Source organism: Mustela lutreola, chromosome 18 (assembly GCF_030435805.1).
Source record: "Mustela lutreola isolate mMusLut2 chromosome 18, mMusLut2.pri, whole genome shotgun sequence".
Taxonomy (NCBI): Eukaryota; Metazoa; Chordata; class Mammalia; order Carnivora; family Mustelidae; genus Mustela; species Mustela lutreola.
The window spans coordinates 41,952,793-42,022,003 of record NC_081307.1 but is presented as its reverse complement, the minus strand read 5'-3'; the positions used below and the strand labels follow the sequence as shown (position 1 = coordinate 42,022,003).

The window sequence follows — 69,211 nt, the reverse complement described above, 5'->3', positions numbered from 1 at the left end:
ATGTTTAAAGACTTCCTGTGCTTTTTTTTTAATTGAAAAAATGAAATGTCCTTCAATAATGCTTGCTTTGCAGTCAGAAGCAGGCATCTGCTGAAATCCTGTAAGCAGCGAGCGAGGGAATCAGACGCAGAGAAACAGGGTTCACGGAGACGCTGCAGAGACAGCAGGCACCGTGCCGGGCGCTGTGCTTGCCCGCAGTCTATGTGTGGGCCAAGTTCCAAGCACTGATGACGAGAAACGAGTCAGACCCAGCTCTGGTCCCTGGGGCCCTTGCCCACGGGCCCCCGAGGAAGACACGCAAGCACCGGGAAGTCAGGGAGTGCTGGGGCCGGCGTCCTGAACGCCGGAGAAGACGGAGGAACCGGGCCCACAAAATGCACCGAAGCGATTTACACACAACCAGACGGACTGTGCGGGACGTGGCTTCGACATTGGCAGGTGACGGCTCCATCCGGGTGGCAGTGACCAGGTCTGGGGGAGGCGCTGAGGTGCCAGAAGGCACAGGGCCCTGCACGGCTGAGGCACCGCCAGCAGCTGCGTCCGGAACCCGCGGCCACTCATGTCCCCACATGGTGTCAGCACTGCACCTGCTGTTCCCCTGCGCAGGCCCTCCCCGGAGGGGACCGGTGCCCAGGTGCGACGCGGGGCCTCCTCTAAACAGCGTCCCTGGGATGCCTGGGGGGCTCAGTGGGTTAAAGCCTCTGCCTTCAGCTCGGGTCATGGTCTCGGGGTCCTGGGATTGAGTCCCGCATCGAGCTCTCTTCTGGGCAGGGAGCCTGCTCCCCCACCCCCTGCCTGCTTCTTTGCCGACTTGTGATCTCTGTCAAATAAATAAATAAAATCTTTAAAAAATAAATAAATAAACACCGTCCCCATGTCATTCTGCCTCCTGGCACTCACCCCAGCATCTGACCCACCGCGGAGCCTGTGCCATCCTGGGCGGAGCTGAGACACCCCTGTTCAACCGGCCCCTCAGTAACTATGTTGCGTATGCAGGTTTGGAAAATGTTTCTGGGGTGCACACCGCAACAGAGAGAACATTTGGGTTTTTTTTTTCCAAAAATCTCAATTTTTGCAATTGCTTTTCTGAAAGCTATGGTCAGAGTGTCAGCTTCTGGGATGCACGTTTGCCTGGTTTTCTGAGATCCCACGGTTGCCATGGTGTTGTTGTTGTTTTTAATATTTTATTTATTTGACAGAGATCACAAGTAGGCAGAGAGGCAGGCAGAGAGAGAGGGAGAAGCAGGCTCCCCGCTGAGCAGAGAGCCCGATGCGGGACTCGATCCCAGGACCCTGGGACCATGACCTGAGCCAAAGGCAGAGGCTTAACCTCTGAGCCACCCAGGTGCCCCGCCGTGGTTTTTCACACGGATGGGACACAGACCTATCATGTTTTTAAATAGCCGGGAAGATCTGTTCATCTCCCACGGAAGACAGGGTACACGCGTATGACCGGGACATCGTAAAGGTGTCACCATTGGCTTCTCCATGCCCCTACAAAGCTTAGGGAGTGATTTCCTAAAACGCCTTCTCTCCAGTGACTGACCCCGTCCGTCAGACCCGTTGATAAGGTGTGTGCGGTCTGGGGATAAAGCCCGAGGGGCTTCTGAGACCGCTGCTCCACACTCTGGTCCCTCTGTCTCTCCGCAGCGAGCCCCTTGCCCGCGGGACCCTCGGTCGCTGCGTCTTTGTTCAGCAGCTGCTTCCATAGCTTTCGTGCTTCCAGCGGAACAGGTTGGCTTTCAGAAGAAATCCCGCCTTCGAGTCCAGCCATGTCTTCCGTGAAGCACGTTCGTTGTCTGTGTAATCATGTCCCAGGAAGAGTTCAAATTAAGAAAGTCAGCAAATTAATAAAAGTGTCAGGAGAAACCTGCAAATTATTGGCACAGGCTGCCAAAGTCCCTGCCGACCTGTGGGGTTCCTGAGTGCCCGGTAACGTCGTGCTTTCCACACACCACGTTGAGAGGGGCCCGGGTTCCGTCACCACGTGGATCCATGTGGGGCACACACTCGGGGACAAGGAACAGGGCTGCCGTTGCATTCACATGATCAAAACGAGAGTACCTGCTCCCGTGCCAGGCCCGAGAGGAGCAGATCAGCTACAGACCAGCGAGAGCGCGGAGCGCAAGGGAATCACTTCCTCCCTACGCCCGTGGGGGAAGGCGGACTCGGTCACAGCTGGGGCAGGCGTTTGCGGACGGGGCTGGGGCTCTTCCGGCAGCGACACCCCCACGTCCCTCCCTCCGTGGTCGTGTGCGTGACCGGGGCCTCGTGGAGAACATGTGTCATGAAGTGCGTTCGCTTTCCCAGGAACCTGGGCCTGGAATGGTGGGAGAGCAGCCTGACCTCACACACCGATCTACAAGTGAGCAGCCCTTCGGGCAAAGGCCTGGCGCCGGCTGAATACCGAGGAGTCTTCAAGGCCACTCAGTGGCAGAAGCCGCACCAACATGTTGGAAGGATGCAGAGGTACCACCAGCATGGCAGTGGACTGCTCGAGAGCTCGGAGCCGCAGGACCTCCGCGAGGGCGAGCACGGCGTGGGGGCTCGGCTGTGCCTGCTTGGAAGACGCGGGACGGGCCGGAGACACGGCGGGAGGAACGGCATAGCCAGAGGATCAGAGGTCTCCTGCTCGCACCCTCTTGCCCCCGCAAAGGTCCTCACAGTGTTTCCTGTCGGCCTGGCTTTGGCCCTCAGGACGCGGCCTTGCGATGGCCCCCACGGCCCACCCCCCACAGCCTTCCACCCCCCAGGACTTCCCAGCCCCTCCTGTGAATCCCGCAGAATCCGTGCTTCGGCCAAGCTCCGGTTCATGAGGATGACACGGAAGCATTTACAAGCGAAAGAAAACCTGAAGAAAAACGTATTTCAAGTCCTAGTGATGAAGGACGGAGGATCGGACTGCCCCGAGGACGACCTCACAGACCTGACATCAGTTCCACGCCCCCTTCCATCTGTCCATCACTGACCCCGGCAGAGCATGCGTCGTCTCTGGAACTCAGTACTTTGTAACTTTCACGGATACCAGGGGCGCCTCGGGGGAGTCAGCTAAGCGGCCGACTCTTGGTTTCGGCTCACGTCGTGGTCTCAGGGTCGTGAGACGGAGCCCCAGAGCCAGTGCTGCGCTCAGCGGGGGTCTGCCTGATGCTCTCTCCCTCTGCCCCTCCCCACGCCCGGCTTGTGTGCACACGCTCTATCTCTCTAAATATAAAATAAATAAAATCTCAGAAGTTACAGATGGTGAGAAAAAGTATAAACCCAACGTCCAGGCTGCTCACTGTTGCGGGAAGGAGCCCCACGCCTCTCCCTGCAGCCCTCCAGCTCGCTGCTCTTGGCGGCCATCGGCTGCCTTTTCGGGGGCACTTGTGTTTTCCTGTTTGTACCTCCTCCCTCTGCGGACTGGTGTCGTGTGGTCTTGTGGCTGTTGGGGATTTGCCATCACTTGCCTGTACGTTAGGGTTTGCAGAGGACCCTCACGACTTAGTTTTATTAAAAATGTGTTGCGTTTTGCTCTCTAGTTGACCTAATCTTTTTTTAAAGATTGTATTTATTTATATGACAGAGACGGAGAGGGAGCACAAGTAGAGGGAGTGGGGGAGGGAGAAGCAGGCTTCCTGCTAAGCAGGGAGTCCAGTGTGGGGCTCGATCCCAGGACCCTGGGCTCATGACCTAAGCTGAAGGCAGACGCTTAATGACTGAGCCCGCAGGCATCCCCGTTGCCCTGTTTTTGTGCTTTGATGCAGAGACGACACATTTTGCTGCCTCAGTCAGCCACCATCCTACTGCTCAGAAAATTTTGAGAGATGACAGGATTCTTCTGCTTACATTACGTGAAACCCGCTTAATGTGAACAACCTTCCAAGATCTTCCACAGACGGGGGAGACCCTGTGCGGATGGGCCAGTGGGCCTCCGCTGCCGCCTGGCACCTTCCCGCCACACACACGCACACGTGTACACACGTGCATGCACACGCACAGTGCAGGCACAGACACATGCACACGCACATGTGCATACACACACACGCACGCAGGGGCACATGCAGTGCACGTCCTTGTCCTGACCTGCACACACTAGGAGTGCGCTCACACACACGCACACCCATGCACACACACACATGCACATAGATGCACACATGCACACGGATGCACATAGACGGACACACGCATGTGCACACACGCACACAGATGCACACACACATACTCATGCACACAGATGCACATGCAAGCACATATACACACGCACACGCACATTCAGTGCTCTCCCTTGTCCTGACCTGCACACACAAGCAGTGCACACACACTTGCACACGCACACCCATGCACACAGTGCACTCCCTTGTCCTGATCCGCACACCTAAGACACCTTCTATGACCTTGTGAGTTCGCCAAATCTGTTTTGTGGAGGACTCCCGACCCTGCTATCCCTCGTGAGCGCTCTTCACACACAAGCACTGACGGACTTGTCTTCTCCCCGAATCGGGGCTGCACCACCGCTAACCACTGTCCGCTGAGCACCGCACTCTGGCTGTCCCGTGTCACCCGTGTCACCCGTACCTGCTGCTGGGGTGCTCACCCACCTCATCACGTTCCGGGGGGCGGTTTTGCTGCACTCCAAGCATGTGTCTGCACCGCCCCATTCGGGCCGCCATAGACGTGAACACGGGCTCCTTCTTGTTCGCTTTCTTGCTCAGACGGTCATCATGCCCCGGCCCCATCTCAAGACGAGAATAAAAACAAATTCAGCGGCTGCGCTTTTAAGACCTGGCACGTTGCTGCCCCACCTCTGTAACCGCCCCTCCTGCCTGGCTGGACCCCGTGGGAGGAATGTGGGGGGCGGAGTCACGGGGAGCCCCAGGTGCGGACTGTCCATGTCCGTGTCACCCCCCGGCAAGGTGGCCCGAAGCTGGCGTCGGAAGGTCTTAGACTCCCGGATTTCAGATCTGTTGTGTGGACGGCAGACTAAGCTCCCTGAGGCCAACCTCCCCAGCCACAGGAGGCAAGACTAGGACGAGCGGCAAGCAGTCCTGTTGCTCAGTCCTCCGCACTCTGTGTTCCTCCCGTTGTGCCGTCCGTCATCCCACGTCATTCGTAGGGTTTCTCTTGTGGAGTGGAGCACACTTAGGGGCCACGGGAACATTCAAGCAGAAAGTGTTCCTTAGAGAGCTCGGTGCGTGGAGGGAGGGATCCGTGGGGGCCCGAGGAGAATGACAGACTGCAGAGCGAGCCCTGCGGACGCCACGGTGTCCTGAAGACTCCCAGGGAAGAAGGAACGAGCAGGTAACGAACTCGTAACCACTAGTCAGAGACCGCGCTTTCAGAGGAAAGACGCGTGTGGAAATTTACCAACCAAATCCAAAGGGAAAGTCACACCTTCTCGAACCAGATTCCAGGGATCCACTTCCCAAAACCCAGTCCAGAAAACCGAGTGCCTCCCAGCGCACAAAGTCAACGTATGCAATCAAGCACGTGCTGGTCGCTATACACGTGTCAGTGCCCTGAGTCCCTGATTTCTGGGGAAGGCTGAGTCTGGACATCCTCGCAAAAGCCAGGACAAATGAGCCTGTGGGGAAGCCCAGGATCCAGCCTGAAATGCCTTAAAGCTCAGGCTGTGTCACGCACGGCTGCCGTCCAGGGACCTCAGCCGGTGGTCGTTGTTGTCTAACGGAGATGATGTAGGAAACAGGCAGAAGGAAAAGTTACCTTTCCTTACGGCCTACATGCCCCTGGCCAGACCCTGAATCGGGCAAACCGTCCTCTGGGCGCCCCGCTGCCTCTGAGTGGACACTTTGCTGAAGGCTGGAGGCAGTCCTACCCTCGCCTCGTGAACCTGTGAGTCCACTTCAACATGTAAAAATTGCTTTGGAAACTTCCTTTATCTCGACTCCCCCTTCCCCCCAAATAGCTACCCCTCAGGATGCAGGAAACCTTGTTTCCAAAATCCCTGAGAGACTCTCCCTAACCCCTCCCAACTGGGAAGTGCAGAATCAGTCGCCCCTCCCAACCCCAGGGACCTCTTCTGCCCACAGGTCCTGTCCCCGTGCTTTAATAAAACCTCCGTTTTGGGGCGCCTGGGTGGCTCAGTGGGTTAAGCCGCTGCTTTCGGCTCAGGTCATGATCTCGGGGTCCTGGGATCGAGCCCCACATCGGGCTCTCTGCTCAGCAGGGAGCTTGCTTCCCTCTCTCTCTCTCTCTGCCTGCCTCTCCGTCTACTCGTGATTTCTCTCTGTCAAATAAATAAATAAAAATCTTTAAAAAATAAAAAAATAAAAAAATAAATAAAATAAAACCTCCGTTTTGCACCAAGGACGTCTCAATGCTTTCATGGCATTCCTCCGTCAGAGGTATCTGCATCTTTAGGGTTCCTCGGCACCACAGTGCAAGACAGAAAGCCCCCACGTTCAGGCAGTCTGCAGCTCCTGGCGCCCGTGCCAGGGCCGGGCGAAGCAGATACAGGCAGTTGCGGGCCGCTTGCCTCTCCGTGTGTCCCTCTGCGCCTCTTCTGGGAGGGATTCCGTCTCTCCGTGTGTCCCTCTGCGTGTTTTCTGGGAGGAATTTCGTCTGGTTCTCCAGAGCCACAGCAGGTGCTGCCCTGACACAGGCAAAGCAAACACCCGAAAGAGAATAGGGTCCCATGGTTAGTGTCCTACTTCCAGAAGTTTCTTTCTTTCAGAAGTTGGGAGGAGCGTGGTGAACTGTTGTGATATTGTGATTTATAAAATGAGATGCGTATTTGCTCTACATCCCTTTCTCTGGCATAGAGCTCCTAAAACCCCAGAATTTCCCCAGCGAGGGGTGCGGGGAGGTGTCTCGTGTTATGTTAAGGAAGCCATGTTTTCAAAGCACCACGGCGTCCCCCACCCCCTGGGCTCTTTGCCTTCGCAACCAACCACAGGACGAAGACCCGGCTCTTTCTGCCCCTCTCGGGTGGGGGCTGGGCCAGAGTGTGAAGTACTCACCACTGGCCAATGATTAATAACAAGCCTCCCTGAAAGCCCACGCTGGGAAGGCGGTGCGACCGAGGGCTTCCCCGCTTGAGCCCCTCCCCACGCTTGGCCCACCGTGTGTCTTACATCTGGCTGACTGTGTAAAATGTTTCTCTGAGATCTGTGGCTCCAGCAAATCAAAGCCAGGGAGGGGCTTGTGGGGACCCCCAAGGTGGAGTCTGTCGCTCAGAAGCCCAGATGACAACTCGCCCTTTTGATTGGCATTTGGGGTTGGGGGAAGTCTTGTGGGATTGAGTTCTCGCCTTGTGTGATTTGATGCGATCTTCAGGTAGATCCTTTCGGAATTGAGTTGAATTGTAGGACACCAGCTGGCATCAGGAAACTGCTTGGTGGTGTGGAGGGAAACCCCAGCCATTAGAATTGGGTACAGAACCACTCCTGTTCCCCGGACACTGGATCTTTCTGGAGCTGGACCAGCCAACGGTGTTCAAAGCACAGTGAACTCAAGCTGCGGCTGTCTCGTTCCGTCCATGACGAGGACTCACGAAGCCCCAGCGGTTCTCACGGTGTCACCAGGCTCCTGAGCAACGCTACCCGGTGTGTCTCTGGGTTCTGGCCTCGAGCGTGGTTGGGACCTTTGGTGCTCCAGAGGCTCGTCCTTCCTGCCTGCCTCCTTCTCAGCCGAGTCGGCGAAGCCGTCCCCTGGAGGGAATCGGCCTGCTTGGACAGATGTAGGACCTTAGGCCGGCCAGGTGATCTGATACCTCCCTGCAAGCCTGTTTCCTCATCCATAACATGGGACTTAAAAACAGGCTTCATATGGTTTTGTGATATTGGAATAAGAACACGCATGTAAAGATCTTAGCAGCACGCAAGCTCTCCGCTAATATTAGCCCCTTTATTATACATGATTTTATGGAAGTTGTGAAAAATGTATTGACGTGTACTGGGTGGCTGCCCGGATCTCTGAGAAAGCCATAGGTTCAAGTTCAAAGGCTACGCCGTGAGCAGTCGCCATTACATCCCCGGGCCCGGGAACCACGGCTCTGTGCCGTGTTGGCTGCTGTGTCCAGGGCCCTGCCTTCTTCACATCACTCATCTCAGCACTGAGTCCTCAAACAGGTATACACTGAAAGCAGCTGGGTCATTTCTGAACCCAAGTGCCAAGAAAAGCTTGGGAAGTAGAGCTTTACCTTGGACAAATAAGGTTCCCAGGGTAGGAAATTGCACCAACGTAAGAAAGCTTGGCATGTGTTCACGTTGGCCGATGACTGTTCCAAGGGACCCCCTACCAGGAGAGCTGGGCCTCTTCATTGGATGGCCCTCCACCCTGCACATCCCTCTGTCGGTCCTCCCTGCCTCTGCAGAGGCTGGGTCTCCTCGTGTGGGCCGCCCGCCACTGGCTCTGACCCACCGAGCAGATCTAAGTCCTGGTCCCGAATGGGATGCTGACCGGACACAGAGGCCTCTTAGTACAGGACTGCTCAGCTGCTGGCTGGAAACACGCACTCCTGGGGCAGGGGCAGCACGGACTCTGTCCTGCCTTCTGCGTCCCGTGAGTAATTGAACTCAGAGCTCTCGTGTCCTCCAGCCCCGGGCCGGCTACCTGTGAGCACTTGGGCTGTGGGCCACACCACCCGCAGTCACTCTTTTTTTTTTTTTTTTTTTTTTTTAAAGATTTTATTTGTTTATTTGACAGACAGAGATCACGAATAGGCAGAGAGGCAGAGAGAGAGAGGAGGAAGCAGGCTCCCCGCTGAGCAGAGAGCCCGACGCAGGGCTCGATCCCAGGACCCTGAGATCATGACCTGAGCGGAAGGCAGAGGCTTAACCCACTGAGCCACCAGGTGCTCCAAATAACAGCGATTTTTATTTCTTCTTTCCGATTTGTATCCTTTATTTCTCCTTCTTCCCTATTTGCTCCAGCACAGCCCTGCTATGTTAAACGGAGGCGGCAAGCATCCCGTTCCTGCCCCTGATCTTACAGGAAAGGCTCCTCACTGCTGTGTGTAATGGTAGCTGTGGGCTTGTCACAAACTTATACTGGATATTCCCCTGATGTTCACTTTGTTGCGGTTTTTTATCACACACAGACGTGGGATTTTGTTGGTTTGTTTCTACATGTGTTGAGTTGATCGTGTGATCTCTACCCTTCATTTTGTTGACGTGTTTGTCACAGTGACTCCAAGATGTGGAACCCTAGTTGCCGCCCTGCAGTAAACCCCACAGGAATGCGTCATACGGTATTTTTAACGTGGTGCTGAGTTCAGCTTGTTCATAGCTTGCTTGGGCCTTTTGTATCTATGCTCATCAGGGATACTGGCCCGAGATCCTTCTTGTTGTATTCTTGTCCAGTTTTGGTATCAGGAACGTGGGCCCTTTGGAAAAATTCCTTCTATTCTGCCTTTTGGAGACATTTCAGAAGGATTGGTACTAATGTGTTTCTGAGTGTTTGGCAGAACTCACCAGGGACACCATCTGGTCCTGGACTCTTGCTTGTTGGGTGGTTTTGATTACTGATTCGATCTCCCTCCTAGTTATCAGTCTATTCAGATTATTTTTAATTTCCTCATGACTCAGTCTTAGTAGGTTGTGTGTTTCTAAGAATTTGTCAGTTTCCCCTAGGTTGTCCAGTTTCTTGGTATGTAAATGTTTATTTCAGTCTCTTGAGGGCCTTTGTATTTCTGTGGTATCAGTTATAATATTTCCTCTTTCCTTTCTTTCCTGATTTGAGTCTTCTCTCTTGGTGACTTAGTTAAAGGTTTGTCAATTTTTTTTTTTTTTTTTAAGATTTTCTTTCTTCGAGGGAGAGAAAGTGTGTAAGAGCACAGGAGCATGGGGGGCAGGTGGAGGGGGAGAAGCGGCTCTCTCTGAGCAGGGAGGCTGACGCGTGCTGCGTCCCAGGACCTTGGGATCATGACCTGAGCCGAAGGCAGATGTTTCATGGACTGAGCCCCCCAGGCTCCCCAAGTGTTTGTCAATTTTGTTTATGCTTTCCAAAGTATCAGCTCTTGGTTTTATAAGTCTTTCCCACTGTCCTTTTTATCTCTATTTAATTTTAATTAATTGATTGACTGAATTTACTTCTGTTAGTGCCCAGAGGCCGGTAGCCTGCTGAGAATTGCCCAATTGTTACAGCCCCGTTACAGCACCTAGCAGTGCACAGCTCCATGGTCTCCAAGGCCAGGCAGTCAAGCAGGTGCCTGAGGGGCAGCCACAAAAGCCAGGGCACCGGATACACATGAAGGCTGCCTGCCAGGAGACACTGGCACTCTGGAATGTGTGGAGGGGACACAACATGGTACCTGCCAGTGGGACTGAGGCAGAGCGGGAGTGTCCAAATGGTGCCCATCAGCTGGAGCAAGACACCGACAGCATGAAGATGGTGCTGCCAGTTTCTGTCCCTAGAAAGTCTCCCAGCAGGTTCCCGTACGCGTGTGCTAATTAGGTGCCTGCCCCATGGTCTTACATTTAATATAAGCAAATGATCATGCTTCACGTACAGTCCGGGCGCAGTCGGCTGCTCTGCACTGGGGGCGGAGCCTTTCAAGGGTCACTTCGCAGTTCTCTATGCCTTCATGGGCGTCATGGATAGGAGTCACATCACTTTTCAAAGCTAGGTGTTCTGGGGGCTCCTCTCTCAGGTGCAGGACTTAGCAGTTGGGGTTCCCAATGTGGGGTTCAGACCCTTCAGTCCTCAGGAAGAATCTCCAGGATTTGAGTTCCCTCCTGGGTGTGGGTCTCTGCACCAGCATGGTTCACACTGAAATTCAGTCTCATTCTCTCCGACCTGCTTCAGTGTGTTCCATGAGCATTTGCCCCATGTATAGGGCTCAGTCTGCTGGTTTTTAGGTTGATTTCAGAGGAAACTGTTGATATGGAGCTGTAGATTCTGTGTCTGTGGGAAAAGGGGAGTTCAGGATCTTCCTGTGTTGCCATCTTGAACTAAAATCCAACAAATATAATTTTACAACATTAATCAGCAGAAAAAAAATTCTGTAGAACTTTTGGGGTCCATGGGCTACACATTTTTACCCAAAGGTAGTTCAAACCCCTAACTGTAGGTAAGTTCATGCAGATGTAGCAAACTCATAGATCGTAACTCTGAACTCCAGAACGGAATTTATAGGCGAGTTCAACATCACTAGGAATAAGAATGATATGTCTGAAGATTTAGGTACTATGCCAGACCACTGAGGAAAGGTTTTCATTGTAGGACTCATTTTTAACCTCCAAAGGCATATTTTGTAGCCAAATACTTTGTTTCAAATAGTTTAATTAAAACTTAAATAGTCAAAACCATTGTTTCCTGGGTGCCTGGCTGGCTCAGTCAGTAAAGCCTGTGACTTCCAATCTCATGGTTGTCAGTTCAAGCCCCATGTTAGGTGTAGAGATGACTTAAAAATAAAATCTTAAAAAAAAAAAAAAAAAAAAGAAGAAGAAACTATTGTCTCCTGGAAAACTCGAAATCCCATCTTTTTTTATTATTTTCTCCTATTACTTAGCATAGTGTCTATTCTGTTGAATGGATTTAAGTAAACATTTCAAATCTTTAGACCAGGAGTCAACAAATGATGCCCCAGCCAAATCCAGCCAGTATCTTTTTGTAAATAAAATTTTCAGAGAAAGCAGCCACACGGCGGCTTTCGTGCTGCGACAGCAACGTTGCTTTGTGAACACAGAGTGGGTGGCCTCAGAGGCAAACGTCTGCGGCCCAGGCCGTCCTGGATCAGTGCACGAAGGGCCACCAGCCACGCCAGGCACTGCAGCGTGAGGAACACCCTCAGTTCCCCTGGCTACTTTTTTTCACATAAATTTGACGAAATTAGATTTTTAGGACGGTTACGTCTTAGAAAACGCAGATGGAGCTCCGCGGGTTTTCAGTGTCTCGGTCAGTGGCGTGATTCGCTGGGCACGGGCCACTGCGAGCTGGCGTCCCGTTACTGACCCGGGCTTCGGGCGCATCTCGGGACGGGGGTCGCGTCTACAGGAACAACGTCCAGCTGGAGACCCTCATTCAGAGAACAGCTGCCGTCCGAGGGCAGCGGGTGACTTGGTCAGATGGTCGATTCTGAGGGTTCATTTTGCTGGAAAGGAAGCCCCGCGTGCCCCCGACCCCGGAATAGGGCAGGGCCACATCCGAGCCGCAGCGAGGACGCCGTTTCCGAGGGTAACCGTGCGGTTTGTCGTCACCCACCGAGTCTCGAGAGGTATAGTCAGGGCCGCCCGGGGGGCTCCGTGGGTTACGCCTCTGCCTTCAGCTCGGGTCGTGATCTCGGGTCCGCGGTCTCCGCTCAGCGGGGAGTCTGCCCCGCCCCCCCTTGCATCTCTGTCAAGTAAATAAACAAACTCTTTAAACAAAACAGCCCGCCCCGCCCGCGAACCCCCACATCCGCGCGCCCGGAGGAGCCGCACCCCCGCGCGCCCGCGGGCCCCGCGGACGATCGCCCCGCGCGGGGACCTGGCCCGTCGGGCGGTCCGGACGCAGACAATGCCGGAGCCGCGCGCGGGGGACCGACGACCGCGGGCGCAGGGGCTCCGCGGTAAACTGAGGCTCGGGGAGCTGCGGGGAGCAGGCGTGGGCGTGGGCGTGGGCCCTGGGGCGGGGCGGGGTCAGCAGAGCCGAGGGGGGTCGCGGCCCGACGACCCGCCGGCCCCCGGCCCCGCCCCCCCACGCCCGCAGGTCAGCGCAGCGCGCCCTCCCACGCGCGGACACCGCCCCGCCCCGCGCCCGCGGGTTCGCGCGCCCCCGCACCCACTGAGCACGCGCAGGAGGAGGCGACGCGGGGCCCATTGCGCACGCGCGCGCCTCGGCCTCGGGAGCCCGGTAGCAACACGGCCACGCGGAGCCGCGGCTGCCAATCGGCGCGGCCCGGGGCGGGGCTAGAGGTCGGCGCTCCCCGGCCGGCGGCGGGCGACTTCCGGCAATAAAGCTCGGCGCCGCCGTCCGTGGGGCCCGAGGGCGTCTGCTCCCGCGGGGACCGAGGCGGCGCGCGCTCGCGGTGGGGACGGCGAACCCCCAGCCCTGCCCGCGCCAGGTAGGGTCGGGGGCCCGGGGCGCGCCGGTGGGGACCGAGGGCCCGGAGCCGCGCGGCGCGGCCTCCCCTCGGCCGCCGCCCATCCCCGCGCTCGCGACCCTGCCGCCCCGGCCTCGCGCTCCGCGGGCGCTGCCTTCGGGGCCGGCGGCGGTTCCCGGGGCCCCTCCCGCCGGCGCGGCCGCCCCCGCGCGCCCCGAGCTCCCTCCCCCGGGGACGCCCGCCGCCTGCGCCTCGCGGCGCCCGCCCGCGCCCCTCCCCTGCCGCCGACCCCCGACCCCGGCCTCGCCCGCGTCCCCCCTGCTGTCCGGGCCCCGTCCGCGGCCCCAGCGTCCTGCCCGGGCCGGGCCCTCCGGCCTCCTCTGCGGCTCCGGCTGCGCCCCCAGTGCCGGGCGGCGGCTCCGCTGGCCTCCCCGTGCCTGAGCCTTGGTCCCCAGCCTGTGTGGCTCCGGCGTCCTCCCCCGGCCTCGCCCGCCTCCCTGCGCCGGCCGCCGACCCGGGCCGCGCGTCGTCCTCCGCGCTGGGAGCCGCGGCGCTCCGCAGGCCTCCGCCGCCGGACGCGGGGTCGGAAACTCGGGGTGCAGAGAACACGTGCCGGCCTCGCCTTCCCGAGCTGCTCCCGCGCCCGCAGCCCCGGCCGGGGACGCCGCTGGCCCTCGGGAGAGCGCACCGCCCGGGGGCCCTGCCCGTCGTGGTCCGGGCTCCGCCGCGGGGAGGCCTCTGCGGCCGCGCGTGGGGCCCTCCCGGGGCAGCCCAGGACCCCGGCCCGCGCGCGGCTGTCCCTGCTGTTCCTGCGGGGTCGCGCTCCTCCGCACGGGCGGCCGTGCTCGCGTCCGACCCGCGTGACCCGCGATCCCGGCGGCCGGGGGCGCGGCGGAGCACGGGGCGCTGTGGGCTGGGGCCGGCGACTCCCAGCACGGGACGACGCAGGTTGATTGGCGCGGGCACCGAGGGGGTTGGCACGCGCGTGCCGTGTCCCTGCGGGCCCGGAGCGGGTGCGGCCGCGGCCTCCGGCTCCCCGGGTGCGCGGCCGCCGTCTCTGTGCCGGGGGCGCGTGTCGTCCGGGCCGCGGACCTGCCGGCGCCGTCTGCGCCCCCGCGAGTCCTGGCCTGTGGCCGAGCGCCCGGCAGGACAGTTTGTTGTGCGCACGTTGTCCTTCGGGTTCTGTATTTAGGCCAGTCGTTACTTTCGACGTGTTTAGTGACCAATACGAGGTGACCCCGAGAGCCCCACCGTTTTACGACCTTCCCTTTTCACGGGTGCCCAGGAAATGTCACAAACACGGGGAGAGAGCGTGGGCCCCGGACGCTCCAGAGACGAGACCCCGCTCGGCCGGGCGCTGGGCCGCACTTGGTTCTATAAAAGGGAGACTTAAGGCTGTAAAAGGGGGGTGTCGGGCACGGCTCCCGGGGGGCTCAGCGGGTTACAGCCTCTGCCTTCAGCTCAGGTCATGGTCTCGGGGTCCTGGGATCGAGCCCCGCATCGGGCTCTCTGCTCAGTGGGGAGCCTGCTTCCCCCTCTCTCTCTGCTTACTTGTGATCTCTGTCTGTCCAATAAATAAATAAAACCTTTTAAAAATGGGGGGTGATGGTAGCATTTTCTGTCCTTCGGGGAGGTTAGGGGCTGAGACCGTGCAGCCGGGCTGTTCAGAGGCTGGCCGGCCTCCCACCGGAGCGGCCGTGCGCTGGGACACACCGGCTGAGAAGGGGCGCTCCTGCAGGAAGGCGTTTCTTGCCTGGGTCTGCGTGTCTCCTCCTGGGATTTCTTCTGGGCCAGGCAACCTGGGAGGTCCTGGGCTCCCACTTCTCTGTGTGCACCATGAACGGAGGATGCGGAAGACTTTAGCCCCTTTGCTGGCTGACATCAGTTAACCTGAAATGTGCGAAAATTGCAAATCCTAGTAGCTATTGCGCAACCGAGTAGCCGCCCTTTGAGTAGCTTTCTTAAGTGCTTCATTTGAGGAGGAAGTTTTGCCTTTATTTTTTGTATTTCAAATTTTTCAAAACAAATGTGATTTTAACTAAAACTTATAAAGTTACAGCAATTCAGGTCTTTTAGCAAGGCAGATCAATAAATTTCCATAAAAGTGGTGGGCTGTTCCTCATTCCGGAGTGTAATAATGTTTTTTCCGTCTGCGAGTTTAGATGCTGGGAGTGTTTTTGAAAATTTGGTCCCAGGCATTTCAATTGCGCCTTGTCTTTTTTTTTTTTTTCTTGTTTTTCCCTGATGGCTTTTTGTTGTTGCTTATAATAAACGCTTCTACCAGAGTCTGCCGTAGTTCGTGAACTGTATGGAATTATAATTTCAGATAAAGCTTCATTACAATCCAGAGAACCTATGTCAGACCTATGAAGTGTGCACAGCTACGGCAAAACAGATCTTTTCGTCTGTGTTGGAGATATAGACCTTGGGAATGTTGTGTTTTGTGTCCGTGGTCTGTGCAGCTGGGCTTCGTTGCTTCCAACCCGTATAAATAGAAGCAGCCCTGAGCGCTCGGGCTAACCATGTGATTTCTCACAGGAGTTGCTGCAAAAGAGTTGATTATCTTCAAGCTGACTCTTAACTTCACGTGAAAACCTCGCGTAAATGTTCTGGGCGTTGCTTTGGAGGCCTGAGTAAAAGTGTCTTAAGCGGTGAGTGGGCATCGCGCCTACATGGACCAAGGCAGGGTTGCTGCGTCCTCACGTCGTAAGACAGGTGGTTAGCTGAGCTGTCGGCAGGAGGTTTCTGTTCCACGAGCTGTGCTTTCTGCCCCGGTTCTCCCACGCCCTTTACCACCCGGGACCTGGCAGGTCATCTGCAGAATGACACTGCTCCTACCACTACATTGCCTAAAAACTCTTAATCATCTGGAGAGGAAAGTGTGAGTTTCCTTATTTGCTCTTATCTATTTTTTCAAAATTTTAAAAAATTATAATTAACATATAGTGTAATTTTTGGTTTCAGGAGTAATTCAGTGACTCATCACTGACATCAAACCCCCAGTACTCATCACAAGTGCTTAATGTCCGTCTCCCACCCAGCGCATTCCCCACCTCTACCCAGCAATTTATCACTGGTGTTTACCAAAAGGATACAGAAATACAGATTTGAAGGGGTACCTGTACCCTGGTGTTTCTAGCAGCATTACCCACAATAGCCAAAATAGAAACAGCCCAAATGTCCTCCCACCGATGAATGGATAAAGATGTGGCTCTTGTCTTTAGTTCTTGGACTAGGTAGTACACCTTCAGGGAAGGGACATACAGCAGAATAACGTGCTGGTCTGTGTTTACCTGTTACTGGAGTAATCTATATCTGGTCTGTGTAGCAGTGTTCTGCGTGCTGGCCACTTTTTATAAAAATACCGGTTTTTCTGAATCCGTCGTATATGACATTGGGAGACACGCTGGCAACTGTCGCAGTTGGTCCTTAGACATTTTTCTCTCGTCTGGTTTTTATGAGACTAGATTACGTTTTAAGCAGCATCTTCCCCATCATGGTTTGCACCTGCCTTGTTTGGGAGGCGCGCATACTGTTGGAGACAATTTCAGATAACAACGGGCTGGATGTGGTAGTAGCGTCTGCATCTTAGGGTGATTGGTGGCCTGAAACAAGTCTGCAAGATGATACTTACGGGGCACCTGGGTGGCTCAGCAGGTGAAGCATCTGCCTTCAGCTGGGCGTCACGATCTCAGCGTCCTGGGATCAAGTCCCGCATCGGGCTCCTTGCTCAGTGGGGAGCCTGCTCCCTCTCCCTCTGACACTCCCCTCCAATTGTGCTCTCTCTGTCTCAAGTAAATAAATCTTTAAAAAAAACTTACAAAAATAGTGCTGAGATTTAAAAAATGATTCTGAAGTATCTTCTAAGATGAGAGTTTGAGGAGCGCCTGGGTGGCTCAGTGGGTTAAGCCTTTGCCTTCAGCTCGGGTTAGGATCCCGGAGTCCTGGGATGGAGCCCCGCATAGGGCTCTCTGCTCAGTGGGGAGCCTGCCTCCCCCTCTCTCTGTGCCTGCCTCTCTGCCTGCTTGTAGTTTCTGTCAAATAAAATCTTTTAAAAAACTATAATAAAATAAGAGTTTGAATGAACATGTGACTGTTAAAGATATTTTTCCTGGAAAACCAAGTTTTGTTAAGGATGTGAGCACTTAAAAGTTGACCCAGGAATGCTGTTGAAGGCTTAAAATTTTCTTCTAATTATTTTTGTTTCTTCTAAGCCAGTATAAATGTCTACTTAATAGCCTGTTTTTTGTTAGTTGTAATAGATATAGTTAGGAGATAATATTTGAACATTTCTGTCTCTCATGTACCTGTTAGAAATATTCCACATTAGCGAAATGCCCCAAGTCTACTTGGATGTGAGATTAATATGACATTATTATTTTTTTAAAGATTTTATTTATTTATTTGACAGAGATCACAAGTAGGCAGAGAGGCAGGCAGAGAGAGAGAGGAGGAAGCAGGCTCCCCGCTGAGCAGAGAGCCGGATGCAGGACTCGATCCCAGGACCCTGAGATCATGACCTGAGCCGAAGGCAGAGGCTTTAACCCACTGAGCCACCCAGGCACCCCCGAGATTAATATGACATTATTGAAAGTGTTTTTGGTTGAGTTGTCTGCTATCTTTTTGTGGCTAAATCCAATATATACTTTTCAGTTCTTACTGTACTAGCTTGTTAAGTGTTGTCCTCTCTCAATCATTCCTTTTTTTTTAATTTTTAAATTTTTATTAACATATAATGTATTATTTGCCCCAGGAGCACAGGTCTGTGAATCGTCAGGCTTACACACTTCATAGCACTCACGATATCACATACCTTCCCCAATGTCCATAACCCAACCACCGTCTCCCTATACCCCTGCCCCTGGCAACCCTCAGTTTGTTTTGTGAGAGTAAGAGTCTCTTATAGTTTTTCTCCCTCCCAATCCCGTCTTGTTTAACTTTTTCCTCCCTAACTCCCAAACCCCCCACGTTGCTTCTCAAATTCCTCATATTAGTGAGATCATATGATAATTGTCTTTCTCTGATTGACTTATTTCACTCAGCATAATACCCTCTAGTTCCATCCATGTCATTGCAAATGTAAGGTTTCATTTCTTTTGATGGCTGCATAGTATTCCATTGTGTGTGTGTGTGTGTGTGTGTGTGTGTGTGTGTATCACATCTTCTTTATCCATTCATCTGTTGATGGACATCTAGATCTTTCCATAGTTTGGCTATTATGGACATTGGGGCTATAAACATTCGGGTGCACATGCACCTTTAGATCTCTACATTTGTGCCTTTAGGGTAAATACCCAGTAGTGGGATTGCCAGGTCATAGGGTAGCTCTATTTTTGACTTTTTGAGGAACCTCCATGCTGTTTTCCAGAGTGGTTGCACCAGCTTGCATTCCCACCAACAGTGTAGGAGGGTTCCCCTTTCTCCGCATCCTCGCCAGCATCTGTCATTTCCTGACTTGTTGATTTTAGCCATTCTGACTGGTGTGAGGTGATATCTCATTGTGGTTTTGATTTGTATTTCCCTGATGCCGAGTGATATGGAGCATTTTTTCATGTGTCTGTTGACCATCTGGATGTCTTCTTTGCAGAAATGTCTGTTCATGTCTTCTGCCCATTTCTTGATTGGATTCGTTGTTCTTTGGGTGTTGAGATGATAAGCTCTTTCTAGATTTTGGATACTAGCCCTTTATCTGATATGTCATTTGCAAATATCTTCTCCCATTCTGTCAGTTGTCTTTTGGTTTTATTGACTATTTCCTTTGCTGTGCAAAAGCTTTTGATCTTGATGAAGTCCCAATAGTTCATTTTTGCCCTTGCTTCCTTTGCCTTTGGCGATGTTTCTCGGAAGAAGATACTGTGGCTGAGGTCGAAGAGGTTGCTGCCTGTGTTCTCCTCAAGGATTTTGATGGATTCCTGCCTCACATTGAGGTCTTTCATCCATTTTGAGTCTATTTTTGTGTGTAGTATTAGGAAATGGTCCAGTTTCATTCTTCTGCATCATTCATTCCTTTCTTAAAATATGCTCCTCTCTTGGCTTCCTACTCCCTTCCCCTGCCTCTTCGGCTCTTCCTCTTCCGTTCCCTCTCTGGCTCCTCTACCTCTTGGCCCTCAAATGTCCTGGTCCCTTAGAGTGTTTCCCTTGGCTCTGTGTGTTCTCTCCTGTGGTATCATTCCTGTGGCTTTGCTTACTGCCTGAATGCTGGTGAGTTTCCTGTCACGGTCTCCAGCCTTCCCCTCTCTTCTAAGCCGTGGCTCTGTTTATGCATTGTTTACCCAGTGTTTACTGAGCTCCTTTGTGTGCTCCGTCACCCATAGATTCTCCTGTTCAATTGTCTGGGGTGAAGCTAACACTGTATGTTCTAACAGCCTCCAAGGCTGTAATGTTAACGCACAGCCAGTGTGGAGAACCAGTGAGCAAGAGGAAGGTCACTCCAGGCAGTGGAAGAGCTAGTATTCGAGGTCTTGCTCTCACCAAATTGCGAGCTTTATAAAAGTAATAATATCTGTGTCCTCATTTTTAAGGTCAGAATTTTTACACCTGGATTCGCACACGTGGATTCCAGGACAGTGCCTATCGCCATGGGTTCAGCAAAGCTAACAGGCCTGTCTGAAACTGAAATCAGCATCTCTTAGGTGCCAGAAGCTAACCCGGGCTGTCTCTGGTCTCCCCTCACACATCCAGCCAGTGTGGCATGTGGCCCTGCCCGGTGGGCCTACCTGGGTTAGCTGAGCACATGGCACCTGGTCCCTTCAGCTCCACGCAAGGGCCAGACACACAGCGTGCAAGACGGAAGTCCTTGTCTGCTCCTGGACTCTGCCTCCTGAATACTTTGAGACTCTCTCCTCCAGTGCAGCCACACTCCGAGCTGGTGGCCAGTGTTCTGTGACCGCCAGTCCTCGCTCCTTCTCCCTCGGTGCCACCCCCACCCTGGCCAGCTCCAGCTTCCCTCCTCACAGGGGGACCCCCGAGGCTCCTGAAAGGCTTGACTCCCAACAGATCCTTTATGTTCTGAAGTCCCTTCCTAGGCCCCTCTCTGCCCTCAGGGGAAAGTCCAGTTCTTTGATCTGATCACTTCCTATTCTCACTTCTCAACATCTCATGCCGTAAGCTTCAGCCAAACTGAAGAGCGCACAGTGCAGAACAGGAGAATGTCTCGTATTCCTTTGCTTCTGATTTCTAGTGAAGAGCATCTTCTCTGGTGTGATGCTCCCTGTTCTTCCTCCTCCACTGACCCCTGCTGACTCTGCGGGGAAGAGCTGAGATGGTAGCTCTGCTGAGCCCGTCCTGACCTGTGCAGTGGCCAGCTAGTCAGTGTCTTGATGTGTTAGTACACATCGAGGTGCTGTGTGACCGCCAAGGTCTCCTGAGCATTTAGGGTATGTGTAGGCATTTAAGTATTAAGAACTTTATTTTTGGGGCGCCTGGGTGGCTCAGTGGATTAAGCCTCTGCCTTTGGCTCAGATCATGATCTCAAGGTCCTGGGATCGAGCCCCACATCGGGCTCCCTGCTCCGTGGGGAGTCTGCCTCTCCCTCTCTCTCTGCTTGCCTCTCTGCTTACTTGTGATCTCTCTCTCTGTCAAATATATAAATAAAATCTTTTTTTTTTTTTAAAAAAAGAACTTTATTCTTAAAAATTAATTAACAAATGTTCTAAGTGAAAGGAAACTTGTTAACTGCACATAAGTTTTTAATGTAAATTAATTCTTTTACAGGAGAACTATGCCATTTTTGGGTCAGGACTGGAGATCTCCTGGATGGAGCTGGATTAAGACAGAAGATGGCTGGAAGCGATGCGAATCCTGGAGTCGGGACCTGGAGAGAGAGAATAACCCGCGTGCTCTCACTCACAGCGTGTAAGTTACAGCTGCACAGACCCTGTCCTTTGCCTGCTGCCCACGTAGGGTGAACGCCTTGTCATTGGCTGAGTTCGCCTGTACTCAGGGCTGATGAGAAGCCATACATTATTTAGGGGAAGACTGAGCCTAGTAGATGATCTAGAACCTTCCCATAGGTGCCGCTTTCTTCTATTGAAGACATTTAATCCTTCCAATAATCTGAGAGAAGGGATTATGTTAACCCCATGTTCTAGCTGAGGAACCTCAGTATATCAGGATGTGGTTCTGGCGGTATACGTCCGAGACCTTGTGCAAGACAAATGCATTTTTCTCTCTTGGGAGCCTGAGTGGGTGGAGTGAGTTTGATCTGGGAAGGAAGGACATTCTGTGTGGCGGCTGTGCTGTCCCAAGAGCATAGTGTCCTCTGCTCAGCCTGTGGTGGAGCATCGCTCTCAGCGTCTGCGTCCCGGTCAGTAGGGTCGGAGACGAGGAGACGTGGTCACGCGTGCTCATACCTCAGTGGCTAGAGCACTAGACTCCGAGGAAGGCGGGGTTTTCTCTGTGCGGGGGAGCATCCCGATGACCCAGGCCGCACAAGCTCGGAAGCACGGCGTGAGAAGTGGCAGTCTGCCTCATTGGTGCTGCTGGGACGGCTGGAGAACTGGGAGGTCTCAGAACCTCTCCTTCAAGGTGTTGTGGGTCACGCAGTTGATTTTATTCTCTGTTTTTACTTGGCATTTGCATAATTACCAACTGGATTTTTAACTGATGGGCAATCTGATTTTTTTAATCACTTTATTATTTTTCATCATGGTAAGTGTACTTTTCAGTCCGCTCCCCTGCTTTCCCCGTCCCTCACCACCTCTGCTAACCAGCAGTGCATCTCTGTTGTCAGGAGGCTGCTGCTGGGTTTGTCTCTCTCCCTTCCTCCCCTCCCCCACTTTGTTCATCTGTGTTGTTTCTTAAATTCCACATATAAGTGAGATCTTAGGGTCCTTGTCTTTATCTAATTACATTCTGTGTAATCTCCAGTTCCATCCATGTCGGTGCAAATGGTGGGTGTTCATCCTTTCTGACGGCGGAGTCATATTCTTTTGTGTATATGGACCACATCTTGATCCATTCATCTGCTGATGGACATCTAGGTTCTTTCCATAGTTTGGCTATTGTGGACATTGCTGCTGTAAACATTCGGGTGCACGTGCCCCTTCGGATCACTACATTTGTATCTTTAGGGTAAATACCCAGTAGTGCAATTGCTGGGTCATAGGGTAGCTCTATTTTCAACATTTTGAGGAACCTCCATGCTGTTTTCCAGAGTGGCTGCACCAGCTTGCATTCCCACCAGCAGTGTAGGAGGGTTCCCCTTTCTCTGCATCCTCGCCAGCATCTGTCCTTTCCTGACTTGTTAATTTTAGCCATTCTAACTGGTGTGAGGTGGGATCTCACTGTGGTTTTGATTTGTATTTCCCTGATGCCCAGTGATATGGAGCACTTTTTCATGTATCTGTTGGCCATCTGGATGTTTTCTTTGCAGAAATGTCTCTTCATTCTGCCCATTAAAAAAAAAAAAAAAGACTTACTTGTTTTAGAGAGCGAGCACATGAATGCATGTGTTGGGGGGGCAGAGGGAGAGAATCTCACACAGACTCCCCACTGAGTTTGAATCCCAACAAAGTGTTCAATCCCATAACCCCGAGATCATCACCTGAGCTAAAACCAGGAGTCAGAGGGACGCGTGGGTGGCTCAGTTGGTTAAGCAGCTGCCTTCGGCTCAGGTCATGATCTCAGCGTCCTGGGATCGAGTCCCACATCCGGCTCCTTGCTCCGCAGGAAGCCTGCTTCTCCCTCTGCCTCTGCCTGCCATTCTGTCTGCCTGTGCTCGCTCTCTCCCCCTCTCTGACAAATAAATAAATAAAATCTTTAAAAAAAAAATAAAAATAAAAATAAAACCAGGAGTCAGATGCATAACTGCACCACCCAGGTGCCCCATTCCACTCACTTTTTAGTTGGATAATTTATTTTTTGGGTGTTGAGTTTAATAAGTTCTTTATAGATTTTGGATACTAGCTCTATATCTGATATGTCGTTTATAAATACCTTTCTCCATCTGTGGGCTGCCTTTTAGTTTTGCTGATTGTTTCCTTCTCTGTGCAGAAGCTTTTTATTTTGATATAGTCCCAAGAGTTTATTTTTGCTTTAGGCTGTCTGATTTTTTTTGACAGAAGTTTAGTAGCTTTAGCTTAGAGATAGGTTTTTGTAGTATTTAAAGCGGAAATTAATTTATATTTCAGATTATAGTAAAGATAACATGTTACATTTACTGAGCTTATAGTGTGACATTTCTCTGCCATTCTGAATTTTATTCAATATTCATGGCTGTAAATTTTATATGAGATTGGTAATTATGTATGCTACTAGTATTAGATGATGTTACACAGCTGTGGATTTTCGAAGTTACTTTTTATCTTACAGTTTTCATGGCAAATTATTTAAATTTGAGCTTGATCAAATACATCCAGAAATGTCTGGTGCCTGATGGACCCTGATGCTAACTGAATTGTGGGGGTCCTGCAGTCAGCGTTATGGGGGGTCAGCGGGCTGTGCGTGTCAAACGCCACTACCGCTCCTCCTTCACTCAGGGATTTGCATGTTTGTGGGTTTTTTCCTCATGCATTTTCCTCCCTCATCCCACACATCTTAAACATCTGAGAATTAAATGCCTTCTGTAGACACACAGTCAGAGAGTACAGTCAGACCCATTTTCTTTGCATAATAGACTCTGTGTCCGCCTGGCTCACTCCCCGCCCCTCGCCCCCATCACACTGCTTCCAGAGCCCCTTGAAGTCAGAAGCTCCGCTCACTGGTGCTTCTCCGCATGTGGTGGAAACTACCTGGTGCCCTTACTGACACGGCGGTCGTGCATCAGCCGTGGACCACCCGCCGATGGCGAGGCGAAGGGAGAGTTAGCACTCCGTCTTTACGATGTCCGATCTAGTAGCTGCTTCTTCCCTACTCCACCTGTTTTCTTTGTCTTTTTTCTTTTTTCTTTGCCCCTTTTTCCTCTTCCCATAAAATGTGTATCCAGACCTGTAGGGAGAAGCCACTGATGACCCAGAACTCCAACAAATGTCTGATATTTTTCTTTCTCTGGAGGAAAAAGCAATTTAATTTTGAACCTAAAATTTGATAAAATAAAACCATAGGTAACCACCGTTTCAAATTGCTGTATAAAATGACCTTGTCTTCCCCTGAATGTCTTTGACTCAAACAGCACTCCCAATTCTTTGGTTTAGGGTAGCCTTTCTAAAACTAGGAAAATTGCTGTAAAAATCATTTAGGCAATCAAGATTCTAACCAACTTTTAAAAAAAATTTTCAAATTTTTTTTATAAACATATGATGTATTATTAGCCCCAGGGGCACAGGTCTGTGAATCACCATCTCACCAACTTTTTTAATCTTTTTTTTTTTTGTAATGGGCATGAAAATAGAAGGCCTTTCAATATCCCCCTACTCTCTTTTCGCCTCATTTTAGTATTAAAAGTGCGGAGAAAATAGGTAAGAAATCACCCAGTTCAGCATGTTGGTTCAGGTAGCCAGTCGGTTCACACTTAGAATCCTGATTAAGCTGCTTTTCAAAGCAGCATTCATGATGTTTCGGAGGTTAGTGATGACAGAGCAAATGTCCATCCCGTTCTGATGGTTGGTTCTTCACGTGAGAGACGCGTGGGCTTACCCTGTCTCGTCCTGCAGAGCACAGTGTGCTCTCCGGGGGGTCCATATTTTTTCTAGCAGACGCAGACTGGTGAGGGAGGCTGAGTGTGTGCCCATCGCAGCGTCCATGCAGCCGGACGGTGGGGAGGTGCAGAATCAACGGGAGAGTAGCTAACGGACTGGACCAGGAGAAGGGGAGCACCCAAACAGACCTGGAGGCTTAGCCGTGGGGAGAACGTACTAAGGAGTAATCCGGCTCAGCCTCTCCCTCAGGACCTGGTTGGCATGTAGTTTTCTCCCTGGTGACAGTCTTGTATGATTTTTGCAAAGAGAAGGCAAAAGAGGAGTGTCTGGACACTGCACGTCTTTGAGATGTCAGAGCCTTTCCCATCGGTTGCACTGTTGTCAGGAACTGTAGTCTCGGGGGACTCCAGAGCCGGGAGGCCCTCCTCGTCCTGGGAGGCTGCAGTGTGATGGGGGGTGTGTGCTCAGCTCTGTTCTAATGGTGACATTTCTAAGGTTTTCTCCCTTTGTGGTTAGTAAACCTTTTCATTGCATTATTTTTATTGGCCTCTCCTTAACCATTGTTTCCAATCCAAGTTTGAGGTGTTTTTTTTTTTTTTTTTAATTTATTTACATACTTGAGCAAGAGCACATGAGCAGAGGGAGAGGGAGAAGCCGACACCATGCTGAGCCCTGAGTCTTATGTGAGACTTGAACTCACAACCCTGAGATCACAGCCTGAGCTGAAATCAAGAATCAGACGCTGCTCTGACTGCACCCCTTAGGTGCCCCCCAAGTTTGAGTATTTTAAGGCTGATTTTGCTCATTTGGTTCTCAATGGGCGGAGCATTGTAAATTTGGGGCGCCACAGGAAGTACCATCAACTCTAACAGTTCCCAGGGTATCTGAAGTTAATTGAATTCTTTAAAGAACATCCTTAAGTTGTGGGTACCCCCAAGGAAAAAGGAAAGAGGCTGTGTTTTTGGTTCCCTCATGAGAATGCAGAACGGTTCTCAGATAATGATGATGGGGAGGACTCATGAGGTCATCTGGGCCTTGAATAGGAGCTGGTCCTGTTGGCCACAGGGCCTGGGTGAGGAGACATTCCCCTGCGCCGTTATTTAGTCGGAGAAGCACCCCTGTCATCTGTGTTTTTCCCTGAGGATCTTCATTGGCTCAGCCCTCCTTGGGTTGTTTCTTCAGCGGCTGGAAAGAAGCCTGGAAGTCTATGCGCCGTAGAAGTGCGGTTCAGCTGTGTCCGACGCTGCGTTGAGTGTCTCGGGCAGCATTTGTTGTTACTGCCTTGTTGGGGAATGATGTCCTGTGGATCGTCAATGCCGGGCTGACCCTGTTTTCATATTGCATTTTCGCCAGTCGTAAAGCAAGAGGAGTACAGTCCTGTATCATGGAACAGGAAAGCCAGAGTCCTGTCTCGTAGGTCGCATCTCTTCCGCGGAGTTAACCAGCTGCGTCCCGCTTGTCTCGTCCGATGTCCGAGGGCCGTGCTGATGCGTTCTGAGCCGAGGCCGTTTATCACTCAGTGTGAGTTCAGAGCCGACCGGGGCGCTCACACAGCCTGGCCGCTTCCGGCTGGATCTTCATTCCTGGGCCTTCTTCTCTCCACTCCCGGAAGCCTGTCCCTGTGGTCTGACACCTTGAATGTCGGTGTCGTGGTCCTGAAACAGTGATTTCGACTGGCCTGTGCTCTCCCCTTGCGTCTCTGTGTCCGGCTTGCATTCTGTGACCTGTTGTTTTCAGCGATGCTCTTGCTGATACCCAAAGCTTCCATTCTGTTCCTTTTTTTTTTCCCCCAATAGACCCACTTAGCAGATTCTTAACCCTGACGTGAGCTGCCGGGCACTGGAAGAGGGGGAGGTCGCACTGGGGACCCCGCGGGGCCACTGCGAGTTCCCTCTTCCCTCCCTCCTTTGCTCTCATCAGCTCGCTCAGTGCGGTGCTCGCTCCCTGGTGGCTCGCCGTGCCCCCCATTTCCTCGTTCTTCCACCGATCCGGGAGACTCGTGCTTACTGACCGCCCGCTCCGTGCCCGGTGGCCCCCAGTGCGGCCCCCAGTGCTGCGCAGCAGCTGTGGCCTTGTGAGGGCTGCGGCAGAGCTCTTCCTTCCCCTGTGACTTCTGAGTCTCAGCGCAACCTGAGTGTGCGCTGCCCTGGGCGTCTGAAGACAGCAGGCTTGTTCCCAGAAGCCTGAAGCTCTGTTCCTTTCCTCTTTTTCTTTTTTTTTTTTAAGATTTTATTTATTTATTTGACAGACAGGGATCACAAGCAGGCAGAGAGGCAGGCAGAGAGAGAGGAGGAAGCAGGCTCCCTGCCAAGCAGAGAGCCTGACACCGGGCTGGATCCCAGGACCCTGGGATCATGACCTGAGCCAAAGGCAGAGGCTTTAATCCACTGAGCCACCCAGGCGTCCCTCTGGTCCTTTTTTCCAGCACACTTAAGGTGTTGGAATCGGACGCTTTGTAGGCTTTAACTGACTCCCTCATGGCCCACAGAGCTCAGTTAGCTGTCCCAGCCCCAGTGTGGACACCTGTGGGAGGAGGGCCTGAGACCGGATGCCTCGCTGAGGGGAGGGGGTGACTTGCAGGCAGGCAGGAAGGACACCACTTTCGAGTCCCCTCCAGGAAAGAGCCACTTACAGACAGGGGCCTGCATCTTCCTTTGTCCCGTGGGTGCATGGACAGATCCTCCATGAGCCAGCCCTGAGAGCCGCCTGGTTCTTACTGTACCGTTGCCCGTGCTCGGTACACAAGGTGTAGGCCCTGCTGGGCCAGCAGAACATGGAAACCCAAAACCCAGGCCCTGATGGAACTGTCATTCTGGTGCGACGGACAGAAGGGGACGAAATGTGCACAGTGCGTGGCTTGTTCCACGTGACAAGTGCTGCGGAGGGGACAAGCTCGTGTCGAGGGGGGTACGTGGAAATGTGGAGGGGGGCTCCCCGAGGAAGGGGTCTGCTGAGAGGAGGCTCCAGGGGGGCAGGGGTATGCTCAGCAGGGGCAGCAGGACACCAGATGCTGCAGTGAACCAGGGCCAGGCACGGGGACACTCTTCCTGTGCTGTGGGGATGTGGGCTTCTCCCCAAGGGAGGGGGCAGTCCCAGGTGCTCCACGGAGGGAAAGTCAGTTCAGGTCAAACTTTCACAGGCTCCTTCTGCCCGCCGTGTTAGGAATGGGCTGCGGGAGCAAAGACTCACAGTGATCCCCATGGCATGGGATGATGGAGGGGACAGGTGCAGGTTCTAGGGGAGGTGAGAGAGGTGGTCATGGCGTGGGGACAGTGGAGGTGTTGGGGGAGGTGACAAGGTGCAGGTGGTTGTGTGTGTTGCAGTTGGAGCTCCCAGGGCTGGCTGAGAGGTTGAGGGAATGCGTGTGCTGGTAAAGGGGAGGCGAGCAGGGAGCACAGGGGGACAGAGTTCTCCTCTTGTTCCCATGCACAAGACTGCGGAGTGCTGCCAAGTGGGTGCCCCCGGGGGTGGGCAAGCAGGGCGGGCGCGTGTTGCGTGTTCCGGTACGGTGGTCTCCGTGCATGTGCCTGACGTCAGGGTGCGTTCATGGGACTGCGCGTCAGCCTTTCTTGCCACTGTTGGTTGTGGAAGTCGTTCACGCCAGTGCCCGTGGACTTGCCGCATCTCGTACTGCGTCGGTCCGGGAGTTCTTCACCCAGGTCTCGCTGACCCCGTGTGTTTCCCGTTGTTTCCGTCAAGGTGCGCTGCTGTGACCGTTAGCCAAGTCTCGGGCGTGCAGCCCGGCGGTTCAGTGTTTGTACGCGGTGTGGAATGACCAGCACAGTCCAGGGAACAGGGGCCCTTCTGGTCCTTACACATTGTTTCTGGTGAGGAGAATGTGTAGGGTTTTCTCTGTCAGCAGCTCGCGAGTGTGTGCTACAGCATCCTCAGTTCCAGTCACCACGCCAGACCCCTGTCCTCCAGGCTCACCTTTTAAGGGGAAGCTGGTGAACTTTGACCCCCAGTACTCATTTGGCACATTCCCCGCCTACCGGCTCTGGTGACCAGCGGCCAGCAATCTCTCTGGTCTCTGTGTCTCTGAGTGTCACTTGTCATGTGTAGATGCACACAGAAGTGAGACCATCTGGTGTCTGTCCTTCTGCACCTGACTGATCCACTCAGCTCGGCCCTCTGAGGGGGCCCCTGTGTTGCTGGGAGTGCTAAGATGGCGTGCGCTTTCCCGGCTGAGTAATGCTCTGTTGTACGAACGCAGGCCCCGTCGTCTTTGTCCGTGTATCCATCGATGGACACTTAGGTGGTCCCCATGTCTTTGTTACCGTGCACAGGGCGGCAGTGATGGGGGGGGGGGACAGATGTGATTTCACAGCAGCGTCTTCATCTTCTCCCTGTGAATACCCAGAAGTGGTATGAGCGTGTCCACGCCGCCTAAAGCAGTCTACAGACTCGGGCCGTCCCTATCGAAATTACCGAATTTTGATATCAAAACAGAGCCTGGAGCTCGGGTCATGATCTCAGAGTCCTGGGATCGAGTCCCGCATCGGGCTTCCAGCTCCGCAGGGAGCCTGCTTCTCCCTCTGACCTTCTCCTCTCATGCTTTCTGAGGAAGCTCCGTGCTGTTTTCCAGAGCGGCCGCACCAGCTCGCATCCCCACCAGCCGTGCAGGAGGCTCCCCTTGCTCCGCAGCCTCGCCAGTACCTGTCGTTTCCTGACTGGTTGGTTTTAGCTGTTCTGACTGGTGTGACGTCGGATCTCGTTGTATTTTTTAAAAATTTGATACACATTTAAAAAATTGATACACATTTCTGATAATTATGATCACCTTTTCATGTACCTGTTGGCCATTTGTATGTCTCCTTTGGAAAAATGTCTGTTCAGGTCTTCCGCCCATTTTTTTTTTTTTTTTTTTTTTTTTTTTTTTTTAAAGATTTTATTTATTTATTTGACAGAAATCACAAGCAGGCAGAGAGGCAGAGAGAAAGAGCAGGAAGCAGGCTCTCTGCTGAGCAGAGAGCCCGATGCGGGGCTCGATCCCAGAACTCTGGGATCATGACCTGAGCCAAAGGCAGAGGCTTTAACCTGCTGAGCCACCCAGGTGCCCCCGCCCATTTTTTTTTAAAAGATTTTATTTGTTTATTTGACAGAGATCACAAGTAGGCAGAGAGGGAGGAGAAAGCAGACTCCCCATGGAGCAGAGAGCCCGACGCGGGCCTCGATCCCAGCCCCTGGGACCATGACGGGAGCTGAAGGCAGAAGCTTAACCCACTGAGCCACCCAGTCTCCCCAACTTATGCCCATTTTAAATTGGAATGTTTTTATTTTGCTGTTGAGTCTAAAGTTCTTTATATATTTTGGATACTAATTCTATATCAGGTTTATGATTTGCAGATATTTTCTCCCATTTACTACGTTGCCTTGTCATGTGCTGTGCAAAAGTTTCACTTATAACGACTCTGAAATTTGGTACCTACTTTTCCTCTGCTAACTTTGATTTATTCTTCTCCTTTAGTTCCTTGAGGTATGAAGCTAGTTTGAGATTTTTCTGGTTTTCCCACTTAGTCGTTTACCACTCTGAAATTCCCCTGCAGAACTTCTGTATGTGTCGCTGTGTTGTTTTCCATTTTCATTTGTCTCAGGATGTTTTCTTACTTCTCTTTTGTTTTCTTGTTAGACCCATTGGTTGTGCATTAATGGGTTGTTGTAACGCTATACATCTGTTAATTTTCCAGTTTGCTTCTTACTGCTTTCTAGTTTCATATCATTGTGGTCAGAAAACATATTTGATATCATTTCTATCTTCTTAAATTTAGGAAGATTTTTGTTTTATGGCCTAACCTGTGATCTGTGCTGGAGAATGTGCCATGCGCAATGAAGTAGGAATTTTGGAGGGAAAGTTGTGTGTGTACCTGTTAAGTCCTATCTGGTTTCATGTGTCCTGTAAGGCTGTTGTTGGACTTACTGATTTTCTGTGAGGGTTATCTATCCATTGATGAAATGAGGGTATTACATCCTCTGTGATTATTAGATCTGTTAATATTTTCTTTATTTCGGTACCTCTATGTTGGATGCAGAAGCACCTACAGATGTTGTATCTTCTTGTTGGAATGACCCCTTTATCTTTATGCAGTGACCTTCTGTGTCTGTTACTGTAGCCTTTGTCTTGAAGTCTGTTTCAGGAGGTGTATGGCACTACCGCAGCTTTTCCTTTGGGTCTCCATCGGCTTGCACGATCTTTTGTCCCTCACTCAGTCTGTGTGTCCTTCCTTCTTAAGGGAGTCTGTTAGGCCGCACGCAGATGGGTCTTGTTCTTTTATCCGTTTGGCCCGTCTGTGTCATGCGACAGCAGAAGTTCGTCCTTCCTCATTTCAAGTCATTGCTGATCGGTCTGGACTTACTGCCATTTTGTTCGTTTCTGGTAGTTATGTGTCTTTCTCTCTGTTTCTTGCTCCTCTGGGTCTTTTCCTTTGTGATTTGATGATTTCCTATGTTGGTATGCTTCCCTTGGTTCCTCGTAATCTTTTGGGTTTCCACAATAGGTTTTTGTTTCGTGGCCACCACAAGGCTCACATAAAACAGCTCTATTTATAGCCATCTGTTTTAATTGGATACCTTAAGTTGGAAGACATTCTAAAGCTTTATATCTTACCACCCCTGTTATGTTTTTGATTCCACAATTCACATCTTTTAATCTTGTGTATCTGTTAAGAAATAATTGTATTTTTACTGTTTTTTAAATCCTTATATTAGCTTTATTAGTAATTAACACACCACTTTTACAATATTAGAGTATTCTGGATTTTAGTATATATTTACCATTACCAGTGAAATTCGTGTTTTCTTTTTTCTTTTTTTTGGAAATTCATGTTTTCATATTTTTCTTGTTACTAATCAGTACCCTCTCGTGTCAGCTTGAAGAAGTCCTTTGAACACTTCTTGTAAGGCTAGTCTGGTGGCGATTAAATCCTTTAAATCTTGCTTATCTATAAAACTCTTTCTCTCTGCTCAGTTCCACAGGACAGCTTTGCTTGGGTAGAGGCATCTCAGCTCTTTCTTCCTTTCAGCACCGTGAATCTATTACGCCACTTGCTCTGGCCGGCACAGTTCCTACTGAAAAACCTGCAGGGAGTCTTAGAGGGTTCTCTTGTCTGCCGCAGATGGTTTTTCTCGTGCTGCTTAACTTTCAACGTTCAATTATAGTGTGTCTTGGTGTGGATCCCTTTGGGTTCATCTTACTGGAACTCTGAGCTTCCTGGGTCTGGATGTCTGTTTCTGTCCCCAGGGTAAGAGGTTCTCAGCCATTTTTTCTTCAAATGAGTCCCCTGCCCCCCCTTTCTCTCTGTTCTTCTGGGGAGCCTGTAATGAGAATGCAGGTCCCCTTGGTGTTCATAATTCCCTTAAGATCACTTAATTCTTTCTCCTTTTTGCTTCTCTGACTGGGTGGGTCCCGCTGTCTGTTGGACCCCTCGCCTGCTCTTGCCTTGAGTCTGCGGTGGGCCCTCCTGCTGCCGTGTGCGGTGCGGGGCTCCTCCTGATACCTCCGCACATTTTCTGTCTCTGCCCAGCCGTTCTTCCTGGGAGCTCAGGGAGCACCCGTAGGACCGTTACCTTGAACTCTGTCAGGTATTGAACGTTTTATCAGGTAAGTTACTTACTTTTGTCTCACTAAGGTTTGTTTTCTCGGGTTTGATCTTTTTTTTTTTTTTTTAAAGATTTTATTTATTTATTTGACAGAGAGAGATCACAAGTAGACGGAGAGGCAGGCAGAGAGAGAGAGAGGGAAGCAGGCTCCCTGCTGAGCAGAGAGCCCGATGCGGGACTCGATCCCAGGACCCTGAGATCATTACCTGAGCCGAAGGCAGCGGCTTAACCCACTGAGCCACCCAGGCGCCCTTGGGTTTGATCTTTTTATTTCATGCATACGACTCTGTTTCTTCATTTTACTTGACTCTCCCTGTGGGTTTTTTTGCATTAGAGGAAACCATCAGCTCTTAGGCCGCGTCTGGGCGATGCAACTTCTCAGTCAGCCCTGCCCTCAGTCTTGGTCACCTCGCAGGTCTTCATGACCGTCCAGGCTGTCTCTTGCTGCTTACGGGCTCCTAGTCCTTGAGAGTGCACCCAAGCCAGGCTGTGCTCCGGGGGCGGGTCTCAGGCAGCCCCCAATTGCGGCTGACGGGCGGCCAGACCCGTGGGCAGCAGTGTAGAGTACGCGAGTGTGACCCTGCTGGCCACCAGAGCCGGGAGATCTGACCGTGTCCCTGGTTGGCAGCCACGGAAAGCCGCCTGCTGGGTGCGTGGATGGGCTCCTTTCCAGATGTGGCAGGAGAGCACAGAGAGGTTCCCTCCAGTATGTGTGTAGGGAGGCCGTGTCAGTCAGCTCCAAGGCGTGTGTCAGATTGTAGGCCTGCCCCTTCACCCCACCCCCAAACCAAGGCCAGTGCCTTATAAAGAGCCAGGGAGCCTCGTTCCCAGAAAGTCTGTGCTGGGCCGCAGGATGGGGGAGTCTGCACACGGAGCTCTATGAGAGCCGTTTTCACTTGCCTTGGCCTTGTGTCCGTGGCTTGTGTCCGTGGCCTTCCCAGCTGGACGTTTGAGGGTTTGTCTCTCATGCAGGTTGCCGGTGTTGGGGTTCCCACGGAAGTTCAAGCCCTTTGCTCTTCAGGGACAAGCTTGTGGTTGTGATTGGCTCCCAATCGTGTGTCGCTGTGCTGGGCCCCAGTAGGGTGCACGGCGAGATTGTGTCTCAGCCTCTCCCACCTGCTCTCGTGGTGGTATTTCTTGTTCACTCGATGTGGAGGAGCTGCTCAGGGAGGAAGTTGTTCCTTGGCTACAGAGCCTTGGTGTGTGCAAGGGGGGTGTTGGGCTCAGGGTCCTCCTGTGTCGCCGCCTTGAGCCGGCGCAGAGGCTGTTGTCCCGAGGTTTTAGGCTATGTTTCAGGGTCCGTGGGGATGAGTCGCTTCCCCTCGCCGCTGCTCCCGCTCCCACGTGTCTCCCGCTTCTTAGGTGCACTTTATAGTCAACCCCCGCCTCTAAGGGAGAATCTGAGTTTTAGTGGTGTCTTACCAAATTTATCGGTTTTATTTCTTCTAGTTTACAAGAGCATTTTGTAATATAGTCCTTCACAGTCTTTAAATTTTCTGTTTGCACTGATAATTTTCTTCTTGTCATTGTGAAATGTAAGTGTTTGTGCTTTAATTTCTCTGATAAGCTATCTTATGCTTCATCTTGCTGACTAGTTTCTGCGGAGGACTAGCTTTGGATTTTTTAGCGCTGCCTTTTTTCGAGTTATTGGGAGTTGCTTTTATCTTAAGTAATTCATTCTCTAGCTTTCCAAAATGTATGTCTAAGTTATTCACTTTTCTTAGGTTTTTATCTGTCTACCTGTATTTAAATTACATGTACTTGATGCTGTGATTTCCTGTGACGGTTGTTTTCCTGGAGTCCCATGAATTCCCATGTATGTTTCCCGTCTCCTCGGAGGTGTGCTGCTCACATGTGGGGTTTGTGTCTGACTTTGCCCTCTGAGCTCATCCCGGCTCTTTGCGTTGTGGAGCCGAGCCGCGCCCTCTGTACTTCTGCTCCGTGGGGCTGCAGTGACCCGTGTTTCAGACGCCGTCGTGTCTGTGCTCTTGCGCCCATGGATAGTCTCTCATACACGGGAGAGCCTGTCATCTTGTGTTTGAGGAACATCTCTGTGTCGTCCCTTCATTCCTTCTGTTCAGCGACAGACGGTCAGCTCCCTACAGTAAACCCTGCAGTTTGCTGCTGGCCTCACGCTGGTTCTCTGTGAACAGTGCCGTGGGACGGGACGTGCTTTGTCGCGCCCACAGTCCTACGAATATCTCCGTGAACAGTGCAGCGGGACGGGACATGCTGTGTCGCGCCCATAGTCCTATGAATATCTCCGCAAACGGTGCCGCGGGACGGGACACGCTGTGTCGCGCCCACAGTCCTACAAATAAATGCGTGTTATTTGCTTGGCGGCCGTTGGCCTCTGCCTGTCTCGTCCTGTTGGTGTCCAGCACTCTGCTCCGGAGTGGATCCCGTAGCGGGTTCCTCACGAAGCCCCCGCTCTCGTGCTTCCTGTGTTGGTGCACGTTCCTGAAGTCCGTTGTGGCCTGCACGCTGAACAGATGGCATCCCTGCAGCTCTCTGGGATCTCTTGGGCTCGTCTCCTGAGGCTGTTTCTGGCCTGCGACCCCTGCTCCAGCTCCGCTCTGGGGTTGCCTTCGCCGTTTCAGGTCCTGTGTTGTGCCGCGAGGTGGAGAGGACTTGATAGGGCTGGTGGCCGTGGGACTATCAGCCAGTGTGGAGTCTGCGGGAGGCGTAGCAGCCGGAGGCGGTGGTCAGCTCTGTGTGACAGGCAGTCCGTGAGGGCCACGTCGCGCTGGCCCGCCCCGCATTCCGCGCTCCCGGTTGGCTTCTCCTTCACAGACGGTAGAGTCGCTGGGCTGCCCGCCCGCCTGTCTGCGAGAGAACTCCATCCGACCCTCTGCAAGACCACTTTTTCCTTCACTAAACCACGTGGTCTGTGGGGGCCAGTGCGTCTCCTTTCTGGGCAAACCGTGGGGCGGCATGGCCACCACCCGCCCCACACCCCCTCCTCGTAATACGTCTGCCTCAGAGACCCTAAATGTGTTGTGGGAGATATTCGGGAATAAAGTGTTAGTCCTAAAAACAGGTTTTTAATCTTTTTTGAAAAATAAATTGGACTTTTTCCTTGTAATATCTTTTTGTAAGAAAGACTAATTGCTAATGCAAGAGTGACCTGAAATAGGAACTGGAGTAATGTGGACACCTGGCCAGCGGGAGAAGCTGAGCTATGACGCTTGGTCTTTCTCTTGGAAAGTGTGTGCGCAAACACAGGCCTGCGCTGAGGACAGACGTGTAAGTGCGGACTGTCGCGGGAACTGCTGGAGCTCACACTGCAGCGGCGCTGGGGAGAGGAGCAGCGCGCTGTCCGGCTCCACGTCGCCGCGGACGCACAGCTCAGGGCCCGACGGAGCTGCCAGAGGACGTCAGCCTGGACTCGTTCGTCTGAGGGCGTCACCGGGTTTTGTTCTGTTTCGAGGGAAAGTGGCCACATTTTTATCTGAGGTTGGCTGTGGTTTATGTTTCTGATGAGGCATCAAGTCTGCTGAGCTTTCTCTCCCAGTGTCTGCTGTGTTTGATAGCAGAGTTGATAGCTCATGTGCGCTTTTGAGATCAGTACTGAGCTCAGGTAATTTAAAGGTATGCTTTGCCGTAACCGTAACGTCAGTGGTGTCGGAGCCAGAAGTCCAAAATGCAGGTGTGGACGGGCTCTGGGGGCCATCCCCAGCTTATGGTGTTTGTGGCAATCCTACGGTCCTTGGCTGGTGGCTGCCTCATTCCAGTGTCTGCCTCCACAGTCACACGGCCTTCCCCTGCCAGTTTTCCTGTGGCTTCTATGCTCTTGGGGTTGGGGCTGCCATGGTTTATCCAGGGTGATTTTATCTCAAGCCCCTTCACTTAATTCCATTGCCAGAGGTCCTGTTTCCAAATCAGGTTGTGATCAAGATCAAGATGACAGCGTAGGAAGCCACTGAATTCACCAGCTCCAGGGAACCCCCAAATCCAGCACTATTGACTGAGCAGTTCCTCCTGAAGAAGAACTGAGGGCTGACCGAGGAGCTTCTGCACAACAGACCTAGAGACCGAGCAGAGAGCGAGCAGAGGAGGACACCGTGGGGGAGGACCCACCCCGGTGCCGTGAACGACAGCAGGGAGAGCGCGCCGAAGAACTGCGGGCACACGCGTCGGCCCTGGGGCACAGAAACGAGCCACTGTTGAAAAGATAATTAGCTTATAAAAGAGATATCCTTAAAATTGTACCAAACCGTGGAGAGCTGTTGGACTCTCTGGATTTGGGGCTGGTGAGCCTCATGGTTTACCTCTCCCCTCCCCTTGATAGTGTGGATGGGAACAGGGTTCAGGCACCCTGACCAGCATGCCGCATCCCCCCAGGCCCCTGAGCCCACAGCAGCCCCAGCCGCCCCCGGGAGGTATCCCCAGCACTGTGCACCCTGGGGCACCCCCGCTCGGTGCTCACTGCAGCTCCCGCCGTCTCAGCAAGGCGACACAGGTGCAGAGCACCCAGGAACACTGCAGACCCTCCCCGCCTCAGCTTCCGATGCTTGGTGGCTCCAGGCCCTGCCAGCCAGCCCCCCAGGGCGCCCCTGCACTGAGCGCCTGGGACGCCCTGGCTTGCCCCCACTCTGCCATCTGCTGTCTTGCCAGGACGCCCCCTCCACGCTCGGCCCAGAGACCCCCGTGGCCCGTGCCCACTTCAGCAGCAGCAGTCTCATCAGGGCACTCTGTGTGCAGCCTGGAGCACCTTGGTGGCCCCTCGCCCGAGTTGTGCCTCCGGGGTGCCCCCCTGCATGAGAGCCCAGAGACTGCATCGGCCTGTGTTTGCTTCTCCTCACGTACTGTCCTGTCAGGGTGCCCACACTGGGAAGGCCCTGGGACAGCTGCTTAGCGCCACCGTCTTGCCAGAGTGCCGTTTGCATGGGGAGCCTCGGGGCTGTCCCCACCTACTTCCACGGTGGCTCTGGCCATCCCACAGGGCGGCCTGGCACGGAGAGCCTTCCGACCCCCAGCCTCCACCCACCACAGCTCTGTCCAGCTTGCCCAGTCGCCGGCAGGCACAGTACCCTTCCTCAGGTTTAGGACTCACGAAAACACACACAGAAGGCCAAGCAGAATGGGTCGACAGAGGCCTGTGCTCCAGGAGAACCAGACACAACAGCAGCAGAACTGCCCGACACAGAGGCAGGCAGTGCCCGAGGAAGAGCCAAACGGTCATGCAGATGCTCGCTCGGCTGGCGGAAGGCTGGGTGGACCCAGACCCTCGGCGGACACAGGAGACACAGAGCTGGTCAGGGCCGGAGGATACGGTAACGCCAGAGGGATGCACAGCAGACGAGGGGACCAGAAGGACGGGCAGGGATCGGGGAGGTGGGCGAGTGGAAAGCACCCACCTGAGCAGCAGGAGGAGAAAATGACTTCTGAGATGGGGGTAGGGCAAGGGAGCCTCGGACGCGTCCAGCGAACAGAACGGTCCCGCTAGAGGAAGGGGAAGGCGTCGAGAGAGCGGCGTGAGACCTCTCTGAGGGCTGGTAAGGTGGCGTGCCCTGGGACCGGGGTGAGCGTTTAGGCGGGTTCTGAAGGGCCACTCCTCAGCCCCATCCTGCCTGCGTCCAGGCAGCGTGTGAGGTCCCTGCTGGGAGCAGGCGGGCGGGGCTGGGGGCTGCAGCTTCCTGCCCCGAGCAAAACCCGGGGAAGGAGAGACGCCGTGCGTCACCGCGGTGCCTAAGTGTGCTCAGAAGACGCGGGCGGCTCGGGAGAAGGGCCCCGACGAGGTGCAGCTGCAGGCGGACGGGCTTCCTGGCCAGAGTGTGCGGCCCTGCCTCGTGGTGGGGGCTGCGGGAGCTTCCTGTGGAAGCAGGGCACACCGCAGGCGTCGGGGACACCCCACTCCCTGCCCGGCGGGAGCTTGTCTGTGAAGAGACTCGCCACACCTGCCCCAGCAGGACTGGGGTCATCTTGAGAGAGAGCCTGTTGGGGGCTTACCTCGGAGCAGTTGGGGGTGGTAAGGGGACCACGACTGGCAGAGAGGGAGGGCCCGAGCACTGTGGGGAATAAAGCACACCTCGCCCCGTGTTCACCGTCTTCTGGTGTGGGGGGCACTGAGTGTGTGCGCGCCGCTCTGCAGCCCTCCCCAGGCCCCCCACTGATGCCCCGTCCCCGTGCTTGGACCCCACGCCTCCTCCCACTTCCAGCTCCGTCCACCCTGCTCTCTGACTCCGTGGCGTCCCACAGGCTCTCGGAAGCACACGGACTTTGTCCTCCCGTGACTGCTTGTTTCACTCGGATGATGTCCTCTGAGTCCCCCACGTCCTGGTGTGTGCCAGGATTCCCTTCTGTTTCGAGCTGGAGGATGCCCTGTTGTGTGCAGGGACCACCTTCCATGGTGCTCGTCCACCCGTGTGCGCAGACACGAGTGGCTCTGGCCTGCCAGCTGCCGGGAGCGCCGGTGTGCAGATGCCCGTGGACAGTCTGCTTTCACTCCTAGGCACCACCCAGGAGGGGGCTTGGGTCAGCCAGGGGTGCTGTGCTTGGTTTCTGTAGGGGTGCTGCTAAACACGTGTTTCTGAAGAGGCTGCCCTTCATTCCCACCAGCACAAGGGCTCCTGTGTCCTCACCAACACTTGTTATTTTCCAGGCTCTGTGTGGTGGCCGTCCTGCAAGGTGGGAGCTGGCCGCTCACTGTGTCCCTCGTGTCTGGTGACGGAGCACCGTTTCCTGTGCCTGTTGACCTCCAGTGTGTCATCTTTGGAGAAATGTCTGTTCATTCTACTCATTTTTATTACAGCTGTTTGGTTTTGTGTTAAGTTTCCCGACTTTTAAATCCAAGTTGGCGCTGTTGATCTCGCGTGTAAAACCAGAGGTGATAAAGGCGGGCGTCCCTGTGAACTGCGGTGGCTCAGTGGCTTGTGTGCGCACGGAATGGAGTGAGAGTTTCTCTTCCTCCCTCCCTCCCATCTTTCCTTCCCTTTTTCTTTTTAAACATACAATGTATCATTAGCCCCAGGGGCACAGGTCTGTGACTCTCGGGCTCACACAGGTCACAGCACTCCCCATCGCGCACACCCTCCCCAGTGTCCATCACCCACCACCCTCTCCCTCCCCTTCCCTCGGCAACCCTTGGTTTGTTTTGTGAGATTGAGAGTCTCTTACGTATGGTATGGTTTGTCTCCCTCCCGATCCCGTCTTGTTTTATCCGCCCCCCCGTAACCCTCTGCCCTGCCTCTCAAATTCCTCATATCAGAGAGATTATATGATAAATGTCTTTCTCTGACTTACTTCGCTTATTATGGAATGATGTTTTTAAATGTTGAATGTCAATCTTGGAAGCATTTCTTTTTCTTACCTGCTTAGATATGTGTATGTTTTTACCTGGCAGTATAAAAACCACTGAAGATATGCTTTGTGAAAATGGCAACTTCGTTTCCTTAGAGTGGGTGTTTTCTCTTGATGATCCGTGTGGACCCAAGTGGGGTGCCATGCCTGGTGTGGCCCCGGGACCTGACTGAGTCCAGTGAGCACCTTCACACTACCCACATGGCCACATTGTGTGTGTGCTAGCATGGGGAGCCCCAGGGGCCATCGCCACACCGTGATACACCTGCCAGAAGGACAGCTCCTACAGCCAGTCCTGCTTCGTGTCTGCGGGATAGAATGGCGTCTCCCGTCGGGGGGTCCGTCCTGCAGGCTGTGTCGTCTGTGTGGCATGGTCAGTGGAGAACAGCAGATGTTTGCCCTTCCTTGGTGTGCTCCTGGCTCTAGTTTGGAAAAGCTGACTTGTGTTCAGGATCTGGATCAAGGACACCCGACTCCCCTAAGGTTGAGTGTGGCACCATGGGACCAGCCGGTATCCAGGAGTTCCTTTGGTGGAACCTGCCACCGAATGGGAAACTTCACATGTTTTTGTCAGTGCACTTGCACCTGTCCTGGTGATTTACAGCCGTTGTCAGTGCGGTGTGAGTGTCTTCTGACCATGATAAATGGATTCCCTTGGTGCAGGCAGCTGCGTTGGTGAGATGTAAACTCTGGCTAGTGGCGCTGTCACCGCCTTCTTGTCGAGTGTGCTGGAAAACAGCAGCATTAGCCCTCGGCCCGAGTGTTGGGCCCAGACCTCCACCAGCCAGCGCATTACCTCTCTGCGAGCCTCTAACTGGCCCAACTCATGGTGTTTTGGAAATAAAAATTGTGTGCACCTTTACCTATGATGGGGTGGAATGCTGTGTACTGTTATTATTTTTTTAAACTATAAAGTACCTTTTAAAGAAAATGTATTTAAGTTGTTGAGTTACTGCCTTATTGTTTACTTATTTTAGCCAAAAAAAAAAAAAATGGGGAAGAAAGAAAAAGAGAAATTGGGAAAGCTTTTAATTAGATGTATTTAAGTAGGAAAATCAACCTTTTCTGTCACCTGGCTTCAGTTAAGCGTCTTAACAGTCCGTATTGTTCGGTCGGTGCTTCTTTAGCCAGCTCCTGTGCAGTGGTGGTTAGGGTTAGCCTGGGGGGGATGAAGGAAATGTTGGCTCAGGAATTGGTACGCCATGAGTCTGTCCTGGGCACCATGTTCTCCCACTGACCTACTTCCCGAGTGTTTGTAGTATTGTCTGTGACGTCCGTGTCACAGTGAAGGCCGTCAAGTGTGAGCCTCTCTTGGTGGCGCGTACCCAACACCCTGGCCTGGTCTAACTGTGCTCTGCCCTTCCTGCTCTGGCATCCTCAGAAGGACCTGGTAAACCTCCGATTTCTCGCCACAAACAACAGAGGACACATTAGCCGTGTAACCTCAGACTTGGAATGTGCTGCTTTGAAAGTCAATGGTTGCTTTCAGAATTTCCCAATTTTTGTTTTGGTCTCCTGAGTTGCAAGCCAATATCTTGTTTTATAAAAGAAAAGCCGAATGAAGATCTCCGTGTGAAAGTCTTTAATAAAATGTGTCTTTATTTCAGTATCTTAAATAGTGACGATGAAGAAATATTCAGTAACGAAGAGCAGGAATACACGTCCAAAAAGAGGAAAAAGGATCATTTTAGAAATGATACAAATGCTCAATGTAAGATCATTTTTATTAACAATTTCATGGTATTTTACTTGTTTAATATATTGACATACTAAATTGTTTTGACGATTTGCTGTCTGAAGAAGTAGGGGACGACAGACACGTGAATAACGGCTCTGTATGCAGTACTGCCCACCGACTGGGTTGTCAGACTCTTTGCAGCTTCACCATTTAGTGAGCAGGATTTGCTAAAACAAAAAAGATAGCAAAACCCCAAAAGCAGCTCATGCATGTGTAATCACTGAAAAATGGTCGTGAGCTTAATTACCCGTTCGCTCCCAAGCAAAAAGCCCAGGTCGCAGGGGTCTTGACTCTGGACTCCAGGCAGAGCTGGCCTGGGAGCCGAGGGAAGCACGCAGGCCCGGTTGGGCAGGGAGCCTCCTGCCCGTGGCTCACCTGCGCGACAGGCCCCACTTCCCACTGTGGCCCGAGCAGGAGTCGCTGGCCTCTGTCTTAGGGTATTCAGGCTGCTGGGGAAGACGGAGTCCTGTGGAGAACAGAGTCGCCACGTCCTTGAGGTTCAGGGACTGAGTTGCATGAAAAAGGCAACAGTAGAAGAAGAAAATTTGTTAGGGTACTCAGAATTAATGACTAATCAATTCTTTTTTTTTTTTTTTTTTTTTTTAACAAATCCCGTTTTTATAGTCCTTTATGTTTCGCTATTAACTGCAGTTTCTCATAGGCTAGTTTTCGTCCAAGTTGCTAAGATGTGACACGATCTGAAGTCATTTTTCATGTCAAGATGTTTCAGCAGCTCTTAAACTGGTGTCGGGAAACAGAGCAATTCTGTTGACATTCAACCAAGTGATAGCATCTCTTGTCTGTTTAAGTCAGATTAATTTTGTTACCATGTACAACTGTTGAAGTTCCGTAAAAATCTTCATTTTAAATGATTTGCCAGATTTTAAAAACAAAGTTAATTTTTATTCTAGGTTTTTATCGTGAGAAATGGATCTATGTCCATAAAGAAAGCACGAGAGAAGTAAGTATTCCATTATAAATAAGAGTGTATTTGGTGTTTTCTGTTGAATACGTAATGTCATATTAAATAAATTCTCTCTTTTGCAGTATGAGATCTCTGGCTCACATTCTAGCAGATGAAAACCTAGGATCTTTGAAGCGGTGACTCGTGTGTGCATGTGTGTGCACGCACGTGTGTGTACCTGTGTGTACCTGTGTGTGGTTAGTGCCCCCGCCGCAGATCTGCGTCAACCGGAGGGCTGTTTCAGAGCAAGGATGGACCCTTAGACGGTGTGACGCTTTCCCACCGCCTCTCCCCAGAAGCTGCTGGTGTGAGCTCAGGTGCTGCTGGCATGTGTGTCCTTGCTCTCGTGTGTTGCGGGCAGTGAAAACAGGGGTGGCCCCCATCTAGAACCGGTGTGACATTGTGGTGAAGTCTGAACCTCTCCAGACCAGTGGGAGCCCGTCCTGCTCCTGTCTTTTGCCACGCTGGCGGCAGCTTTTCTGTGGGCCGTGGGCCTTTCACTTTGACTCTGCCTCCTTCTCTCCTTAGTACCCATGGACGCCTCCTCCCTTTCGGCCTGAGACGCTCTTCCTTTCCTTACTTGGTAGCAGTCGGGGAGCACGGTTGAGGAAGTAGTTGTTTAGTGTAGGGGTACGATGTCCAGAAGTGTTCGTGATGGTTGTTCTGATGTGGCCCCACTTCCCAGAAGCTTAGGGCTGGCTTCTGAGCCGGAAGACTGATCCGGCCGGTTGGTGGTGAGGACTGCTGTGGGTTTGAGCTCGGTCTCGGCTTACGCACACGCTCATGAGACCCGTCAGAGGTGCGCTTGGCAGACTCTGACTGGCTGCTGCTCATGCCTGTGTAATGCTTGATCTGCTCTGTGTTACCACATGGACTACAGAGCAGAGAGCCAGTCAGGACAGCGTGAGCAGCAAAGGGAAATTTCTGGTGAGACTGCAGAGGTGTTGCGTGGGCCCTGGGGCAGGAGCACAGCCAGGCTTCTTACTCTTGGCTGCGTCTCTGGGCTGAGCACCTGATACGGACCAGGTACTGTTGCTGCTTGTCTGCATGGCCCACTGGGGCTGCCCCACAGCCTCTGAGCTTCCACATGTGGTACCAGGCCCCCCAAACGCAGGCGGGCTCGTGTGGCCCAAACAAGTGTTTCATAGTCTGTCAATTAGATTTAATCCCTCCCGAAAAGAGGCCGCTGTGGCATGGGTGGCCGCCTGAAAAGGAATCTGTATCTATACTAGAATTTACAGTTCCGTTCAAGGAGGAGTAGAAATGTCAGCAGTGATGGACTTCAGATTATAATCTATAATTCACCTTTGCTTCCTGCACAGCTCCCAGGAAAATAGTCTGCGTATAGTAGATACTCATTAATAACGTGTATTGTTTAAAAACATGTGTCTTGTTGGTTTGTGCACACATTAGGACCATTCTTAGGATTTGGGCACAAAACCAAATCAACTTTCATGGGGTGTGTTTGGTCTGAGACTCGGGCGTGCACTCCAGCTGCTTCACTAGCGCCTGTCCCACCATCTGTTTGAGAGGCAAGGGGTCATCTGTCACCTCATGTTTCTAGGACTGTCACGAGTTCATCTAACCCCACAACCGTGACTTGAAAATCTCCGTATACTCTCAGGATTTCCAGTGCAGAAGCTCAAGTTTGGAATGACTCCTCACACCCAGTGCACAGCTCCGTGCAGACCGGTGCAGACTGCAGGGCCCGTCATGAAGGACACGCAGCTGAAATAGGTGGCAGGGTTTCCAGTACCGAAAACACGTTCTCCGTGTCCACCTGTTCCCTTGGCTTCTGGGTCCTGTGGGTCTGACGACCAGCTCCTGGTATCGCTGCAGGTGTCTTCTGCTCCCCCCCGGACACTGCACGTAGTCACCCCCAGCCCTGGGCCTCAGGCCTTGGCCCGGTGTGCGGGGTGCCTTCCAGACCCATGGGGAGCCCTCTAGACCCATGGGGCAAGGAGCTCCCTGCACAGGGCGTGGGCGTTTCTGCAGCAAACCCATCTTCACGGTAGCCGGGCAGATGGCCTGTGCATCTGTAGGAGCTTAGCCTAGAACACACCCCAGTGTGATTGAAGTTCCCCAGCTTGTCCGACAAGAGAAATCAACAGGATCCTTACCAAGTGTTTGTCTTTGTCGTCGTGTCTGTGAGAATGGCAGAATGTAGCGTCTTAATTCTACGTGACATTTACCATTGCTGTTTTTACTCCCCACTAAGGATGGAATATATCATAAAAACAAATGCCCTTTCCCAAAATTAAAAAAAATTTGCACAGACTGATCACATTAACTGTCACTCCATTTTGACTAAGTGACTAATTACAGATCTCAACTGCTCTGTGTCTGTTTTTGCAGAGGCACGGCTATTGTACTCTGGGAGAGGCTTTCAACCGCTTAGACTTCTCAAGTGCAATTCAGGACATTCGGAGATTCACTTACGTAGTCAAAGTAAGTCTTCGTTTCAAAGCCGTTTCGAGGACACTTGATGGGCTGGGATTTGAAGGTGACACGTGTACATATTTAAGGCACTAGTTCTAGTGTTGGTGCGAAGTTGTGCTTGTTTGATAGCAGAGCAGAGCACGAGGAGCGAGCTCAGGAGGAAACAGAAGTGCTGGGCATTTCTCCCGCACCAGCGCCCCTCATGCCACGCACTTTCTCCTGGGGCCGCCTCACGTTGCCCGTGTCACCCAGCCGCACCCTCGGGTGCATTGCCGTGGGAGACCCAGGGGTGAGCGCGGGTCTTCCTGAGACTCCCGCCCAGTGGTTTCACGTGCGTGTTCTACTCCGTGTTACTCCCAGGCGTGCGCGCTGCCTCGGACCAGCAGCGAGCTGGCAGGAGAGAAGAGTCCATGTCTGCGGAAGCCTGGATGCACTGCCATCTGTTTGTACAGTAAATTTCTGTCTCGGCTCACAGAGGATGTATACCCTGTGCAATGTGTGTTATAGGCAAAGTGTATATGATGGTTCCGATGCTGTTATTTTCGGGTTTAATAGGACTGTGAGACGTTAGAAATAGTTTCCTTGTAATGGTTTCTAGGAAATTAAAAGTATTAGTGATGGGACAGAAATATTGTGCGTTAAATCACTCTACACCTGAGGTAATAGTACCTCTTTGGTTCGGCCCCGGTCGGAGTTTGCCAGGGCGTCGTCGGTGACCGGTGTGCGTGGGCCCCTCTGCTGCCGTGTGCTGTCTGGAGTCCCGCGCTCTGGGCCCTGCGGGCTGTATTCAGATGCACGCCCTGGCCAGCGGGGCACCTCGCCCGTTCTCCGGTGAGGCCCCGTGGCTGCGCTCAGCTGGTTCAGAGTGCGGCGAGTCCGGTGGCCAGGAGCTGTGCGTGAGCACAGAGGTCTCTGTTCGGTGAGGATTTCTCCGCGCACTGTCTGCAAGCACAGGCCGTCCAGAGCTGTTGCTGGCCACTACTGAGTGCCTCCCCGTCCCGGGGGAGGGCGTCCTCACCAGGGTGGAGCTGGGAGCTCCACAAGGGTGCGGGTGCTGAGCTCCGACGAGGTGGGTCCCCCCTGGGCCAGAGTCCGTCCTTCCAGCCGCCCGAACCTGCTCACGGTTCGTTGTTCCCTCTGCGTGCCTCACTCCTCCCGCGGAAGAGCCTTTCCTCTTTTTGAAAATGAAAATACCTACGTTAGCCTCTTGCCAACAGTCATGGCCATGAAACTACGTTTCCTCTGCTGGTTGTTTTCTGATACATAGAAAACGAGCAAGTGTGCATTGCCCCCCAAAAGGGCCCTGAGCCCTCCTGGAGCACTGCAGTCTCTGCGCCGTTCCCTGGAGATGGGGCGCAAGGAGCCCAGGGACTGTGGAGGTGCCGAGGCCAGGTGCGTGAGGCTTGACCCGCTCAGTCACTGCCCGGCGGGAATCCTCGCCTCTCACCCCCCAGGCCTGCCCCTTCGCACCCCTTCAGAGGTGGCAGGGTTGCCTTCCGAAGGCCCACTTGCCATGTCTGCCTTCTGCGAAAAGCGAAGACAGAAGGCAGCCTCCGAGATGCTCTGAGTCCGCGCGCTGCCGCGGACACACCTGTGCGGTCCTGGCCCCGGCCCGCGCTCTGGCACCTTCTCTGTGCACGCCAGCTCTCCAGCTCTCCCCCAGCTGCGTGATGTGCTCTCACCTCCGGATTTGCTTGGGGCCCCTGGGACACCCCACTCAGCTCACTGCCACCTCCACGGGGAGGTGGGCCCTCCGCGTGCTTGGTGCTGTGCATTCTTTGTTGCACTGCGGGGCGTGTGCTCAGGAGTGGGCTTCTCCGGCACAAGCACATGTGGCGCGTGCTCTGGAGCCCGCTGGGGGCGGACGCTGTCATCCGTGGGAGCAGCTGCGGGTTGTCGTGATGCTTAACGGGTCTACGGCAGCTTGTCCCGCGTCCACAGCTGAGGCGCTCGTCCTGCGAGTGACGCGGACTCGTCTGTGCCTGTTCATGTTGGGACACAGAGAAACAAGATGGGAGGCGGCATGTGTCCGACATCCTGGGTCATTTGCTTATGTTTCTCAAGGTGTTCGGTGATGGTTTCCTTGAGGATTTGTGTGGAAGAAATTAATACGCACTCTTCAGTATGAAAATATGAGATGCTCTTGTTCCCCCGACGTTAGCAGTTTAAATGGACACTAATCAGTGATTTTAACATGTTTTCTGAATAAAAATTGGTATTATTTTAGCGTCCAATTACAAATTGTTTCGGTTGCCGAAGTAAAGGTAAGCATTTTGGAGTGGATGTGGTCCTCATTCTCACCGTGTTAGGAGTGGAAATTTGATGTCTTCTGAAAACAAATCCAAACTAAGTTGTCTCCCCCACAGTCCTATATGCAATAGGAGAAGCCATTCTTGGGATTATCTGTTAGTGTTTGCGGCATTTTTATACTAGATTACTTTAGTAATTTTAATAATGTTTGTCTGAGTTTGAGGAGCAAATGTTATTTTTTCAAGCTGTACTCACTCTGCTTTGTAGAGGAGAAAACATAATTTTAGGTGCCGTGTTCCTCAAGCTCGTGTAGCTGACTTAGAATTGGGGCTGAGCCATTGGGTCACTTGTGTGCCTGGTGTTGGTGGAAACTCCGGGGAAGCCGGGGAGCGGGGAGTGACTGTGCAGGGAGAACCCGGGGCGGGCAGCAGCGGCTGGGCCTGTTCCTCCTGCGCCAGGGCGGGTTCCTGACTTTGTGCAGGTGGGGAGGTGTATGTGGTCACGTCAGGCAGCTGGGAGCGGAGTCCGGACCCCAGTGCCCGCTCTGGGTCAACACGGACGCGTCCAGCAGAGCTCACGCCGCCTGTGCCGGCTGACCACGTCATTGTCCTTCTTCACTGGTGCTCACGTCGCTTTCATGAACGTGCGCCGTGCGCTAGTTTCAGGCTAGGTGGTCATCACGGCGTCACAGTGCTTTTAACTCCTGTCTCTAATTCGAAACCAGCTTCTTCCTGTTTTGTTTTAATATTTAAACTTTATTTTTTCAGTGTTCCAAGATTCACTGTTTATGCACCACACCCAGTGCTCCACGCAGTCTGTGCCCTCCGTAATCCCCACCATCAGGCTCTCCCAACCTCCTACCCCCGGCCCCTCCAGAACCTCAGTTTGATTCTCAGAGTCCGCAGTCTCTCATGGTTCGTCTCCCCCATCTCCTCCCATTGTCCTCTGTGTTTGAACAGATTGCGAAAATTGTCCTGGCCGGTTACTTTGAAAGCCTTAGCATAATTTATTGAGCTATTAAATTTACCTTCACAGAATCAATGCTAACAAATATTTTCACTTAGTAGTAATTTTTCTCTTATCAACTCTTTGCAATTAATATTTCATAATATGCCATGAGAAATTTCCTTCTTGATAAAGAAAAAGACAAGTCAAGTTACAGCTTAGATTTGACCCTTGGTGGGGCGCCTGGGTGGCTTTAGTCGTTAAGCACCTGCCTTCAGCTGAGGTCATGGTCCCAGGGTTCTGGGCTCAAGCCCGACATCCGGCTCCCTGCCCAGTGGGAAAGTCTGCTTCTCCCTCTTCCTCTCCTTCTACTCATGTGCGCTCTCACTTATTTTCTCTCAAATAAATAAAATCTAAAAAAAAAAAAAAAGATTTGACCTTTAGCGTGTGAACAGTGTTTGTTGTTGTTGTTGTTTAAAGATTTCATCCACTCATTGGAGGAGAGAGAGGAGGCATAGTATGGGGAGCAGGAGAGGGAGAAGCAGACTCCACACCGAGCCTCACGAAGGGCTCCATCCCAGGACCCTGGGATCACAGCCCGAGCTGAACACAGCCGCCCAAGCAGCTGAGCTCACAGCGCCCCGAGTGAACAGTTCTCAATACCGCATCCATAATTCAGCTCACATTTCATTTATCCCATTTATAAGTCATGTTAACAGCATTTTTGGTGAGTTTTATGAGCTTGCTTTCATTAAATTAAGGACAGATGTGGTGGAAGTTTGAAGATTTTACTTAAGAAAATTAAGCATACACTTGGAAACATAGGAAGCCAACACTTTCAGAGAATCTTTGGCGCCAGATTCCAGCTGCGCTCTGCCATAAGCACTTGTCATCTCTGTGAGTGAAGCCACGTTGAGGGGGATGGGCACGGCATTGCAGGGCCGACTCAACCCCAGCTCCGGCTCCTTCCTGCATGGGTGGCCTGTGTGCCAGCCTGGTCATCCTGAGCGTGGGACCTGGCCTGCTTTGCTCACCACAGAGCCCCCTGGGCGCGAGGCCTTGTCCGTCATGGTGGAGTGAGGGCCCGTGGTCAGACAGCTGGCAGCCTAGGACAGACGCGGGCCAGCTGACCCAGCGCTCGTCTGTCCTTGCTGGAGCTCGGGTTGGGTCTCTCCTGTGGGTATAGCCTTCATCCTCATCCTGTTTCCTGCGGGGTCCCAGGCCCTCCCTGTAGCGCTGGGAGAAAAGAACAGACCACACTCCCCTGCCCAATGTTGGGGACAGCAGGGCAGTGCGTGGGTGGCTGGAGCAGCCGTGGATTGAAGGGCTGTGGGCGTTTTCCAGGAAGGTTGTGAAAGCAGCAGCTGCTGAGGTTTGCACCGGGTTAGATACGCTGTGTTTCCTGCAGCAGGGACTCCCCGGGGAGAATCCCCTCAGAAGTATAAAGTGCTTACGCCTTCATCTGGGCTGCGTGGGATGTGTGCCTGCGGTCCATGGTCCTGGGCCTGCGGATGGGCCTGAGGCCCCACCGCCGTCGCTGGCACACTGCCCCCTCTTCTGCTTCCTGCGCTGGCTCGCTGGTTCGGTAGGTTTTAGAGGACAGCACACGCTCAGGAAGGGAGCTGCACGCCACCACACAGCGTGGTGAGTCCCCCCATCCCTCCATAGGCTGCTCCTACCCGGCCCCTCTCCCCCTGCACCCCCTCCCCCCGTGGCCCTGCCTCCCCCGTGGGCGGCCGCTCTTCATTTCCAGGTGTTCTCCAGGAAATGCTCTCTTTTGGAAACAGATGTGCCTGCCTATTTGTATTTTTGTGGGGACGCACAGAATTTTAAGTCCCGGGTAGGACCCTGCCGTGTGTTCTGTGATACCGAGAACGCGGCTGGGACTCCTCCAGACAAATGCGCTTGTCGTTACGTCCTGCGTTTCCCCAGATGCGCACTGTTCATCTTCTGGGGGTGGCAAAGCTGGTTCTTCACTCTCACTCCCTGGGAGCCTGTAACCGGAGCATCTTATGGACGGACAGTTCGGTTTACTTCGGCTTTACTAAAACCCTCGTAGGAACACCTGCTTTCCTCTGCGATGGTAACTTTCCTCTTCAGCTTGTTCTTCCGGTTCGCGTTAGCCTGCGGTGGCCAGCGTCAGAGGCCGTGTCCCCCAGCGTGGGAAGCCGCTCCCTCGCCCACCTGTCGGAACGTGGTGGACACTTTCACGGTGTCGAGTGCAGGGTCCTGGGCCGGATTCTCTCCGGCTCTGTGAAGTGGGAGTGCGCCCTCCGCGATTCAGCCGCAGACACACTCAGCCGTATAGCAAACGTTGGGCAGTCCCCAGGGCTCGTGACCTGCTTGGGGAACAGGTGTAGCGGGGGATGGGACAGTCTGCGACTCTCTAGGCCCCGACTCCTCCTGGGATCCTGTGAGAGGAGTTCGTTAACCCCTCCGCCCTGGGGGGTGAGCCAGTCCTCACCGAGTGGCCGTGTTTGCACGTGGCTGACAGATGGTCACCGAGAGGTGGGTCGTGGGACTGCTGGACGAGTGGGGTTTTCCAAAAGTGCAGTCTTCTGAAAGAGTATTTTAGCAGCTTCCTGACTTGGAAGAACGTTAAATGGTGGAAACCAGATTTCCCTAAGAGATGGTTGAGCAACTGACCAGGAGGATGGAGTCGGTCGGGACTGAGCCGCTCTGGCCCCGTCTTCCCCCCAGGAAAGGTGCAGTGTGAATGGCCAGGGGGCCATACCCCCGGGATGCCCTGAAAGGCCCACGTCTCGCCTGCAGTTCACACATGAAAAGTTCAGAGTTCGGGGGTTTCACTTAGTCCTTTACTGCTGGGTACTTCGTTCCAACGATTCCATGTAACTGCTGCATTCGAATCATCAGTTTTATATGTTCCTACAAAATATTTCTAAGTACTGAATCTGTGGGGTTGAGTGGCAGTCCCTAAAAGTCTTATGTCCACATGAAGCGTTAAAATGAGAAGCTGGGGTGGCGGGGGGGAAGGGCCTCCCCAGGAGCCTGGGTAAGGCAGGCTCTGTAGATCCCAGGGGGCCACAGGGCTTGGTTCCCAGCTTCTGGAGTGGAGCGAATGCGTGTCCCGTGTCCCCAGCACCCCGTGCCTGCCGCATGGCCCTCGCAGCTGGGCGACGCTCTGGCAGGAGGCTGGTGGGACCGAGGGCTGTTTCACTCACGGGCACAGCACCCGCGTTTTGTGCATATTCCGTCTTCCCTGCGGGCCAGAGCACAGTTGTTCACAGATGTTTGGAAGGAGGATGGTTTCAGCTGCGGAAGCCTTGGGATGCCCTCCTGAGTGGAGGGTGCAGGCCACGTCCACGGTGATGGCAGGTTCACGGCCGTGTTCAGTGATGGAGACCTTGCTGCTCTTAGTTTTAGGAACTTTCCTTCTCGGGGGGAACAAGTGACCTTCCTAAATGTGTCCTGTGACATCTTGCAGTGGTGGCCTTTCGAGCTCAGTGAAAAGGCTTGTGAGGTTCCCAGTAGTGCGGAGTCAACCTTTACAGGTCTCAGGTGCATGATGGCCGTGTAGGAAGCCTGCTGCCCCAAGCACCGCAGCCAGCACAGCAGCTCACTGGGCGCCTGTTGTTCCCAGAGTGAGCAAGCAAGGGGGCCCAGTGAGCCACCGTGGACGTGAATTGTCGGGTGGCTCAGGCCAGTGATTTCCTCCCGCTGTGAAATACTCACCGCGAGTTCTGCTGAAGGTACAAACTGACTTGTAGGGCACTCTGAAATAATTAATTTATTACTGGTTATTTTACTGAGTCCACGGTTCCTTCTCTTTTCAAGAAAACTAGGTGTTTAGAAATGGAGAAAGTTATACATTATATGTTGATAAAAAAATAAACATTTTTAAAATGGAGAAGGTTGGTTCTGTATTTTAAAATGTAGATCCTTCACAAAAAGATGTCTTCTCTGTTCCTTAGCACAAAAAAGATACATTTTTCTTAAATCTTCCTTGTTGTCAGTTCAAGAATTGGCGGTAGGCCACTACACCTGGTGTTTGCCAAGTCTGCTCCCCAGAAACTTGTTGGGTTACAGCATACTAGAAAGATCTGTCGATTCCCTAAGAACAAGATGTGTTAAAGAGGAAGGACCGAGAAATATGTGTGGGGCCTCACACAGATGCTTGTTTACTTTAGTAGAGAATATATTTACTCTCATGGGATAGTATCGGGAGCGTGTGTGCGTCTAGCGTGCGACTGGACAGGTAGGGCGTTCCCAACAGCGTGTCGGCAGACGTGCCATCTGGGGACATCTTTGTGGCCTGATTTCCTTCCTCAGAGGTTGACGCTTACCTGAGTTTCCTGTTTATAGTTCTGTCACCTTTGGAAGATAGTTTTATGATTTTTGTCTTTTGTTTAAAAATTGTATAGTAGTAAAATCGTATCATATGTAATTCTGAGAAACTCGTATTTCTCATTCAGTATTATCAGAGACGCTAGTTTCCAGTCAAAGGAGACACTCTTCAACTAACTTGATACTTTGACCTCAGTAAGGTTAAATTAGATGCTGTAGCTCTGACGTTTTTAAGTGATACAGCATAAATTGATGGTTATGGTAGATGGCTATTTCCCGGCGTGGGGTGTACTGGAAGTGTGGGCTTTGTCCTTCAGAGGGCGGATCAGCAGAAGCCCATCGTCCCGAAGCCTGAAACATCCCTCTTGTGGGTCTGCAGGGACCTGGCCCACCGTTAACAGGCCACACGCCGGTGCTGTCCACAAGACCACCTGCGTGATGAGTAGATCCACTGAGGGGTCCGGTAACCCGTGTAAAATTGTAAGATGTGTTACAGTATAATTTAAAGGAAATAGCAGCCCTTCCTACTGCCCCTTCTAGAAGTCTGGGAATAAGACGAGAGTCCTTGGGAAAGGGGACAAGCGGGACAAAGCAGGAAGCGGGAGTCCCGACTCACAGATCATCTACTCAAGGTGATCCCCAGATGGGAGGCTCATTTCCAGTGCATTCTGTGTCACTGTGATGCCCGTTGGCCTCTGAGCACAGGGACAGGGTCCTGGGGCCCGAAGTCTCCTGGGAAACCAGCGCAGACGGCAGGGTCACGGGCTTAGGACGGCTTGTTGGAATGCTCTGTATTACAGAGTTTCAGTTTCATTCCTTTTTTGTTAAATGTGTGAGATTGAGAAGACTTAAAAATCACGCTTCTGGAATTTTACATGACTGAAGGCTGAAGCCGGCAGGTGGGGGCAATACATGGGCGAGAAGAGGAGGGGCCGGGAGCAGGCCTGGGCCCGTCTCCAGCCCGTCTCCAGCATGTCCAGCTTGACGTGACCAGAGCTGTGGTCGCCTGTGCCCCGCAGCGCATGTGTCTGCGGTCACTGCCGCAGAGGAAGAGTACTGCTTACAGAAGCATTAGTGGGAGCTCTGTCCCCTCGAGGTCATTGCGTGGTCGTCCTACTTGTAGCATCTGCTGTCTCCTGTGTCCTTGCTCCCTCTGGAAACCGGCGAGGTGAGCAGGAGGGAAGGTGGAGAGTCCGGCGTTCAGGGAGGCAGGAGGCAGGAGGCAGGTGCGGTTACCCAGAGCAGAGCAGCAGTGTGGGGGGCTGAACGGGTGTGCCTCCTGGGCCAGGGAGGCCTGGCTCTGGGTTCCCGACAAGTCCTGCTGGTGCGGACAGTGGCTTTCTGGGTAGCGGCATTGGGGTGAGGTGCCTAGGAGGCCCCGCAGAGCAGGTGCAGAAGGGAGTTGGAGCAGGGGTGTGTGAGGGCGCCCGTGACCCCGCCACCTGACATCCCGACATCGCACCGGGGGTGTGGACGGGAAGGCAGACCCCAGCCGGGGCTGCAGGGAATCAGACGTGGGTCCACGTGGGCACCGGGGGTGCTGTGGGGTGGGTGAGGAGCCCGAGAGGAGCCCACACTGGGACGCAGGGCAAGGGATGGGGGGGCAGGGGTAGGCAGAGGAGGAGGGACGACACGGGGTGAGGGGGAGGGGGAGACAGAAGGTCCTCCCAGCTGCCGAGGCCACGGGAGATGGCCCGGTGGTCAGAACGTGAGGGGAGCACTGAGGGAAAGGTGGCCCAAGGAGAACCTGCCTGAGACGAAAACCTCGTGGAATCTGCCCTTGGAAACAGTGTCCCACCCTCGGAGGCAACGGAATAGCACAGACGTGACAGGTGTGGGGTCTCTGGAGAGGACAAGGCGGCGTGGGGGCTTCTGCTTCCAAACTCAGGAACGCACGTGCTCTCCTCCTCCAGCTCCTGCAGCTGATTGCGAGATCCCAGTTAACGTCCCTGAGCGGCGCAGCGCAGAAGAACTACTTCAGCGTTTTGGACAAAATTGTCCAGAAGGGTAAGAGGTGCCCCACGTGTCTGAGAACAGGAGGAGGTGGGGCTGCCTCTATTCCCCAGGGTGGGTGACGCCGTCGTATCGGGACAGGCTGCTCCCACGGGACGAGGGAGGGTCCCTGGGTTTCAGAGGAGTCTCTCCTGTCCGGCGGCCGGTCGGTCACCTCAGCCGTGCGTCCCCATAAGCAGCGTGGCTGCGTCCTAGTCGCCAGGGCCTCAGGAGAGCCTGTGGCTTTGTGCTTCAGTCTGTCTTGATCAATCCTCAGCCGACAGTAAGAGGGACCTGAGATGCCGCACCGTGAGTTGATGCGTCCGAGTGTTGCGACACTCACGTGTGTCAGCTCCTCGGAACAACGGTAAAGGAGAGCAGACGCGGCTAATTCTAAAGCTGAAATTGCACACCCCCAGAATCACGCTGTCCGGCAATATTTGATGTTCTTTTAAATTCATCCTACTGGCGGGGTCTCAAAAATGATGCCAGTTTGGGGTTGCATTGACATTACATCAGTATCTTTATTGTGGTAAAATGCACACACTCCGAGTTCACCATTTCAGTCGTTTTCAGGCACACAGTTGGGTTGCATGAAGCCTGTTCTCCACCTGCTGCCAGAACATGCCGTGGTACTGCACGGACCCCGTCCCCTTGGAACCCCAACCCCTCCTTGCTGACCGGGTCCTGCGGGGTCCGTCCCTCAGCGCCAGGCCTCTGGGGTCACATGTTTCCCCTCCTGCAGTGCGTCCGTGCTGCATTCGTCGGTGCCACGGGGATGGGCGCGGCGCCGGGTCTCTGTCACCTTCCCACGGTGTGTGTTGCTGTGTTCCAGTCCTTGACGACCACCAGAACCCCCGGCTCATCAAGGACCTCCTCCAGGACCTGAGCTCCACCCTCTGCATCCTCCTCCGGGGTGTCGGGAAGTCTGTGCTGGTGGGAAACATCAACATCTGGGTCTGCCGTCTGGAGACCGTCCTCCGCTGGCAGCAGCAGCTGCAGGACCTGCAGGTCACTAAGGTACGGGACACGCTGGTCCCAAGTGTGAGGCCTCAGCCCCGCGGGGCACTGGGGAGACTCTTTGTTCCAGGTGCATCGGGGCCAGAGGCCGTGGGGCGGCTTAGACTGCTCGTGGGAAGACAGTGGGGCTGGTCGTCGCGGAGACGGGGACGGGTGACGAGGTGTTGTGGTAATGAGCCTTCCGGGGAAGATGAGATGTTGGAAACGGAAATAGCTGCCAGGAGTCATGGCGCCTCGTTCACCAGCGACCCCCCGCCCCCGATGCAGGGTCCGTGCTTGCCCCCGTCCCCGCTGTCCTCTGGGGTCGTGTGTGGTTCTCGGAGGAGGAGGTGGTGCAGGTGGCCAGCGGGGGTCTGTCGTCAGCAAGGGAGCTCGAGGCTGGGAAGTGCATCATTCAGAGGGAGGTGTGCGTTGAGGGGGGGGGAAGCTGCAGAGCTGGGCCGGCACACGCTCCGGTGAGGAGAGGACAGAGGCCAGGTCTCTCCTCGCCGTGGCCGGCTCTCAGGGCAGAGAAGCCATGGGCTTCCTTTAGGGTCTTCCTGTTGTCGACACCAGCTTGGAGGCAGCACAGACGGAGGGCAGCGGTGGGGACGCCCTCCTGACTGGGGTGCAACCGCACACTCAGAGCTGGCTTCCCTGTGGCCCATCAGGGGGTGATGGTGTCGCCTGCGGTCACGCCGACTCTTCACAGCATAGATGTGGTCCCATGAGCCCGGGCGGGCAGCTGTACAGCTGCTGCAAACCAGGGGCAGAGGGCCTTTTGGGGAAGAGAACTGTGTGGCCAGATGGGAGGGAGCCTGGATTCAGGGGGTCACTGTGGGCAGGGAGCCTAGCAGCCCCCGGGGCAGGACAGCCAGGACTGTGCGTGCCTTGGGGTCAGGCCAGCTCATGCCCATGCGGGGACTTGGTGTGTGAGTCCTGGGACCTGAGTCTGGGGTCCAGTCCATGGGGACGGACCCCTTGCAGCTGCGGTCCGCTGGCAGGTGGCAAGGACTCCTCAAGGCAGCAGCGGCCAGGCGGCGGGATAGCCCTCTGCGGCCCCTCTCACGCCAGGTCCTCTGTCCTCATCTCCTGGGTACTATAGCCCCGCAAGGCCGTGGAGTGAGGACAGATGTGCTTCCACAGGAGTGGGGGTCACCGGGGCTGGTGCACTGGCAATACCTCCCAGAGCTGCGTTCCTTTGCACACGGTGACATGGCTACGGGGTTTGCGGCGCAGAATGGCTCAGCCGGGCAGTGGGGGGCTGAGCTGAAGGCCCTGCGCCTCAACGGACTGTCCGGCTGGCTGCCCATGCCCCTTCCTGTTGGAGTGGTCACAGCCCTCTCTGCAGAAACTGCTGGCGTGGCAGCTGTGTCTTGTGAGCAGTCACCGCAGGCTGGAGACCAGGTTATGGTACTGGGTTCTGGTGCCTCATGCACCCAGGGTTTTTCCTCCCACCTCATTCACCTGGACAAGCCTCAGGGTGTTTGTGAGCTCCTGACGCAGAAGCTTGTCTCCAAAGAAGGAGGCATTTATAGTGAGTCTCGGTAGTTTCTGTCACGGCGTGAAGACCTGGTCAGGAATGAGGCACACGAGTCTATCTTGGGCGACCCCGCTGTGCGCCAGCCTGCGAGACCCTGAGGTCACAGCTGCTCCATGAGCCCCTTGTCACCTGCTCATGCTGTGCAGCCCGTTGGGGGCGCATGCGCACGTGCCCGTGGCTGGTAGGATCTGAAGTGACAACGTGTGACCACGCTGCATGGTGATGTCCCAGGCGCCGGGCTCTTCCCCAAAGAGGCAGCCAGTGCCGAGGCCTCCACACCCAGGGGCTGCCCCCGAGACATCTTCAGAGATGAGCCCTGACTTGTCACCCTGCTGCGGGCACAGGACACCTCCTCCCGGGTCCCCGCCCACAAAGGGCCGGGAGAGCATTTCTGGAAAAAGACGGCCACGCTGCGGCGGCAAGGACATGAGAGCGGCGCGGCTGGCCTCTCAGCACCTCCCCGCAGCCCTGCTCTAGTATTGCTCTGTGGGTGTGTGCTTTGTGCGGGGCTGCTGGGGCCACTGGAGAAAACAGAAGCCGGAAGGAAGCCAGCCGGCCTTGGGGCTGACCACTGAGGACAAGGACAGTCACCCAGCCACATCAGAAGCGTGTGGCCCTGGCCAGGTGTGCAGGCATCCCTGAGCCGGCAGGATCTTCGCCGTGAGGGGTCAGAGCCGTTGCCCCGTCTCCGTGAGAGGCGGCGTGGGTGCGTGCCCAGCCCACGGCTGCGACACTCGGCTGCCCACGTGTGTGCTCCTCTCCCGCCCGATACCACGACACACGGGTTCTGCACACTGGGTCACGTCCTTTCTTGGGACATAGGCACAGGCTTGTGGGGGGCAGGTGCAGCCCCTGCGTTGGACAGTAGATGCTGGCGGCTGGACTGGCCTCCGTGGCAGATCAGTGACTTGATTTGCTCCATTCTCAGACCCCGCCACCTCTCCACCCCTTGTCCGTGGCACGTCTGACGAGTGAGTCCTGCACTCGGATGGGGTCTGGGGGAGCCGAGGGCACAGACTGGCCTCTGTTCTTTTTCCCGCCTCTCCTCCGGGGTCCTCGTGAGACCAGCCATCTCTCGACACAGGGCCTCAGGGCTCCCATGGCCCAGTGTGAGGGATGGTGACACTTCAGCTGTGTCTCTGGTTGTGTTGTGTTTTGAAGAGCTGCAGTCAGGGACTGTGCGGTGTCCTTGTAGCCTGGTGCTCCTCGGTGTCGCACGCAGTGCAGCCCTGTCTGTTTGCACCCCGGCAGGTGAATGACGGCCTCACACTCAGTGACCTCCCTTTGCATATGCTCAACAACATCTTGTACAGATTCTCTGACGGCTGGGACATTGTCACACTGGGCCAGGTGACGCCGACGCTGTCCATGCTCAGTGAGGACAGGCGTCTGTGGAAGAAACTCTGCCAGTACCACTTTGCCGAGAAGCAGGTGAGTGTGGTGGCCTCAGGGCTCCGTGGTGTGGGATGTGTCCCTTGGAGGCTGGCCTGCACCGTCACCATCTCCAGCGCCTGCACGTGGCTCTCTGAACCTTCCCTCCCTGCTCACTGCGCCCGCAGACCCAGACGTGGGGGCCTGCTCAGGGCATGTCTGCGTGTGACCTTCTGGGCATTGGGTGCACGTACTCGTCACGCGGGGCTCCGTGAGACCCGCACACGCACGGGTCATCTGCTTGGTGCAGGGTGGTGTGGGGCAGGCAGGGCACAGGGCAGCAGCTCCCTGATGCATTTCTTCCCATCAGAGGTGGGTTTGGCTGCGGCCGGGTGGGCGGGTGGAGCCACAGAGTCGTGGACACGTGGCCCCCGGGAGACTGTCCCTCTGAGAGGCTGAGGGGTGGGGTGTCCTTGAGAAAACGGCACCTGTGGCCCTCAGTGTTGTGCACCAGAGTGCAGCGGCCCCACCACGTCTGGGGTTTTCCGGGCGGATGCCCTGGGGAAGTGCGGTCTTGTTTGAGGAGCTCCTGGAGCCGGGAGGAGCCGTGTCCGAGGCCGGAGGAGGATGTGGGCTGGGGGTGCGGGTGCGGCTGAAGCAGAAGCCGGGGCGTGGGGCTGGCTGGTGCAGGGGTCCCCAGCGCTGCCCTGTGAGAGGCCTTGGGGGCAGCAGGCAGAGCCGCGGCCTGGGGCCGGACGGCTGGTGCATGGGGGAGGCCACTCCGTCTCCCGAAGCCGCAGTCCGCCCTCACGCCCTGCAGCGGTTCCTGAGGGACAGACGCCCCGCGCCGAGCCCTGGCCCCACACCAGTCCCTGGTCCACCAAACCTCCCCTCCCCGTGGAACCGCCCTGTGGGCCCCCTGCTCCCCAACCCGGCCGCACGGCGCTCCGTGGCCAGTCAGCAGGCCGCTCCGTGGCCGGACCCGTTTCCGCTGATTGTTGCGCAGCTGGTGGACATCTGGGTCGTTTCTTCCTTGCGGCTTTGATGAATTCTACAGCGGTGAATGCTGGTGTCCACGTTTTCATGTGGACGTGGGTGTGCACCTGAGTGGAAATCCTGGTTCACATGGCACCTGTGTTAAAGTTGGCAGGAGCCGCCACGCTTCTGTCCCCCAGGCTGCGCGTCATATATTGCCGGCCACTGAGCCACGGGCTCCGGTGTCCCCACACCCGCACGGTACTCCTGCTTCCTGGGTCAGGTTTGGTTTGTTTTTATTTTTATTTTATTTTATTTTATTTTTTTTTAAAGATTTTATTTATTTACTTGAGAGAGAGACAGTGAGAGAGAGCATGAATGAGGAGAAGGTCAGAGATAGAAGCAGACTCCCCATGGAGCTGGGAGTCCGATGCGGGACTCGATCCCGGGACTCCAGGATCATGACCTGAGCCGAAGGCAGTCGTCCAACCAACTGAGCCACCCAGGCGTCCCTGGTTTGTTTTTAAAAGATTCTGTTTATCAGAAAGAGCGCGAGCAGGGGCGCAGAGGGAGAAGCAGGCTTCCCGCGGAGCAGGGGGCCCGACGCGGAGCCTGTCTCAGGACCCTGAGGTCATGGGCCAATGGCAGACGCCTAACGACGGAGTCCCCCAGGCACTTTTGTTATGGTTTTTTGTTTTTTTTTTAATCATGTGCGAGCTAGTGGGTGTGCAGTGCCACCGTGGGGTCCTTGGTGACAGAGTGTGGCACCCAGGCCACCTCTGTGCTGGGTCCTTGGCCCTGTTTTCAGTCAGGTGGTCGTTTCCGTACAGAGATGCAGGTGTCGAGACACCGGGCATGGGACGTGATTTTCCCATAATATGGGTCGTGGGCATCGCTGCAGACCAGGCTCTTCCCGCCTGCCCTGTGCTGTCCCGTGTGCTCATGCTATGGGGCCCGGGGTTCGCCCCCTCTGCCTCAGTCCACGGGGGTCTGAGTCCACGTCCCGGGGCCCCTGGCGTGGCGCTCAGCAGTGTGTGGTGTGTCAGTTCTGCAGGCACCTGATCGTGTCGGAGAAGGGCCACGTGGAGTGGAAGCTGATGTACTTCGCGCTGCAGAAGCACTACCCGCCGCGGGAGCAGTACGGGGACACGCTGCACTTCTGCCGCCACTGCAGCATCCTCTTCTGGAAGGTAAAGCGGGGTGGCCGGGGGGCTCCACGGGCTCTGCTGCGGGCGTGAGGGGAGTGGGGCTGAGAAAGCGAGCTTGATCTCCCCGGATGTCGGGGTGGGGGACAGAGTCACGGACGTGAGCCGTACAGCATGCGGTTGGAGTTGGAAGTGTCGGACTGCCATGTGTCTGTCTTTGCTCGGGGGACATTGTCCCCAGGGACAGCCCGTCCTGGGTGGTGCCGGGTTGCTGCCAGCCCTCAGCCCGGGAGAAAGGGGCCAAAGCGTTTGGAGCGGGTGCCCCACACTGGGCCTCCAGCCCTGCGCCTCCGGCACCCCTGCCAGCGCCTCCTCACGGCTCCCCTCCACACCACGCCCCTGCGGCAGGGAGGTCCCAGCCTGTCAGAGGGACACGTGGTTTTCGTATTTGATCGAAACTGAACCAGCACCTACTGACTCACATTTGGAATCGGAGGACCCAGGCAGGCTAGAAGCCGTCCGCCCCTTGGCTCCCTGCCACACGTCCGGGCTGGGTCTGTCTGCAGCGGGAGGGAAGCTCATGTGCCGGGTCATTTGCTTTCACGCTGGCATGTGTGCCCACGGTCTCCCTGACCACGAATACGCGCGTCCTGAGCTCTCTCCTGCTCCGTCGACGGCAGGTGAGATCCGCGTGTGCACCCGCGTGCGGTGGCCCTCATGCTGCTGGGGGACAGCCGTCGGCTTCTGCCTCATCAGCACCGACCCTGCTCTTCGCTTTGCCATACGTTTACCTGTAGCTTGTCGGAGGGAGCGTGGGGCAGACGCTGCATTGTTGCAAAGGAGACGACCCCTGGAGGTTTCTCTCCTCTCCGAGGACGTCTGTGATAGTGTCACTTGTGGTTTCCTCTTACCTGTGGGAGTCGAGAGTGCGGTCCTGTGCAGGGCGTTTCCTCTCTTCCTTTAACTGAGGTTCACTGATGCCGTTTGCATGAGTCACGTGGGATTTTGTTTCCCCATCACTGACGTCCGTTAGTTGGATTCCCACCTCGCGGTGAAAACACGGTACAGGTCCCGTGTTCTGTAGTCACAGCTGTTCTGTAGGACGCGGTTCCTCAAGGGCACAGAGTCTGTGAGCAGGTGTCACGCCTGATGGGTGAGGGAGGCCCAAGTCCGTCTGTGGGGAAGCCTGCGTCACAAGCCCCAGGGCACGAGGGAGGCTTGTGTGCACCCCACACCCTGCAGGTGCTCGTGGACGCAGACAGAGGAGCGTGGCTCCTGCATCCCAGCTTCTGAGGGTCAGGGCCCCCGACACAGACCCATCGTGGTGACCTCATGGGGCCGTGGGGGTAGGTCCTGGAGTGGGATCTGGGCTCGGCCTCAGGAGGGAAGGCACCCTCCCTCTGTGGTTACACAGGCGGCTCTGTGCCTCCTCCCGTCCATTCTGCAACCGGATTTCTGTGTCACTGAGCTTCCCGGAACTGTGGTGCAGGTGATGTGGGGGGTCACTGCGCAGCCAGACAGAAGGAGTCCTGTGGGAGGCCAGGACCAGGGTCAGGGCTGTGTCGCCACCAGAGTGGACGCTGCAGGTCTGGGGCTCCGGGCGGGACCAGGCGGGGTCACGGCAGGTCTGCGCCCACGTGCGGGAGCAGATCCCCCAGGTGGCCTGCGCACGGTGCCCACAGGACGCACGGTGGCGGGCACGCAAGGGGCAGTGGGCGGGTGGCTGGGTAGCGTGTGGGGAGGTCGGCAGGCTGCTCAGTGGGGCGCGGACAGAGCACGAGGATGCAGGAGCGACACTAAGGTGGACAGCAGGCACTCGGCAGAGCAGGTGCTGGGCTGCGCGGGAGACTAGATGGCTTCCCCAGACACGGCCCAGGCGTCTTCGGTACGAGCCGGGAGACCGCAGCCTCGCACTGCCTGTGCCGTGGGGAGTCTGCGGTTGGGGCTGCAGCCCGGCCCGCGTTCAGCCCAGAGTCCGAGGCAAGGGGAGTGTCGGTCTGGCCTCAGGACGGATGGGTCCTGGTGGTCGTGCGCTGGCTCCAAGAATGTTCCCACCGCCCGCCTCAGCACGGGCGGCTCCAGCCGAGTTTGCAGATCCCGTCCACACGCGCTCGCGGTCTGCTGTCTCGCTAACGTCGCTTTCCCTTTCTCTCTCTCCCTTCCCCGCACTCCTCCTGGTGCTTTCTCCACGACCTCAAAGGACTGCCGCCTTGCTTTGTTGTTCAAGGTACCTCCGTGCTAGACCAGGCCTCGTGTCACGTCCACGCATGCTCCCCGGCCGGCCAGAGCCGCCCCCCTGAGCCGCTTGCGGGATGTCCTTGGGGCCAGTGCGTCAGGGGCAGGCTCAGTTTGAGGGGGACTGGGACACGTGTCCGTGAGCTTTCGTTGAGGCCCGGGGCCACATGGCAGGTGCCTCGACCTGGCGTGGCCTCCAGCTGCCCCCAGTCTCTGCTCTCTAGTTTGTCAGTCTGTGGAGCGCCTGTTTCTTTAGTCGTTGCTCTTGTGAAACAGGATCCCGGTCTCCCGCGGAGTGCGAGCTCCGGGGGCGCCCTGCTGTTGGAGCGCGCGTTTCGGGGCCAGGCCAGGGAGGTAGAGAACCCCCGGCCCCGGCCCTCTAGCTTGGCCCACCTGCCTCTGCTCACAAACCCCCATGCCCATCTGCCCTTGTAACGCGGGTCCGTGTCCTCCACACGGCACCGTGGCCTCGGTGCTCCGTGGTGACCCCTCTGCCTCCTCCCGCAGGACTCGGGGCACCCCTGCACCGCCGCCGACCCCGACAGCTGCTTCATGCCCGTGTCCCCACAGCACTTCATCGACCTGTTCAAGTTCTGAAGGCGGAAGGGGTTTTCCGTGCTGTGCTGTCACCCGGGAGCTACAGGAGCCTGGAGAACGCCCCCCCCCCCCCCCCCCCCCCCGCATGGACAGGCCACAGGGCGTTGGTTTGTTCTGAAGGGGGATCAGGGATCCCAAGCAAAATCATTTCACTTTCTCTAAAATCCTCTTCGTTTAAGTCTGTGAAGGTTTGCAACGTTGTGTATTTATTACTATGGCTCAGTAAGGTCCTGGGTTAGTAGTACCACGTTCTGTGCCACACTGACACGTACGGCTGCTACTGTGCTTAACGGTCAGATCATGGTTTCCTGATTTCGTAGTAATTAGGGGCAGGGGACAGAACAATGGGCTGTTGTAAATACGGGATACAGAATATTTATTTTTCTTAATATGTATTTAACTGCACTGGTTGTGTCCAAGTGAGTCCTCACTGATGGAAGTGAGCCCAGCGCAGCGTGTGGTACCGTTGTGTTCGTGGTCAGTCTGTGGTCAGTTTGTGGCCAGCCACGGTGCGGGTGGTGGGACCGCCCGGTGCAGCCGCCCCTGCACTGTCCTGGAAGTGCTTTCCTAGACAAAGTAATAAATCGTCTTTATTTACTCTTCTGACTTCCTCGGTTTTACACCTTCCTGAAAAAGTAGTGTCCGTGGTTTTGATATCGTTGATTTAAACCTTTAAAAGATTGTTTTATTTTTAAAATAATGCATGTCTATTTTGGATATTTGGGGGATTATGTTATGAAAGAATCTACAAGTCACCCAGGACCTTGTCCCCCGAGACCCTGCTCCCGCCACATAGATGAGCACCCCACCGGCGCTGTGGGAGAGCGGTGGGCGCCCCCGCAGATCATCTCTCCTTCCTGCCCTAAGTTTTTCCTCTTCTAAGCATATAAATGGTTTGTGGTTTCGCGTCTTTGTAAATAAAGATTCTGGATTTTCAGTATCACTGTCTGTGCTGACCTGGTGCTGAGGGCCCGGGACGTGGCGTGGAGCCCGGGACGTCTGTGGGTCGCAGGAGGGGCTTTTCCTGTTGACCCTTCCCGGGTTCTGCTGGCTGTGCACTGTCACAGGAGGCAGGGTGTCACTGACACAGTCACCTCCACTGCGCACGGAGGAACTGGGATGGGCAGGCTGTCAGCAGCTCGTGTGCAGCTCTCCGGCCCCTTGAGACGGAGGAGGAGCAGAGCCCAGGCATGGCATCACGTGTTGGAGGATGTGCCCAGACGGCCCCTGTGAACGGGGGCAGTTAGGATTTTCCCAGGCAGCGACACATGGAGCACCTGAGCTCCCCGAAGAAGGCTGCTGCGGGGTCCCTCCCCCGGTGCTCTTGGCCGAAGTGAGGGACAAGGTGTGTCCACATTTCTTTGTATGATCGACCATGGGTTTTTGTTTTGGGTAAGTTGCCTAACGTGTGTCTTTTGCCGGTTTTCAGTGTTGGTCTTTTTTGGTGTTGATTTCTTCTTAAAAAGACGTTAAAGTTTGAGCTCTTATCCCCCAGACATGTCGGTAGCACAGAGGGGAGCACAGCCGCTGCGCTCTGCTAGCCCGTCCGGGTGGTCCATGGGAGGCCCGGCCGAGCTGCGGACAGTGGCAGCTTTCTCAGCGGCCTTGGGGAAGAGACGGCGGGAGTAGAGGCCACAGGCTGAGCAGAAGGCAGACGGCATCCAGGCAGCCATCAGTCACGTGCAGGAGGGGGTGCGACGCAGAATTGTCCCGAACTACACACTGGAATGGTGCTTTGAATGCGGGTGTGTTAGGGGACACTGTGAGCTGGAGACCCCACAGCATATCTCCTGTGCCTTCAGCCCGAGAGGGCCAGGCTGAGGCATCCGGTTTTGCCTGACGTGGGACACGCACCTGGTGGGCCTCAGCAGGCACCGCCAGCCAGGAAGGCCGGCCGTCCAGACGCAGCCTTGCCCCTTGCGTGGCACAAAAAGCTGTTTCTCACCCAGTGTATGGCCACAGAGGACAGAGAGGGCCTCTAGCCCCTCACCACGCGCCCCTGTTGATGGTTCAGGTCTCTGTACGAGGAACTAGGTCTGCTGTAGGACACTTACCGTCTGACTGCCAAGAGTGTGTGCCGTAAGTGCTGTCCTTCGACCCCCAGGCCCCCCGTAAAATGTTGGTATTTGTGTCCTGTGACCTGCTGAGCTCAGACCGGTGGTCGCTGTGCAGGCTCCCACGTTGTCCACACGCAGCTGGAGTCCGGGCACCCTGTCGGCCTGGGCTGGGGCCTGTGGTGCCACGCCAGCCGCAGACGTGGGTCGTGCTTCCCGCTGATGGAAGGCTTTGTCTTTCCTCGTGAGTGCGAGGGTGCCGTGTGCTTCCTGTAGACGCCTTTATCAGGTTGGGGCTTAACCTTCTAGTCGTACCTTCGTGAAGATTTTTTTTAATCATAAAAGAGTGTTGGGGGGCGCCTGGGTGGCTCAGTGGGTTAAGCCGCTGCCTTCGGCTCAGGTCATGATCTCGGGGTCCTGGGATCGAGTCCCGCATCGGGCTCTCTGCTCTCTCTCTCTGCCTGCCTTTCCATCTACTTGTGATTTCTCTCTGTCAAATGAATAAATTAAAAAAAAATCCTTATTAAAAAAAAAAAAGAGTGTTGGATTTAGTCATGCGTTTCTGCGTCTGTTGAGATCACGCGGCTTCATCCTATATCCGGCTTGTGTGCTACGAAGCATCGATTGATTTTTGTTCCTTTAAGAGGTCATTTTTAAGTGACCTCCACACCCACTGTGGGGCAGAGACTCACAATCCCGATGTCAGGGGTTGTGCGCTGACTGACGGAGCCTGCCACAGGCCCCACATTGGCTGTTTTGCGCATGGGACCATCCTTGCCTTCTGGGCTGAAATCCCACGAGGTGGTCGTGCTAAACTGTCCTTTTCGGACCGACTTGCTGGTTTGGGTTCGCTGGTACCACACAGGCTTTTTCATAGGGGATCTCAGTCTGAATTTCTTGGGTTGTCTTCGTCCTGTTGTGGTGTCAGGGTGAGGACGTCCTGGCAGACTTAGGATGAGCTCGCCTTGGCAGTGGTCGCTCGGCTGTTTGAGGGCAGAGTGTGAGCGGGACCCCGTGTTACTCTGCTTCAGACGCTCCGTCGACCTTCAGGGCTTGTGCTTCTGGACAAGCAGCTTCTTTCTTGGAAGATCCTTTCTCTCTCAGAGGCAAAGGCCCCCCACGACAGCCCGCCGTCACACAGACTCTGCTGCTTGCCCCACAGTGACCAGCAGGAGGGCGTGCTGTCCTCTGGAAACCAGTCTGAAGAGGCAGAAGATCCCGTGTTTATGAAATACAACTTGAATTCCTCCGTGAACCGTGTGCCGGTGCATGCTTGACCCCACCCTCCACCCTTGGTCCTGCCTCGTGTGTCAGACGCTGCCTAGTGAGAGGCCCGACGGCTTGCACAGGGTACCGGGAAGGCCATTAGGATCTGCCTGTCCTGGGCGCTCACCTGTCCCCATTCGACACTAACTTCCCGGCTCTTGCCCTCGGCTCCCGCCGCCTCCTGTTGCAGTGGGGAATCTGACTACCCTGGATGCAGGATGTCCCCAGAATCATCTGGTACTTGGCCTTTTGTGACCGGCTTGGTTCACTGAAAGTCATTCCTCAGGGTCCATGCACGCTGTGGCCCGTCTCAGGATTTCCTGACTCCTCGGGGCTGAGCCGTGTTCTGTTGCACGGGCGGACCGCAGTTCGTCTGTGGAGACGCTGCTCTGAACGCGGGTGTGCCCGTATCTCTCCGAGATTCTGCTTCCCCTTCCGTTGGATAAACACCCAGAAGCAGAATCGGTGCGTCAGATGCTAATTCCGTGCTGCTCTTATTTCTAGCAGATCCTGAACGACGTTCCACAGACGCCGCAGTCTGCATTCCGGCAGCAGCGCGGTGCCGGTCTCTCTCCACGTTCTCGCCAACACTTTTTCTGGGGCGGTCACCATACAGGGACCATTCTGACAGGCGCGAGGTGGTGTCTCCTGCGGGTCTGGGTTTCTGTCCCCTTGGTGATTAGTGGTCTGGAGCCCCTTCTCGTGTCTGTCTGACGTATTCGAGGTCTGTTCAAGTCCTGTGCCCATTCTGTTGTGTGTTTTTACTGTTGCAGGAGTTTCCTGTATGTTCTAGACACTAACTCCTCACAGGCTTATGCGTGGAAGATGTGCTCTCCTGTTGTGCAGGTCGCCTGTTGTTCCTTGACGCACGCAGGTATCAGTTTGATGGAGCCCGTTTCCCTTTCTCCCAGCATTGGCCGACCTTTTCATCTCCTGAGAGATCATTGACAAACCTAAGGTTGTGAAACTTTCCGCTTTTGCCCAGAACTTTTACAGTTTTATTTAGCTTTTACGTTTAGGCCTTTGGACCACTGAGGTCATACTTGTGTATGGTGTAAGGTAAGGCCCCACTTCATTCCTCACGTGTGGACGTCCAGTTTTCTCATCACCATTTGCTGAAAACACTGCCCTTTCCCCCACTGAATGGTGTTGGCACCTTTGTTGAAAATCATGATTGTGTATGTGATAGTGTGTTTCCGAGCTGTCTCGTCCCATTGGTCTGTGGGTCTCTGTATGTTCTTACGCTAGGACAAAACTATTTTCATTACTGTAGCTTCATAGTGAGTTCTGAAATCAGGATATATGAGTCCTCTAACTTGATTCTTTTTTAGGATTGTTTTGGCTATTTGAGATCCCTTGAAAGTCCTTGTAAATTTTAGGACTTTTTCTATTTCTGCAAAAACTGCTAGATTTTGATGAGTGCATTTAATCTACAGATCACCTTGGGTGATGTCATCATAAGTCACATAAGTCACACAGCCACAGGCACGGTGGGTTTTTCCATTTGTCTGTGTCTGCTCTGATGGCTTTGAGCCACGTTCTAGTTCTCAGTGTACAGTAATTCAGCCTCTGTGGCTGAGTTTATTCCCAACTATTTTATTCATTGTTGCTGTCGTAAATGAGATTTTCTCAATTTCCCTTTGCAGTTTCTCTTTGTTTAGGTATAAAAACACAGCTGTTGTTTTTATATTGATTTTGTGTCCTGCAACTTTCCTAAGCATGCCTATTCTACTTTTTGGTGGTGGCTTTTGGTTTTCTTGGAATTTTTTTTTTTTTGGGGGGGGGGGTAGAACCTTCAGGGTTCTCTGCAAATAAAATCGTATCGTTCATAAGTTTCGTAGTTTACTTGCCTAATTGCTGTGACGATGCGTATGTAGTAGGAGTGGGGAGAGTGGACTTTCTCATCTCGTTCCTGACCTTAGAGAAGACGCTCAGTCTCTTCTCACCAAGTAGGAGCTTAGCTGTGGCCTTTTTCTATCCCTTAGTAAGTCAGGGCAGGTTTTCTGTTCTGAGTTAGTGTTTTTGTTTTTTATCAAATGCTTTTTTCTGCATCAATGAAAATAATGTTTTCCTTTTCATTCTATTAATGCATGTAGTGAATTATCACTTGGTGGATTTTATCCTTTATTGAAAGTGGAGGATTGATGTCTCTCCTGCTATCCTGGAGCTGCCTGTTTCCTCTTTTATTCTGTCACTGCTCACTGCAGGTATGTTTGTAATTACCATATTTTCTTGATGAATTCCCAATTGTTTTTTATTTAAACTTGAAGATGAAATTCTAGGATGTCTGGGATTCACTGTAATATCATAGCTCAGTCAGGAGTGCCTATATGAGACAAAATTGGATCATTGCTGAGGCCAGGAGGGTCGTTCACCCAGGAGTTCATAGCAGGACTCAGCAGACCTGCTCTGTGAACACGCGGGGCCTTGTGGGCCGCGCGTCCCTCCTCCACGCACTCAGCAAAACAGGACAGCAAGCAGCCTGTCCACGAGTGCGCACTGTGTTCAGTCAGACTTACCCGACACCAACATGCGTTTCATACACTTTCCATGTATCATGATACAGGAGTAAGTTTTCTCACCATTTAAAAATGTAAAAATAGCGGGACGCCTGGGTGGCTCAGTTGGTTGGACAACTGCCTTCGGCTCAGGTCATGATCCCGGAGTCCCGGGATTGAGTCCCACATCGGGCTCCCAGCTCCATGGGGAGTCTGTTTCGCTCTCTGACCTTCTCCTCACTCATGCTCTCTCTCACTGTCTCTCTCTCAAATAAATAAATAAAATCTTTAAAAAAAAAAATGTAAAAATAGGGACGCCTGGGTAGCTCAGTTGGTTGAGCAGCTGCCTTCAGCTCAGGTCATCCCAGTGTCATGGGATCGAGTCCCACATCGGGCTCCATGCTCCGCAGGGAGCCTGCTTCTCCCTCTGACTCTGTCTGCCTGTGCTCGCTCTCGCTCG

The 69,211-nt window shown here is 54.2% G+C and overlaps 2 protein-coding genes across 6 annotated transcripts; one reads left to right on the top strand and one right to left on the bottom strand.

The window, feature by feature from the left end:
* Positions 1-12,628: 12,628 nt before the first annotated feature.
* LOC131820401 (collagen alpha-1(I) chain-like) lies at positions 12,629-15,624 on the bottom strand. The gene is made up of 2 exons (XM_059155975.1): positions 15,549-15,624; positions 12,629-14,088 (listed from the first exon to the last, which is right to left on the bottom strand). Exons 1-2 carry the CDS (start codon positions 15,622-15,624, stop codon positions 12,629-12,631), a joined length of 1,536 nt encoding a protein of 511 aa, XP_059011958.1.
* On the top strand, positions 12,820-63,873 carry FBXO25 (F-box protein 25). Of its 5 annotated transcripts, none has more exons than XM_059156161.1 (11): positions 12,820-12,982; positions 20,675-20,815; positions 41,043-41,146; positions 42,085-42,134; positions 44,493-44,585; positions 53,990-54,083; positions 54,904-55,088; positions 57,862-58,041; positions 60,011-60,146; positions 62,302-62,328; positions 62,844-63,873. In XM_059156161.1, the coding sequence occupies exons 2-11, from the start codon at positions 20,682-20,684 to the stop codon at positions 63,170-63,172; spliced, it is 1,332 nt and encodes a 443-aa protein (XP_059012144.1). In that variant the 5' UTR covers positions 12,820-12,982; positions 20,675-20,681; the 3' UTR covers positions 63,173-63,873. The 5 variants fall into 5 exon arrangements, with proteins under 5 accessions (XP_059012144.1, XP_059012145.1, XP_059012146.1 ...); XM_059156163.1 differs by having other exon boundaries at positions 12,824-12,982; positions 60,003-60,146; positions 62,844-63,116; XM_059156162.1 differs by lacking the exon at positions 62,302-62,328 and having other exon boundaries at positions 12,821-12,982.
* The last annotated feature ends 5,338 nt before the right edge of the window (positions 63,874-69,211 follow it).

Bases quoted from the DNA above. Each gene is read 5' to 3' on its own strand.
- FBXO25 (XM_059156161.1), top strand. From the start codon at position 20,682: ATGCCATTTTTGGGTCAGGACTGGAGATCTCCTGGATGGAGCTGGATT. The intron at 20,816-41,042 runs GTAAGTTACAGC...TCTTTATTTCAG, and splicing joins CGTGCTCTCACTCACAGCGT to TATCTTAAATAGTGACGATG. The intron at 55,089-57,861 runs GTACGGGACACG...GCACCCCGGCAG, and splicing joins AGGACCTGCAGGTCACTAAG to GTGAATGACGGCCTCACACT.
- LOC131820401 (XM_059155975.1), bottom strand. From the start codon at position 15,624: ATGCCCACTCACCGCTTAAGACACTTTTACTCAGGCCTCCAAAGCAAC. The intron at 14,089-15,548 runs GTGAAGTTAAGA...GCTCGGCCACAG, and splicing joins CATTTACGCGAGGTTTTCAC to GCCAGGACTCGCGGGGGCGC.